At 37.0% G+C, this 72,089-nt stretch overlaps 1 long non-coding RNA gene across 1 annotated transcript; it reads left to right on the plus strand.

Moving 5' to 3' along the window:
* The first annotated feature begins 22,586 nt into the window (after positions 1-22,586).
* LOC101679603 lies at positions 22,587-52,706 on the plus strand. Its single transcript, XR_198562.3, has 3 exons — positions 22,587-23,067; positions 42,100-42,337; positions 51,963-52,706. It is a non-coding gene; the product is annotated as an uncharacterized LOC101679603 (long non-coding RNA).
* Positions 52,707-72,089: the final 19,383 nt, after the last annotated feature.

Raw genomic sequence — 72,089 nt, forward strand, 5'->3', positions numbered from 1 at the left:
TAAGCACTGAGGAATAAATCTGAATAAGGTATGATCCTTGCCTTCATGGTCTAGTTGGAAGTGAAGGTGAAAGAAATATAAATAGATAATTATAATATAAAAATATAAGTTCCTCATTAGATGTATGGCTGAAGAACAAAGCATAGAGAAAGGAACTATGAATTCTGCCTGGGGCAGTGAGGGCAAGTTTCATAGTCATCGCTGCTCTTTCGACCAAAGAAGATTAAAAAATGGCATGGGTATGGGTGTATGTATGTGTATGTGACAAGGCTTCAATGTATACTAATTTGTAAAAATAAAACTGACCACGTATGATCCCATTTCTATAAAATACAATGAGTGCCTCTGACCTCCTAAATCCTTTAGACCTTCCCTTTTCCAGAAGATGTGTTTTTTTTTTTTTTTAAATGGGCTATATACTCTTAGAAGGGATTCATCAAGTGTAATGGAAATATTATGGAAAGGCTATTTAATACGTTCAGAGGAATAATATGTCAGCAACTTCAATTCTGTTTTTGACATGAATTAACCATTTTCTCCCTTGGGGTCTTCTCCGACATAGTTCAGTTCTCTCTGCTCATTTTGGTAAAGGTTTTACACCAGTGGTTATCTGAGACTAGGGCAGATTATCTCTGAGGTAGTTTGTCTCTTCAAAATGTCTAAAGGGAACTCAAAAGTTCAGGAAGCAAGAAGCACATATTCTCATGTGAAAGATGTGAGAAGAAGAACAAACTGGGATGAGCTGATAACTTAAACGTCTCCTTGCTGAGCTGAACAATTAGTGGTTACCCAATGGCTTCTGGACCGGTCTTGAATTGGTTTCCCATCTCAATTTCCCAACATTCTCTGTAACAAAAACTACCAAAGCAGATTTCTTAGCAGTTAACTCTTTCGGGAATCTATATGAAACACCAAAAGATGGGTTCTAAGAAGTGTATCAGGAATCAAATAAAGACATCTAAATCCACAAATATATTTTTATAAGAATTTTAATTTAATACTCATCTTTCAAAACTGCAGGAGGATGTAGTAAGCTAAGAATTGCATCCATCCTGTATGCCACAGGCAAGTTTATTTTTTAAGAGTATAAAAAAAGAAGATACAGATATTCAGAAACAGATGAAAAACAACAACAAAAAAAGCCTAATGACTCAACATTAACTTAACAGTGGGTTGACTTGGTTTTAGTTCCAGGCACGGGCAAAGGTTCAAGTTGGATCTCGTTTTATTCAAACTGGTTTTCCCACCAACTTTAGTTACATCGTGACAGAACTCCCACTACTATGCCTCAAATACCAAACACTTTGCCAATACTTTTATTGGATTAAAGAAAAGAGATCTCAAGTAAACATGTTTTGATACCCCCAAAGAGCATGAATCTCTATTTTGCTAGTGCCCCTTGTTTCTTATTTTTTTTCCTAGATTCTTTCACCACACCTCTTTGCTGCCAGCTATTTTTGTAGAGAAGGAATCTGTAATGGAGAAATGTACTTTTTTCATTGCCCAGTCAACCTCCAGTGAGACCTAAACCTGTTTAGCTGCAAATACAGTATCATTATTTTGCACAAAACTTCACGCCACTGTCATTTAAAGTGGATTGCAGTTCTTGAAATTTGCATAACCCAAGGAATGCCTCAATGTATTTGTCATAAAAAGAAAGAAAAATGGCTTCATCTCATCTAAGAGCCCAAAGATATTTTATAAAGACTACTGGACTGAGCAGGCAGTATTGCTGATATATTAAAGCCATGAACTGCGCTCATCCCCACATTAATGCTATGTATGACATCTCACAAGGTTTAGCAAACTGCATAAAGCAAACTGCATTTGTTCCCATATTCTTAGGCCTATGGGCTCAGTTTCTGATTAGCAAAAGTCCACTTTGGGAGGAAAATGCAAAATGTGCCTATTACCAAAATACTTCAAAAATATTAATTTTTGCCTCAAGAATGCCTCAAAGCCACCTCCATTCCCACCTCTGTCAACTACTTCAGTGCTCAGTGTGAACCATTTCTTTAAAATGGAAGGACTTAGATCCTCTTTTCCATTCCATAACATCAATTGACCTGAACAAATCGTGTTTTTTTCCTCTCTCAAAGGTAGTTTACCTCCCCCAGAATGCCTTCAAACAGTTACTTAAAAGATTTTCATGGTCGGATTGGTCTCAGGCTAGAATAACTTAAGAGTCAATGGTAAAGGGCACAGAAATAAAGAGAACCCTGGGCACCTGGTACACTTGATTGAAAAGGAGTCCTACTTTGGGCCAGAAATTACTGTTTATGCTTGGGATACAATAGGCACTACAGTAAGTTATTAGAAATGTGTCTTATTTAAGACCAAAGACCAGATCATAATCACAAAAACGTGCAGAGATTTTTAAAAAGAACATGGAATACTTTAGATTTTTCTGATGGTTTATCACCAAGTACTCTACTGAATAAAGTGAATCCAGTAAAGAAAACATGAGACATCAGATTCAATCAATGGTTGGTTATAATTATGTTCTGTGTGTGGCCTTGGAAGGCAAAGAGTAAGATTTTGCCAGTAGCATGTCATTTCCTGCCCATTTATGCCCAGAAGCCCAAATGGGTTTGTATGTTGGTGGAAGAATACAAAAGTTTAATCTAATAATAAGCTTTAGTTTAAGAATGGGGACCAATTACATAAAGCAGTTTCCTTCTAAATAAGCATTCTGAAGATAATTACATTACTTAAAAGTGAAGTACTGCAATGTGTTAGTTTCACATTGATGGATTCTGCCCGAAGCTGGAAGGTTGCACAGCGCTCCTTCAGGGCTGTCTATGACCTCTAGCTGGTCAATTTCAGTTCTTAGCTGTATCACAGCCACAATGACACATGGATATTAGTTGTCTCCATATCCAATATATAGGGTTATACCTTTGTTAAATTAAAAAACCAGAAAGATATCATGGAAAGGCTATATGGTGGGTATGGGTAGGAGGCAGAGAGGTGGAAAGTAGGCAGTGTTCCCTAGTAAAGCCAATTTACACCTTAAGTACATAAGAAAACCATCTAAAAAATATTCTGACCATTGCTTTAACTAGTTGATTCAAGAGTTTTTGTCTTTAAGAAATGTGGATGTGCGTACATGACAATCAGAATGACAGAAACATCATTACGTCTACCAATCACATTACCTTACAATATGACCTTTGTTAATCAAATTGTTAAAAGTAGCATTCAGAGAGGTGATTCAGAAATTGTTCTTATCTATCTCATAAAGGCAACTATAACCAAAATGCTACAATGCCAGTGAATCTTCAAGGAAATATTGGAGCCTGTTCTATTGATGTTTTCATTAAGGAAACAAAAGCAGACTATATTGTAGTTGAATAGAAGAAAGGTATTCTAATAGGAATGCCAATGAATATAAAGAAATGACATTTCTAGTAAGAAATTAGAAAAGACATTTTTAATAAGAAATAAAATCAAGGAATACAATAAACAAAGAAGCAGTGTAATTTTTAAATGAGATAAATTCATAAAGTAATACAGAAAGCAATTATTTAAATAATTTAATAAATAAAATCTATTTGAAAGATTTGAAATTAATTTTATCATAGCACATAAGAATGTTGGAAAGGAAGGCACCTGGGTGGCTCAGTGGGTTAAAGCCTCTGCCTTCAGCTCAGGTCATGATCCCAGGGTCCTTGGTTCGAGCCCCAATCAGGCTGTCTGCTCAGCAGGGAGCCTGCTTCCACCTCTCTCTCTCTTTGCCTACCTCTCTGCCTACTTGTGATCTCTGTCTGTCAGATTAATAGATAAGATCTTTTAAAAAAAAAAAAAAAAGGAATGTTGGAAAGGGAAGGAGTAAATATTAGTAGTCACAAAGAATATGTGAAGAGGTTAACATAGGCATATTGCATTTTCTTTCCCAGCATGAAAGAATCAAAATAAATGTAATTATTTACCGACAATACAGAGCTTTGAAATTCAAGTTGGTAACAGATCCAGAGAAATTCTTCTATGTTATCTATATTATGAAAGGTTGAAAACTGAGTTGGTCATTTGAAATGACTTAGATATTTAATGCCAAATATCTAGCACTGAATGGTTACATAGATAAGAACTACAGTTCTGCCATTGCTGTCATAGGAAAGGTGATTCTGAGTCTCCTTCACTTATTAACATGTATATTCAGGTTTTCTTATTTCTAGATAAGTTAATGTAAAAAGAGGATTCTACTTCATATTTTTCACATAGAATTAAAAAAGAACATAGGAGTATGGACGAATAATTAGTTTTATCCTTGCCAGTTATTACCTTTCTTTTCACTCAGCCAAGTAATTTTAAATATATGGAAATTATTCAACTAACATGATCTGAAATAAAAACACCACCACACACATGGCTAGAAACTAAAGGCACAGGTGAAAAATGTATCTGTCATAAAAACATTTCAATAAAATCAAGGGCAAAGGTTAAAATGGCTAAAGGTCAAACTAACCCTCTGGAAACATGGAGACTGCTTAACTGATTTGGGAGACTATAATTGTATTTACTTGTCTTTTGTTGGAACCATTCCAAAAAATTCCAAGCCATTCTAGAAGGGTAAATTTAGCATGGTTAAGGGAAGAAACCTCAGGACTTTTTTTAGGGACCTGCTCAGATATTACTTCCTATTCTCTATAGTGGCCTATTAGAGATATTGAGCCTTCTTTATCCAAAGAGCCGTAGTGATGGTTATTGCTTCTAAGGTACTGATTGTGATCCTAGAAATGTCAGAAAAAATACCCAAAACCTCTCATCTGCCACCAAAACTTCTCTACCTGCTTTCTGGGCACAATATCTTAGCTACTGTACAGTGGGGGTAATCTTTCTAGATGGACTCTTTTTTTTTTTAATTTATTTATTGGGGTACCTGGGTGGCTCAGTCAGTTAGGCATCTGTCTTAAGCTCAGGTCATGATCCCAGAGTCCTGGGATCGAGTCCCACACTGGGCTCCTGGCTCAGTGGAGAGTCTACTTCTCTCTCTGTCTCTGCCCCTCCCCCCTATTTATGCTCTCTCTGTCTCTCTCTCAAATATATAAAATCTTTTATTTAAGATTTTATTTATTTGAGAGAGAAAGAGAATGTGCATGAGTGGGGGAGTGGCAGAGGGAGAGAGAGAATCTCAAGCAGACTCCCTGCTGAGAACAGAGCCCAATATAGGGCCCCATCTCACGACCCCAAGATCACTTGACCTGAGCTGAAATCAAGAGTCAAAGGCATAACTGACTGAACCACTCAGGTGCCCTGAGAGGGACTCTTTAATGCTATATTCCAGAACATGAAGTCAGGAAGTTAAAAGCCAGGTATTTTTGTTCCTTCATGAAATGGAAGGGAACACAAGCTGCGGTTGATAGATTTTCTGATGTTCCCTGTTGATTGTGAGACAGGACCACCAAAAATGAATTGGACATTTTTTCTTTAGCTCTGTGCCTGTGGTGTCCAATATGGTAGGCACTAGATACATGTAGCTATTTAAATCTAAGTTACTTAAACTTGTAAAATTAAAAATTCAGTTCCTCAGTTGTACCAGCCATATTTTAAACATACTCACTAGTCACATATGGTAGTGCCCATCATATTGAATAACAAAGCTATAGAATATTTTTATCTACATAAATGTTCTACTGGACAGTGTTGCTTTACAGTATAAATGATGATTTTTAACATCTTACATCTTACATCTGTATTGAGCAATCTCATCACCATTTGTACTTATAGGCAAAAAAAGTTGTGATTCCAAGAGGTTAAATGACTTGTCAGGGTGACACAGTGAGTGGTGATTTGCAAAAATCTGAGACTCACCTAATTTTAAGCAAGGTCAACTGACGTCTATCAAATGTACTTTCACAGAAACTTCACACTCAAAACAGATGAGTTCCCCAATAATGAAAATTCCCTACTTAAGATTTTTTTTTTTAAGATTTTGTTTATTTGACAGAAAGAAAAAGAGAGAGAGAGACAAGCAGGGAGAGCAGTAGGCAGAGGGAGATGGAGAAGCAGGCTCCCTGCTGAGCAAGGAGTCCAATGCAAGACTCCATCCCAGGACCCTGAGATCATGACTTGAGCCAAAGGCCAGATGCTTAACCAACTAAGTCACCCAGGAACCCCCCACCTGCCTTAAGATTTCTTACACAAGATTGTCAAAGGTGAAGGGAGACTATCATGTGGTTATAGAAATCCATCACTTTTTCCTTTTCCTTGCTTCTAAATTACATTGAACTTTACACCTGTGTCTTATTTCATATTTTGGATCTTTCTGATTCATGGTCACCAATCCCAAATTTTTCACTTTAATTTATCTCATTGAATATTTTACCCTGATGTTCTAGTCACTTCTCTGGATCTAATTCATATGGAAAAACTTTGAGCCACAGATCTAGCAGATTTCTCTCACTCACAGACTCTAAAGGCGGACCATGACTGTGGCTAGGGAAAACAGATGCTAATGTCCAGGAGTACCTGGCTCAGATTCTGATCTTGCAAGTACTATAGGCAATGAGCAAACTGTAAAGTTGTAAACATAGACTATGTGATAGACCACTGCGGGCTCATTTGCAGTTTTGGATTTTTGACGACCAATATGGTCACAAAAATCAACAGTGTTTAAAAAAATGGGCAACAGCAAATAGTATAAATGATTTGAATATATTATCTCTATTTTGCTAACTTCTCCATGGTCACAGTTAACACCTGTATATTTAATAAGGATATTACTCAGCCTAAAAATGTACAATTTTAGATATATTTCCTCAATGACCCAAACTTCTTTATGCTTCCTGATTTTCTATCTGTTTTTATCAATTATTGAGACATTGGTGTCTAAATCTCTGGCTATACCGTAGATTTGTCTATTTCCTTTTATAGTTTTATTGGTTTTGCTTTATGTATTTTGAAGTTCTGTTATTAGTTGCATAAATGTTTGCAACTCAGTTATCAGGTGTGTCCTGATTAATTGAAACCTTGATCATAATAAAATGAATTTAATTATTCCTGGTAATATTGTTTGTTCTCAATATACTTTTTTGGTATTAATATAGTCACTCAAGCTTTTTTTTGGACTAGTTTAGCAGGGCATATCTCTTTCTATCCTTCAAATTTTGACATATTTGTTTCTTTATATTAAACCAATTACTTATAGGTAGCTCGGGTCTTGCTTTTTATCCAGTATGACACTCCCTGACTTCTGGCTGATGTGTTTAGATTGTTTAGACTCAATGCTATTATTGATATAGTAGAATTTAAATATACTATTTTGTTCTTATGTTATTATCTAAACTTTTTGTTATTTCTTGCATATACTTCTCTCCATGTATTTTTTTTTTTTTTATCCAAAGTAACTGCTATTAAAACTCCCCTGGAACATTTGTGTGTGTGTATTTTATTCTGTGCCACATTATTACATGTGTAGATTTGTGTAACCACCACTGCAATGAAGATAAGAGTTTTATCCCAAGGATGCCTCATGCTACTCTCCTATAGCTCCAGCCACCTCTCTAAACTCTGACAAGTATTAATCTCTTCTCCATCTTCATAGTTTTGTCACTTCAAAAAAGTCACCCTACATGAAATAATACAGTATGTAACCTTTTGAGATTGTTGTTTTCACTCAGCATAATTATCTTGAGATTATTTTATTTTATTTTTTTACATATCAGTAGTTCATTCCTTTCAACACTGACTAGGACTTATGGCATATATGTATCACAGTTTGTTTATCTGTTCTCCCATTGAAGGATTATTTGGGTTGTGTCCAGAAGAACAAAATCAACAACAGATTTATCTCTGTTAAAGGTGCTGTGAAGGGAATGAAAAGACAAGCTACAGACTCAGAAAATGTTTGCAAACCACTTATCCAACAAAGGACTTGCATCTAAAATATATAAAGAACTCTCGTAAGCCAACTGTAAGAAACAAACAATTAGAAAATGGGCCAAAGACATGAAGAGACATTTCACTGAAGAAGTATTCATGTGACAAATGAATATATGAAAATATATTCAGTATCACTAGTCATTAGAGAAATACAAATTAAAACCATGGTGAAATATCACTACATGCCTATCCAAATGGCTAAAATTAAAAAATGGCAATAATACTAAATGCTGGTGAGGTTGTGGAGAAACTGGACCACCCATTCATCACTGGTGGGATTTCTAAATGGTACAGCTAGTCTGGAAAATGTTATGCCAGTTATTTACAAAGAAAGACATGTGCTTACCATATGACCTAGTAATAAAAGCTTGGGCTTTTATTCTGGGGAAATAAAATTTTAAGTTCACACAAAAACCTATATGTGAATATTTATAGCTGCTTTATTCATGATAGAGAAAAATAAAAGAATTTTTTAACAGTATAAATTCAAAGGATAAAAAGCACTGGGGGATTTACTGTGAAACTTTAGGGTTACTTAAGGACCTACTCTTTGCTTGCATGGTGCCTTCCAAGGCTCTAGGAGAAACTCTAACAATGTGTTCAAGTGGTCATTTATTTTTGTATGATTTGTAAAGGTAAGTATTTTTTACTGTAATTAGTTAAGATTGATGTGTATTTCTACTCTTTTCCTTTATCACAATGCGTCTTGCATTGAATGGTGGCTATGGTCACTTTTGGGATCTAAGTAAGGAAGTTTATTTGGGTGTACATTGAGTTTTGGTTTAAAAGAATATATTTATGTTGCATGCAATCATTTCTGTGAATAGGTGTGTTATCACAAGCCATCCTAGATTCTAGGAATATTTTTGCTATTCACTTTACCAACACTCTAGACATCACAATGCAAATATTTAAGGTCAGAGATAGTTTTGTAGTATTATTGTTCCTATGATACTAATATATCCAAGTAGTGCCAAAGTAATAATTAAAATATACAAAGCCAGAAACTAATGTCTTAAAAATTGTTCCAAATATCAGATATATAAAATTTGGTGAATAATTTGGTGTCCTTTAGAACATATTTTTTTTCTGTTTGATGAGAATTTTATAAACTGTGATTTATAAGATTTTTTGTGTTTATAGAATATAGAACAATATTGTCATATACCAACTCTATGTGTAAAGTAACATGTTTTGTGTATCTCAGCTCTCAAAGAAAAAGAAAAAAAGTTTAACCATGTTAGAGAAAAGGTCAGAATATTGTTCTATTTTCTCTAAAGAAAGTGTTGTTACAAAATTGTTTCCATGTAAAGAGACAATCAAAGTGTATGTCATCAGAAAAATTATGGGAGAAAAATATTATAGAATTGCATCAAGCTACTAATCAATAAAAATATACTATCTTTTAAAATTTTGTGATATCTATAGTATTTTTAAAAATTTGTCACTTTTAGGTCTTATTTTCTGATTCAAAACAAATATTCACTTTCAAATCAAATTTTGTATTCATAATTTCATCCTCATTTTCTTAAAAAGTATATTCAAAACTATACAAACATTTCTGGTAAAAATTTTTTGTACAAACTTTTTTTGGTACAATTTTATCTATTAGATCTTTCTGAAGAGAAGAGAGGAGAGATGAAGAGGGGAGAAGAGGAGAGAAGAGGTAGAAGAGAAGACAATAGAATCAGGAATGAAAGTTGGAAGCTAGAAAGCAGATGGGTGAGTAAGTAGTTGCTAACTTAGCCAACCAGAAAGTCCCTATGCAAACCATAAAGGTTCCTTAAGCTGAAGCTAAATCCTAAACTGGTGATAGTAGAAGCATAGAAGCATGTAGAACCCCAGAAAGGCTCGGATAACCCAAACACAGAGGAGCATATCAAGCTGAAACCAGGAAGACCAAGTAAAATCTGCTTAAGAACTAAGTGTTCGTAACATTATATAACAATTGAATATTAATTTTATGAGCAATTGTTGCATTCCCTCAATTCATTGAGAGAAAGAGGAAATTATGTATGAGGAGTGAGATAGGGGTGTAAGCAAGTTAAGTTTTCATAATCCATAGTATGCACTTAATGAAGCTATCTAAATTGGGAAAATCAAGAAAGAAAAGCATAAACATGTTATTTAAAAATATGGAGGGAAATATCAAAAAACTTATTGAAAAGGGTTTTGTCTCAGGAACAGAGTAAGAGAGAAAGAGGGAAAGACACAGAGGTAGTATTTTTTTTTTATAAGCCGTGTCCAAACATTTAAAATTTGTGAATGCACTCAGATGGGATCTTACAAAGCCCTTGGTTCTCCAGCTTGCCTTTGTATTTCATTTTTGTGCCTTGGAGTTCTGCCTATAGCAGTACATATAGGTCTGTTTTTTTCTTAAAGACCAGAGAATCATCTATTTTATTGCTATAATGTAGTTTACCTAAGCAAGATTATATTGATGGACACTTAATTTGGAGTCAGATTTTTTAAATTACAAAGCCTTAGGGGCAAATCTCTCATGGCATATTTTTGTTTATATACATATAGGATAAATTCCTAGCAATGTATTTTTTAAAACTATTTCAAAGAGGGTTTTGTTTTATCTTTCTTTTTTACAAAGAAAACCTTTGTTTTACAAAGTAACCTTTTTGACTAGTTTTTTTAAAAAAATGTGGATATAGTACAGAGAGTTTTCATATACTTGTTATTAATATCTTACATTAGTATGGCACATTTTACATTAGTGAACCAATATTGGTACATTTTTATTAACTAAACTGCAAGCTTTATTCAGATTTTTTCAGTTTTTAACTCATTTCCTTTTCCTAGTCTAGGATCCCACCCAGGATACTACAATAAATTTAGTCCTCATGTCTTCTTAGGCTTCTCTTATCTGCAATAGTGTTCCAGACTTTCCTTGTTTTTGGTAACAACTGCAATCTTGAGAAATAGTGGCTAGGTATTTTGTAAAATGGCCCTCAAATGGGATATTTCTCTTGGTTAGGATGTAGTCATGTCTTTTTTGAAGGAAGACCACAAAGGGAAAGTGTCATTTTCACCACCTCATAACCACGGTGCATACAATCAACATGACTTCTCACTGTTGATACTAACCTTGAGGCTCTATTTGTCATATTACTTCATTGTAAATTTATACTTATTTTTCCACCCCTTTTCTACCCTTTTAACATTTCATGCAAGGCAGATCTGCTATCAATGAATCCTCCCAGTTTTTGCTTGTAAAAAATATTTTATTTCTTCTTGACTTTTGAAAGGTAATTTCATTGGATATAGAATTCTAAGCAGGTTTTTTGTTGTTGTCATTGTTCAACATTTTAAATATTTCAGTCTATATTTCAATCTATCTCTTGTAGTTTGTATTGGTTCTGAGGAGAAGTCCACTGTAATACTTCTTGTTCCTCTATAGATAAGGTGATTCTTTTTTTGCTCTGACTTTTCTCAAGAATTTCTCTTTGTTTTTTATTTTTCTGCAGTTTGAATATGATATTCCCAAGTGTGTGGTTTTGGTATATATACTGCTTGGTGTTTTTTGAGCTTCCTAGATCTGTGACTTAGTGCTGATTATTAATTTTGGAAAATTCTTGGCCATTATTACTTCAAATCTTTCTTCTGATCCATTCTTTCTTTCCCTTTTTAGTATTCTAATTACATGTATGTTATACTTTCTGAAATTATCCTACAGTTCTTGGATGTTATGTTTTGTTTTCTTCTTTTGTTTGTTTGATTTTTTTTTTTTTTTTTTTTTTTTGCATTTCAGTTTGGGATATTGTCTTAATGTTAATCTCATTGGTTCTTCTCTCAGACATTTTCAGTCTATTGATAAGTCTCTCAAAGACAATCTTCATTTCTACTACCATGTTTTTTTGTTTTGTTTTATTTTGGGGGGATTTTGTTTTTTAGCACCTAATATTTATTTTTTCTTAGACTTTACAATTCTCCACTTAACTACCCATCTCCTCTTACATATTTTCCCATATTCCTTCAAATATTAATCACAGTTATTTTGAATTCCCTGTCATCTATGTTGCATTCGAGTCTGTTTGCCTTGTCTTTCCAGAATGTGTTTTTCTTACATTTGGCTTGTCCCATAATTTTTTGTTGGAAGTTATACATGTTATATTGGATAATAGGAACTGAGGTAAATGGGCCTCTAGAGTGAGGTTTATGTTAATTTCTGCAGGGGGTTGATCTCTGTTTAATGTTTGAAGTAGCAAGAGGAGCCAGTGGCCTTGAATTCCTTAAGTTTCTTTGCTTTTGACTCCCCTCCTGTGTTTTGTCACCCTTAACTATTCCCCTTGGAGAGAATTTACATCTTTCATCTCTAAGTCTGCAACTCCAAGGAGTATCTCTTTCTCACACTAGACCATACTCAACCTCTGGCAATTTGTCAAAGTTGCCATCCAAGTGTTCCAACTAGTTTGGCTCCATGGGCATCTGCTTCTGGTAAGCAGATCTCAGCTTCTGACTCTCTGGATCCCAGATTTGGGGGTGCCAATTTGTCCTGTGACTTTAATTCTCTGATGAGTCCAAGAAAAGTTATTGATTATCAGTTTATTTGACTTTATGTTGTTGTAAGAATAGGAGTGACCCAGAACTGAAATTGGAAGTGTTGTAGCAGAGGAGATATTTTGATAGATATTGGCAGGTTGCCCTCCAAAAATTTTTGACCAACTCACGTTCCCATCATAATATGTGCAATGATTTCAATATACACTTATTTTTAAATATCTTGACATCCACACTTGCTAATATTTGACCTTGAGACTGAGATAAACTTAAAAGAGAATAGATATTGAAGAAAGTCTTGAAGATAACTTATTTTCAAAATGCATATGCATTTTTGTTATGTATTCACATGTGATTACATTCTATTATAATGGTGGTAGCTGTCTATTTTGATTTCCAAAGGGACTTATTAGCTTGACCTAAAGAAAGAGGAAGTGGGGTTGAGGTAGATTGGGTTCTAATAAGAATTCCTCCAGTTATGTTCATTTTTTTTTAAAGACTTGAGTCTTTAAAGAATGAGTAGATTTTTTTTCTTTTTTCCACATGAATGTTATTTTTCCATAAATGCTTTTTCTGTAACTGAAAAATACACTTCGAGATCCAGTAAATGCTTTTTTAGTCAGCAAATAGTAGAATTTTAGCAAGCCAATGATCTTTCTGTTGGACTTAAATTTTCAAGCATTATTTGATCTCACTGAAAATTTTATCCTGAAAATAATTAATTGTTGGTGTTAAGTAGAATAGATGAAAAGAAAGGTCTGATATATCAGGGCCAAAATGCAGAAAAAGGAAAAAAGAGTCAAAGAATTTTGAATGATCAAGCCATTTTAACTCAAGTTTATTCTACTCTCAAAGTAAAAGAAGTGGAGACTATTTTAAATGGGCTATTTAATTAATTATCGTGAAGAATAACAGTGTCGTTTGTTCATTCACTGATACAAATGTCTACTCATAGTAAATAAATTCTATATTCTAAGGAATGTTAAAATGCTCTCCATTCCTGTAAACAATACGTTATGTAAAGGAAATGAAATATGAAACGAAGCCAAAACTCTTACTGAAGCTTTGTTTTGTTAAGTTCTGTGTTCGTAAGATACTGTCAGCCGTGATGAAATGTAGGACGTTATTAAATGTTATCATTTAACGACATGGAGTATGAAAAAATAAAAGCAAGTCACACTTGATGGTGTGGTTGGGACAAACTGAAGAAGTTATCTTCACATTTATATGACAATATTGCTATAAGCTGTGTTGAAAACTGGCAAATATTCAAGTTTTTAAAAAAATAATTCAGGTTCTACCCCTTCTGACCATAGAAGTATATGTATCTTGCAGGAAATCATCACAAAACAAAAGTTAAAGATTTCATCTGCATCCTGATCTCATTTTTTTAGACACTATATTTTACTAAAAACAGTTTTTGGACCTAAGGAATTGAAGTAAATATGAATTTTTTTAAGAGATTATGCAGCCAATAAAAGTAAATTTAATTACCAAATGAAAACTTACTATATGAACATAAGGTCTTTCACTCCCAAATCCCTCTGCTTCTGTTTTAACAGAGTTGCTGAGTGGGAGAATGTTCTGAAATCGCCCACTTTACAGCTCACTTTCTAAACCAGAAGCCTAGGATTAGAGAGGTTTTATCCGTGTACAGATAAGTAACAGTAGTTAAAATATCTTCTACATTCAGGCATCAGGAATCACCTTTGTTCTCTTGTCTTTCCTTAAGTCAGAAAGAAGTTTCTCAAATATTCTCACGTTACTAAATGTTATACTTAAATATTTGTTTATCCCATTAAAACTGGCACTTAGAATGTATGTGTCTTCTCTTTTTCTTGACTTGAATAGAAAATCATTCCAGAGAAAGCTCTCAATCCTAAAAACAATTTTTTGTATCATGAGAAAAACAATGCTTGGAATAATGGTGCCATTTGCAGGTACAGTCCTACCATGTGAACTCTAACCCTAAGCTTATTAAGAGGCATATTAATGAGAATCTAGTCAATTTCATGATGAGTGGGGGGTTAATATTTAGTTGGTCAATTTATTTACTAAAGATTAACTACTTTCAATAAGTGATATATCAACTCTTTATTTGTGGGCTAATTATTTTTATTGAGAGCAGACTAGGAACAAGAATATGGAATGAGAAGAAACAGGGAAAGAGAAGTGAGAAATAGAGTTGATTTTTTACTGTTGGGAAGATAGGCAATTTATATTGGCAATCCTTTCTCAGATGCAGTAGTGAGGAGGTATTTAAGTAACAACCAACCCATGTAGCAGAAAAGTTCTGCTGCCTTCTCAAGCGTATGTGTAGTAATTACCAACTCTTTCTGGAGACCCATTGCTGTCCCTCTTTTTTCTTGGTCAGTCTGACTGCATTTTAGCTCATCCAAGGATGGGTCATTGTTCAAAACCAGTTGTTTCTTTTGCACTCTTTTTACTGATTTTAGCTTTTTGAGCTCCTATAGTGGTATACTGCAACAGTCTGAATCTAGAGAAGCCTATGCAGTTCAGCAATCTCTGTGTTGAAAATGTATTATTCCTAGCCTGTTTGTTGGTATCAAATATAACATTTTCCTGTGTAATGAAATAGGGTTCAATGTAGAATAATGAGCTCCAAAGTAAGAAAGTATGGGGTTATGTCCCATCTCTACCACTGTATAGGTGAATGCCCTTAGCAAAGTGCATTTATTCTCTGAGTCCATATTTTCTCATTGGCAAGTGAATGTAATAATAGCACTTGCTTCATGGATTTTAAGTTATTATTACATGAGCATCTGCCTGAACAGTGCTTAGCATAGAGCATGGGGTATAACAGACACTCGGTGAATGATACCGTAGAAAAGAGGTTGAATAAATAGCATGGCAAATCTACTCTAACTAGAAGGAAATTGAGTACAGTACTCATGCCTTGTTTAAAGCCATTCCTTGGAAATGTGGTGAAGTATTTAAAATTAGTTGCCATGAATCTTAGAACTCAGGTGTCAAGTGTGTAGCTTTCTGGATTCAAGCCACAAACTGGAGGGCACAGAATAGTGGCAGACTCTGATTCTCATAGCTGATAGAGCCTAACCATAATCCATCAGGCCTAAGGCATCAGATAAACTTGTGGTCTTCTTAACATCAGTCATTATTAATTAATTTAATTATTAAAGCAGGGTATATCTCAGGGCGAATTCCTGCCACTCAAAGACAAGTCTTATGGCTCTTATCAAACAAGGTCCCAAAACAGATGATCTATTTTGTGAAGCTGTTCCTTACAAGCTGACTTAATGAAACAGAAATTTAAGAAACTTCCCTTCTATAATTATTGAGATTTGGCTTTTTAACTATACATTATGACTCAGAAAAAGAAAGAAAGGGGGGAAAAAAAAGTTAAAGAATCAATAACTATTTTCTAGCCAATTACTCCTTGCTAATTTCTAGTGGACTTATGTTTCTATGATAAAGTATGACTTGGAATTTAAAAGATGTGTGCTAAGTAATATAAATATTGCTCTAGTTATTTGATGTAGTCGTGGAGGGTTCAAAGTAGGTTAGTCATTTTTCATTGCAATAGTTCATGCATTTTTTTTTTTTTATTTGCTTATGGCTACTCAACAATGCTCTTTCCCAGTGTTTGACATTTATTCCAGCAGGTCAGCAGATGACATAAAAAGAAATTAAATACTAAGTTGTAAATTGACTCTTTGTTAAGCAGTAGGGTGGAAATTTTGATAGAAAAGCTATCAACTGTATAAACAACTGTTTAAAATAAAGTTTGTGAATGATGTATGGTTTCCAATAATCTATTGTTTCCTTTTTCTCCTGTACCACTGATTATCAAGATTCCAATAACTATAAATAAACTCTCCAGATGCAGAGGCTGAAACTGCCAATCAACATTCTCTGCCGTCTTCTATGAGTTCCTGGATGTGTGCCTTCCTATTTTTTCCTGGTAAGGAAATGTGTTCAGCATGCCTTATGCTGGGTACTTCAATATTAACTCTTTCCTGAGGACTTTCTACTTTAACATCTACAAAGTCATAAATGTAAGCTGACATATACAAAAACGCTATATTGATACTATTGCCAAGAAATTTCTTTAAAGCCAGTCACATTCCAAGGCAGTGTTTCTCAAATTGGTCCCATTGAAATTCAAAGGAAGCAAAAGAAACACTCTTTAAATATCTCTGTAATTCCCTCGGAAAAGCCCTCCAGTGTCCTAGTGTCCTTTTGTTTGTTTAAGTAAGCTCCAAGCTCTGGGCTTGAATTCAAGATCCTGAGATCAAGACCCAAGATGAGATCAAGAGTCAGATGCTTAACTAACTTAACCACCCAAGTGCCCCCAACTGCTGAGTGTCTTTTACCCCACATTGAAGAATCCAAGGGTAACCTTTAACCTCTTCCTTCTTGCACTGTCCTTTCTGTCTTGCTCCCTTGTTGGCCAGGGAGCCCTTTGAGCTTGAACTTCCCTTACCCAAAATGCAAAGTAGACAATGGACTAGCTACATGGATCATCATTACCGGATCTTTAGTGAGTGAGGTTAAAATTCGTAATAGTCATTAGGATGTTAGCTCAAATCATTTCCATTTTCATTTTTAATATAATAAAAAGTCTTTGACTCAGGCAACTAAATGATTTCTGCAGTTGTGGTTCCCTGCCATTGGTTACTCTTACTGCCTTAGTTTCTATGAGGTTGAGTTATAAATTGCACTGTTATTAGTCTTATTGCCTTGTTTCTATGAGGCTGAGTTATAAACTGGAGAAAGCTTTACTAATCCCAGAAGGCTTTCTGAAATAGTTTTGTAGTTAAAATAAGAAATAATTATTGGGAAGACGCATTTGCTTTAGACAATAGTTAGGAATATTAGTCCATTGCTGCGGGGGTGCTGGCTTCATGAGCAGGTAAGTCTATAGGGGCTCACAGGAGTGATGAGGGAGCACGGGGCTGGCTGAAGACAAAGCAAAAGCTGGCGCCTTGCACCCCCCTCTCCAAACCTCCCTTCCCCTCACCTTCCCCCAACCGCAGGGTACATAACCTACCATCCCCCATCCCTCACAACCCGGGGCGGCAGCTCTTCCTGCCCACGGGTCCTGTTCCCGTGCTTTAATAAACCATCATTTTGCACCAAAGATGTCTCAAGAATTCTTTCTTGGTCATCGGCTCTGGACCTCAGCTCACCGAACCTCACCTAGGTTCTAGAACTTCATCAGGAGGACCTCAGGCTTGGTTTAGACACTGCTACTGTTGATGAGGGGGAGCAGAAGGCTAGCTGAAGATAAAGCACAAGCTGACATCCTGCAACCCCTCCACCTCCCAGATGGGACATGTGTGACATTCTTCCTGGAAGCATCCAATGATCTTTATGTTAATGTCTTGCTAGAGGGAAAAACAACCTTAACTTGACAATGGCAAGGGCTTCAATATCCTGGGAGTCCTCTTTAACATATGAAAATCCTTTTAAAACCTCCCTTTTCCTTACCTCCCCAAACTCCTGAGGATATCATCAGTCATTCCTCACAACCCCAGGGTAACCTCTTTCTGTCCAGGGGTCCTGTTCCCATGCTTTAATAAAACCACCATTCTGCACTAAAGACGTCTCAAGAATTCCTTCTTGGTCATCGGCTCTGGATTTCACTTCATCAAACCTCACCTATATTCCAAAACCACATTACTGCCATCTTAAAAGTCTTAATAATTTTATCCTTGAACTCAGACTTTTAAGTGACATTAAATAGGGCAATGAAACATGCGTTTGAAGAGATAAGATACATATCTTATTATGGCTGTGATTCCTTGTTGCCCCATTCTCATATAATGGTCACAGTGGCCCCTGAGCACAGGACTCAGGTGGACCCATGATGCACAGGAGTTCACTGTAAGGTGGGGCAGATCAAAGCAATATATTAGGTTTATGACTGAGTGGGGGAAGGGCAGTCTGACAACCCTGAGAGGTCCCTTTCTCTTTTTGAAAGGGAATTTGCTCCATATGCAGATAGCAGATAAAGGAGTTCTAAGAAACACAAATAACTAAGGAAGTCTAGCCTATCTTTCCTTACTCCTGTTACTTCCCTGTATTAGCCAATCACATATGCTAGAAATCGTGATCCAAAGGAAAGAGAGTGATCATGGTTACCTTTCCTGTTAGTCCTTCTTTACCCATTGAAGGTAGCGTTAGAATGTGCTTGCACTGAAGGTTGAAGTAAAAACAGCTGAGTTAGTATTCTGCAGCATTTTTGCCCTTCTGGGGTAAGAATAAAATACACAGGCAATGTATGAGCTATAAAGTGTAATGTATGAGCTATAAAGTGTAAATTGTGTGATTTTGATGATTCTACATGCAAGTTAAAGGCTTTTATATTTGTATTTAAGACTAGCTTTACAATATAAAAATGAATGGTAAAATTCATGCTAATAATTAAAATTTTTACTTTTTCTTTATTTATAATGATTTAAGTAAAAATTAAAAAGACACCATGAAAAAAAAAAAAAGACACCATGACAAGTCAAGAGAAAAGACTGGAAGAAAGGGATAAGTGTCACATTTTAATACTTCTAGGAGCATGTTATTTTCTGCTTTTTGAAAAAGAGTTCTACATTTTCATTTTCTTCTGGCCCCTGCCAATGATATAGCTGGCCCTCATTGCTCCAAAGTTGTCTGGGTTTTGCCCTATCATTAAGGGATGGAGTTTGGGACAAAGGGAAGGGGAGGTGAGATGCTAAAGGAACAACTCAAACCCCTTCACTCCTGAGGCCGTGAGGACTTTTCTCTTTATTGTTTTAATGGAAGTCTTTCTTGCCTTTTCTGAAATTATCTTGGTAATAGCAGCTTCCAACCAAAGAATGGTCCCAATATTCCTCCTTGTTTCGGATTTTCTAAATACACAGAAGCTTAAGTGCGGTTTGCTATTATTACTTCCTAGAGAGCAAGTTCAAATGCTTGTGTTCGATCACTTACTTTCAAAACATTTCCTTTTCATTCCATTTTTAATCCCATAATTTGAGGTCACTAAAAGCATTTTACACATATCCTGCAGTTTGATTCTCTCCCTTGCCCTTTATTCTTCCGCTTTGACTTCATTTTCATTTATTCTTAGGTACATGGCATGACAAGTCAGGACACAGGCCTTTGTAGATATCCTGCAGGTTGCTGCTAAGAGGAAAAAAAAGAGAGAGAGAGAGAGAGAGAGAGAGAAAGTAGCATTGCTAATGCTCTTTGAAATTCTGCTAGGCAGGGTGCCTAGGTGGCTCAGTCAGTTGACTTGATTTCAGCTCAGGTTGTTGATCTTAGGGTTGTGACATCCAGCCCTGTGTTGGGCTCTGCATTTAGCAGGGAGTCTTTGGGATTCTTTCTCTCTCTAAAATAAAAAGAATGAATGAATGAATGAATGAGCGAATGAATGAATAAATGAATGAATGAATAAATAACTCCGAAAAGGCCAGAACCAACTGACCCAAATGTCAATCATGTTTTATCCCCGCTTTCAACTCTAGTGGCCTTTTCTGACCTTAAAGTAAATCTTTTGATGTCACCATAAGCTCTGTTTTGCCTTTTCAGTTTCTCTGATATCCAACCTCACGATAATTCCTTGAGTCTTAGTATCAGAAAGTGCTAAGGTGTAAATTCTGTTCTGGTTTCTTTCATCTGTGTCCTAACAGAAGGTTTAAAGTTTCTGGACAGATGAACTTCATGCCTGGCCCCCACCAACATGCCCTGCCCTTACCTGCCTTACTCTGAACAGTTCAGAAATAAAAGCTACTTGTAGTTCTTCGAAGGTGCCCTATGTCTCAGGCCCCTTTACTTGCTTCATGTGAATCTTCCTGTCTAGAATCTTCTCCCTTATCTTCTTCACCTAGATAATTACTCTTCAAGCTCTAAGTATCATCTTTGGCACTACCCCATCTAGAAGCCCTTCCTGTTCCTTCACAAGGTGAATTAAGAGGGCACCTGGGTGGCTCAGTGGGTTAAGCCGCTGCCTTCGGCTCAGGTCATGATCTCAGGGTCCTGGGATCGAGTCCCGCATCGAGCACTCTGCTCAGCAGGGAGCCTGATTCCTCCTCTCTCTCTCTCTGCCTGCCTCTATGCCTACTTGTGATCTCTTTCTGTCAAATAAAAAAATAAAATCTTTAAAAAAAAAAAAAGAGCCACAGGGTCTCTTGGCTGTCACTCTACTCCATAAATACTATATGACAGTGAAATCATCTGTTTGTGATAGTCTTCAGACCACATTGCAATATGTTTTTCATTTGCTGCAAGTTCTGTAGTCTTGGGCACACACCAGGTATTTATATATATATAATATATACATATATATATTATATATATAACTGAATTAGATGTATTATAATCTAATATGTGATATCTTTCTTTTCTGGATATTATTTATGTGGCTTTCACCCAGAGATCACCAATATATATATAGAAATTATATGCATCTGTTGGGGTACCTTGGTAGCTCCATCAGTTAAACATCTGACTCTTGATTTTAACTCAGGTCATGATCTCAGGGATTGTGAGATTGAGCCCCAAAACATGTGGCAGTCTCAGTGTGGACTCTGCTTAAGATTCTCTCTCTCCCCCTCCCTTTGCCCCTTCTTCTCTCTCCCTTATCACTGTCTCTCTTTAAAAAAAAAAAAAAAAATTAATCAATCTAAATAAAGAAATAGAACAACTTATATGCATTAGCATTATATTTCTAGAGTTTTTAAAGTCATAGATTCTTAAAATTAGAAGGACCCCCAGAATCTCCTACGGATGCTGGGATCCCATTTACAAAGCCTCGATCCATTTTATTTTATCATTTAATTTAATTTTACTTTTTTAACTGTAGTTGGGGGAAGAGGATGATTGAGGAAGAGAGTTTCATGGATCCTTTCTATCCAAAGCCAATCCCTAATATAAATTCTCTTTTCTAGAAGCCTATCCCAATCATAGATGAGCTACTCGTGTAAGAGGTAGGGGAAAGTCACCAGAAATTTAGGCAAATCCTTTCATAAAAATATCCAACAGAAGACACAACAAAATTTCCAGGTATTTGAGAGTTCTATTATTTGCTCAGCTAAGGAAATCCAATCAGAAAACACTTTTGGATCCTCTTCGTGGGGTTTAGCCAGAATTTTAATTTCTTAGGACTTTTTCAAATCTTTCCTTCCAGAGAAAAGTTAATTGCCTTCAGTTGTCATTTTCGTCCACATCCTGCATCACTTACAAGATTGACGTCTGTTCTTCTCAGACTAGAACAAGTACACTGAATTGATTCCAAGAAACAGCTTCCATGTTTTTCAAGTTCTTCAGTGTCATTATCTCCTTATACATCTGTCATACCTACCTTCACACAAACACACCGACATATATGACTTTAGGCTTCTGGGGATGAGAAAAGCCAGCCTTGCTGCTCAGATTGGAGACTGATCATCAGTCCACGTGTCTAGGGACCCAGCCTAATGAAGAGGGCTTGGGCCAGGAACTTCACAGATCGCTTCTCCTTCATGTCCTGTTGCCAGGTCTTTATGAGGTTCCAGGGTTTCCTACCTTGTAGTGTCTCTCTGCTGACACCCTCCACTGCCGAGATAGACAATGCCTTCCTAACTTTGCCAGCAGCTAATTTTGAGAGTTGAAAGAAAAAAGTATATGCAGAGTCCAAGGTGCCATATGTCTTGAGAGCTCATTCTTTTATATTCCTTTGCATGGAAGGTTAGTCCAGATGGGGTGGAGCAGAGAAGGAAGGGCCATGAGAGATGAAGAAAAGTTAGCCTAACGCTGGTTGACCTGTTTGACCATGTACTGATTTAGACCTCTTAATAATCAGAAGACTCTTGGAGTCAGAATGTTTTTCTCTGAAAAGAAAGTGAATTGCTAAATTATAAAACAATGAGATGGAGAGACTTCTTACCCATAATTTGACTGTGGATTATTTCTTCCTCTCCATGTTTGTCCATTGAGAGTCAGAATTGCTTTGAAATTTAATAGATACAATAGATAACAGAGCCTGGCTTGCTTCTGGGCAGCTCTGGAGGGCCCCTAGCACTCAGAGCCATAGGTAAGTACCACCGTTTAATGGCCTGTAGCATTGTGACCACTGGGATAAGAAAAACAATACTTCCTGCTTCTAAAGACAGCTGCACGTGCAGCAAGGGTCATCTGGGCGCCACTGTGTCCCTCCCCTAATGTAGCTGGTGCTTCATCAGTGAGTCAGGACTGGGGGAGACGCGAATTGTTTTTTATTTTATTTTTAATGTTCCCTCTAGGCCCCAGACTCACTGGAGACATCCTGACACAGAATGCTTTGCCCGGCACAATATGATGCCCTTTACCTAGTAAAAGAGGGAGTCTCATAAAGGTGCTGCCTTCCCCTCAGAACAAACAACGGAAATGCATCAGGAGAGCTCAGCTGCAGACAGAATGCCCATCGTGGAGCGGGAGCCACTCTGGGATTCCTCAGATGAAAGCCGATTTCAATGAACATTGTGCTTCCCAGGCTGCTTCCTCTTGCTCAGTAAGAGCTACAGAAGGAACATCCCACTTGCGTCTGCTGACACAAAAGAATGCTGTGGCTGGGAGATCTTATCAAGCCTTCCTGTGACACAGTAACAGAGCTCCAGTGTGTCTTATAAGAATTGCTCATTGTTTCACAGGACGACTGGCTCCTTGGGGTGGGATCTGATGGCATGTCAGGGAGTGGAGGTAGGTGGTGTGGCGGAGGGGGGGGGGTTGGAGAGGGTGGTCAGCCAGCCACATGACCGAGATTGCTGGCTGTGGGGAAGTCAGCTGGAGGATGGAGCTGCACCCAGGTTGGCTAGGGAGCTAAATCTATAAAGTTAAAATACGCACATGCCATATACTTACTAGTATCTTCCACAGTGTGAACTAGAAGTGATGGTCAGGGTTTCTCTGTTGTTACACATTCTTCCTTCTTTATTCATCGATTCACTTAAGCTGTTTGATTATGGTAAAATAGAAGAGAATAAAGGAGAATTGTTCTGAAAACAGAAATGTATTCACTTAAAATCATCTCTGGACAACTTGGATGTGAAGTAAATGTTTTAGTGTGTATGCTACGAACCTCAGAAATACGTACTTGTTTTATGAGGATGAACCTCAGGTTTAACATCCTCATATTTATATTTAAGAGTACAAGTTAATAAATTGAATGAACTAAGTTTGGCCAATTTGAGATGTTTTCTTTCCTTAGAAAGTTCATGGCTTCCTAGTTTAGGTCTTTTCTTTGTTTCTGTTTTTTAAAGGTTTATTTATTTATTTATTTTACAGAGAAAGAGAGTGGGCAGTGGGCAGAGGGAGGAGAGAGGGAAATCATCTCTAGCAGATTCTCCACCGTATGTGGAGCCCAACAAGGGGCTCAATCCCAGGACCTGAGATCATGACCTGAGTTGAAACCAAGTCTGATGCCCAACTGACTGAGCCACCCAGATGTCCCTGGGTCTTTTCTAATAGAAAAAATGGATGGTTACCTGTCTAGCTATATGGAGAGTAGAATTGGGTTTAGTTCTCTTTCCTCTTTCTCTTTCTAAAGGTTTGTTACAGTAATCAGTACATACAAGATATATATAGCTGGCAGTAAGACATGCCGAGCAAAAAGGGTGACTGTGAGTTTCCCAAAGGGAGAGTGCTTGAGATGAACGTTTATAATTTTTCCTTTTATATCTTCATGGAGTACATTCTGAAATGGCCTTTGCCCTAAATGTCCTCATAATCAATTACTTCAACAAAAAACCCCAACTATTCTCCTCTTATTCTGTGCAAGATCCTGAGGATCAAGGGAAAACCAAAACACCATCTCTGCTCTTAATATATTCATTATTAAAATTACCAAATGTTGTGATTATGTATAGATTTGTTTTCTCTGAGTGAACTGTGAGCATCTTGAAGACAGGAGCTAGGTCATATCCCTCTTCTTGTCTCCTTTGCTAAGCACAATGTCTTAAACATATTAGTGTTCACTAGACACTTGTTGGATAGATAGATGATGGATGGATGTACTGACAGACAATAGGTGGCTGGCTGCTTAGGCTGTGGTGCCTACATTTACAAATGGGGGTTTCATTCAAGTTGTCTACGTGGTTCTTGTCATGACCACACCTGTTAATCCTCTAGGACTTCATTATTCCACTCTGAGATGCATCAAATAAAGAGATTTTTCAAGATCACATAGTCTAGCTCCTTCCATTGACAGCTAAGGAAACAAGACTCCGAGAATCTAATTTATTCACAGTCCCATCCTAATAAGTAAGTGCCAGATCTGGGTTAAAATCCAGATCTCTTGCTTTTCAGTCAAATGCCTGCTACATTATGTTGTTTTCCATGACTCATATTTGGAGACTTTAAGGGACCCTGTGGAGCAATCTTGGCTTATCTGTGAGAAAAAGTGGGGCTAGAGCAAAACTAGGTGAGAGGAGCCTAAGGACTGCTGAATTCATTTGTTGATGGTACTGAAGAAAGGTAAGAACAAGAATGACTCATCTTTATTCAGGGGGATGTCATTCATGTTTTTCTCCAAAGATGCAACACTCAAAACTCAGTGGGCATTCTATTCCCTCCCTAGTCTCCTGGACAACATTTGGAGATGGTGCTGTCCAGCCCTACTCCACTGGCCAAGATTTCTGTTTGATGCAGGGTCCAGCCTTTGAAAGCCCTTTCCAAAGAAGCTCATGCTGTCTACCTAGCAGCAAGGCTGGCATGATGACACTATCTCTCCATCCTCTAGCTACTGGGACAGGCTCCCAGCATATAATCTCTGATTGCCTGGATTTCTGTTTCTCTGAATTATGCCTAGTCACACTGCATCTAAATGCCAGTGATTGACCTGTTCTAACAATCCCTTCATTAAGAATTTAACTTTTTAGATTAAACTATTTTAGAACGAACATAACAACGTAGATGAATCTCGAAATAATTGTGCTGAGTACAATAGGCCAGACAAAAAAGAGCATATACTGTCTGATTCCATTTACATAAAACTCTAGAAAATGAGAACTAATCTTAAGTAAGACAAAGCACATCAGTGGTTAGCTGGGGAGTTGGGAAAGGAGAAGTAGGAAGGGAGAGTTAGAAAGAGAAGTGAATTTTGAAGGTTATGAGTATTTTATTTACTTGAGTGTAGTAATGGTGTCATGGGTATATGTATATATTACCATTTATCAAAATGTACAATTTAAATATGTGCACTTTATTATATGTCAATTACAATCTGAATAAAAAACATCTTTTTTAAAAGAATGTAACCTTTTAAAATTTAACCTAAATATGATATTAATCAGGGTTCAATGACAGAAGCAGAAACACTAGGGTGTGTGTGTGAGTGAGTATCTGTGTGTGTGTTCATCTGTACCTGATGCACCTATCCCAGGTCCAACCAAAAATACATCACTTTTCCTCAGAAGAGGATATAAAGTTCTTTTCTGACTTGAGGTGATGTTTATTTTTAGTGTGATTCTAACAGATTCACATTTTTCCTTTGCTATCCTATAACTTATATACTGAGATAATTAAGTTAACTACTTTTAACACATGTTAGATAGTCAGGGGATGAGAAAAGACAAACATAAAAAATAACTGGTTAAATATATATGCAAAATATGTTTATATATATATACATATATATAGTCATATCATAATGAAGAAAAAACACTCAAAACTTATAATACTTATATCTGCAAATTGTCATGTGGTCATAGATGGTATTTATAACTGCTTCCTTCCAGTACTCATTCCATATTCCCTTTGTCTTTAGCAAAGACCTCAGCTAGTTGTGGATTCTTGCCTGGTGGGGTGAACCAAATCTTTATTCCTGAAGGGTCTGGGTCATTAACTGTCCTTTTTAGCTTAATACAGGATATGGGAGTACGGGGAGATAACCCAGAAGATTTTTAACATCAGAGACACACTCTCCCTTACCTCTGTGCAAGGAAGCCTGAGTGAGTTCAATCACTCCCTTCTTTGTCTGTTGATTCAGTGGCATGTGTCAAAGTGTCCAGGGACATACCAGTTCACTAGAATCATCTTTGGGTCCCCTGGTGGGAATATTCCTCCTTTTGGAACTAAGACTTCTAGACTAGCAGAGTCTAATATCTTAAGGATGGGAAACAAAAATTTAGTGGGTCACTAGTGATAACAGTGAGAGGACCCTTTCCTATAACACCCTTTGGTCCCAGACCCATGAATCTTGGACACAGGAGAAAAAGAAATATATATCAGATGATGATTTAGAGCATACTTTGCATCCTAGACATCCTAGGCCGTTCTGCCAAGCTATCAAGCCAGCATCTTTTGACTGATGGGAGTCCTGGTAAGACCAGTAAACTGCATGAGCCAATTGCTGCATTTCATTTAATATAAAGTAAGTTCCTCAGGCAGATGCACTGTGCACAAGCAAGGCGTAACTGTCCAGAGTAAGAACAAAGCATGTCTGTTCTGTGATGGAAGTGATCTGATCTAATGTTATCAACCTGCCAATAGATGGCTAGCTGATAGCTGGGAATGGTGCCATGTCAGGGGCTCAATATTGATTTCTGCAATTTGCAAATGGAGCACTGCACGGTGGCTGTAGCCAGGTGGACCTTGGTAAGCAGAAAAGTATGTTGCTATGCCCATGTATAACTTCCATCTTTGCCACCATTGTCACTTTATTCATGGACCATTTGGGCAATGACAAGAGTTGCTGGAGAAGGAGGCTGACTGATGTCCAATGAATGGTGCATCCTATCCAAATATTCCTCTGCTGAGTTTAGTCTTTGGTGAACAATCACATAGAACACAAATATTATCACAGGCCATGCCCATTTAGAGAGGTCTGTCAATCTCTCTTTCCTTTAGATCTCTTTGTTACCAATTTTTCAGTGTGTTCCTTCCAAATCTCTGACCTTCTAACTAAGTATTAGCTATGACCCATGAATTAGTGTGACTTGTACTTCTGGAAACATCTCCTTCCCAGCAAAATGGACAATCAGGTGTCAGCTAAAAGTTCCATACACTGAAATACACTAGGAGTTTTGTCCTTCACCGCTGTCCTACAGGGCCATCTCAGAGTGGGGCTGTCATGCTTCACCTGAACATTTTCTTTTCAGCTGTCCACTGTTAAGTGACTTCTGGCCTCTTTTGCTGAATCATGTGCAGACTAGGCCTGAGTTTTTTCTTCCTTCATCACCTGGTCGCAGGAGCTCCCCAAGAGGTCATAAATGCAGGTTAAGAGAGAGAAGACAATCAAGAGTAGGAGTCATGGGTGGTGGGACCACTTACTCATGTAACATGCTTGTGCCTTCAGGTTCGTTCAAGCCTGATTTCGTATTTATCACCCCCCTTTGAGAATGAAGTACTTCTGCACATGCTTAACTTTATGGCTTGGTCAGTCAGAAAATACCTAGTAATAGGCAGCTTAGGTCACACACTTGGTAACTTGGTGAGCCGTCGCTAAGCACTGAATTTCTACTACGGCCCAGTAGAAAAAGAAGAGCTATTTCATAAAAAAAGAATAGTTGTCCACAGAAGATGCAGAGCTTTATTCCAAAATCCTAAGAATCTATATTGTGATCTCCCTATAGGAGTCTGAAAAAGGCTCTAAAATGCATCCCTATCTTGACATTTCAAGTACCATTGAATCTTCTGGATGATATGGTCCAAGTGGCAGAGCTGTTTGTAGAGTGGTCTGGACTTCACATAGAGCTTTCTCTTATTCTGCACCACACTCATGATTAATAGCTTTTGGGTCGCTCAGTAAATGGGTCAGAAAGGGTACCTCAACATAACTGCAATTGGAACCTTAGACCTTTCACTGAGGTTGCAGGTCCCTGGTTTATATGGGATTTATTTCCCTTATCTCAGCCACACTATGTCTTATCATTGTGTCTAGAGCTGTTGCTACTGCCTGCTACCTGAGTGCAGGAATCTGAGAAGCTGATGGAGGATCCAGGGGAAGAAGGCTACTGCCTTACACTTGTGTGGTGAGATAAGCAACAGTGTAGGTGAGCTAAGGCATGGCTGCTGCCCCATTCTGCCCTCCCCATCTTCCATAACAATCCTTCCTACAGTCCACCTTAACCAGAAACATACTGGACCAGGAATTCTGGGAAAGGTAGTTCATCCTAGCCAAGGTGACACACTACAAAACCACCACAAATACAACGTATAGTAGATTGTTATAGTAGATCATTATAGGGTAGAGAATCCAATTAAAAAAAAAAAAAGTTCATGGCATGATCTTCTTTTCTGAAGAATTAATCTAACAAAATAGTTCTTTTCACCTACAAGGCCTTGATTCCATGGAATATCTGTGTGCTCTCTGGTCTTGGGAGATTATCAAAAGACAGCTCTTTTCAGAAACATATATTATTTTTTAATAAATAAATGCTTAACAGTGTGAAAATATATTCACAGTTAGAAGGTATTTTTTTTTTTTTTTTATCAATTGCTTTTCCAGAGAGACTAAAGTTTGTTTTGGTTTGAGGGTTTTGTTTTTTTTTTAATGTTTCAACTTCAAAGAATTAGAATTTGCTTTTAAGTTAAAAAGTGTGCTTCAGGCCAGCGCAGTGTAATATGCTTTCACATTTTAATGAAAAGAAAGTCCCAGAATTTGCTCTCTTGGATGCCTGGAATGCTGGTCAAACTGGTGCTGGTGAATGACCATTGTGGTTCCAGAATGGGCTCTTCCTGGAGAGGAGAGAATTGACCATCTCAATTTGCGCATGTGTTTTGTACAGATAGCTTTCTTCTTCTTTTGTTTTGGAAGTCTATGGACTAAAAGACAGCTGACATCAACTTTTGTCTCTGACCATAGGAATCTATGATTTTCTCTCAGAAAATGGTAAGACAATTGCTCTATGCAAGGAAGGAATGTGTATGTGTGAGTGTGTGTGACATGGCTGGTTTGCAGGGACTTAGAGGACATAATTCATGACAGATGAGAGCTGAAGGAAGAGAAAATACAAATGAGACAAAGGGAAAGGAGGTTTTCAAATTGCCCTTCCTTATCTCAAGCCAATTCATGACTTCTTGATGAGGATATTGTTGGTGTTTTAGAAACACCAACAGCGCTGGTGTTTCTAAAAATTCCCATCACACAATAACTGTCAACACCTGTCTCTGACACAGAAGCCAGGAAAAACCAGAAGTGGGAAAGATATTTAAGTGCACAATGTTACTGTTGTAGTGGCGGTCAAAATTGGTCATCCCAGCTAATTTGCTGAGTTGAAGGATTAAAAAAATAGCTATGTGGTGTCTTTGACATAGTATTGGCTGAAGAATTATTTAACAAATACAGTTGGGTGTTTGATGAAACGGGGAAAGAGTTGCATTTGCTGTTTATATAGACATTTAGCAAATATTTGGTCCTATCCCAAAAGAGTTCTGACTTTTTTCCCCCCCACCATTTTGGTCTTTGAGGCTTTAAAATCTCAAGTAAAGTTGACCCTTACAATGAAAGCATGTTTAGGATCAGAATGGACAGAGACCCCAAACAACTGGACAAAGGAGGGAGGGACAGAGTACAGAATGGAAAGAATTCTGGATATTCTCCACCCATGGACTGGACATATCCGTGCACAAACAAAGCTTTTGGATTAGGGCTGTATTTTAGAAAAATGTGATAAAACTTTTGATAAGCCCTAGGGGGCCCTGAGAGCATAAGCAATAAATTCTTCTTCCTTTTTTAATCCTTCAAAATTCAGTACCACATCCTGAGCAGTTGAAGGGGAAAAACCTTTCGTCAAATCTGTTCCCAAATGTCTCTCTCCCTTCTGGAAGCCCTGAAGTCTGAGCTGCTGTCCAAAAGGAGAGGCTGTGTATCAGCAATTCTGCTTCTGGGTCCATCAGTTCTTGTCCTAACCATGCGAATCCACCATTACTAACTATATGACTCTGAGAGGACTACTTGGCCCGGTGTCACAGGAGGAGCGGTCAGGCACGTTTCTCTCTGGATTGATGCTGTTCTGTTTCTCCAGCTCTGTGGTTTGCTCTGTGTCACTCAGGACAAGGCAGAGAAGACAGATGCAGGTCCCTCTGGAGTTTTGCTCCCTGCAGGCATCTCCCAGTGCTTTGTAATGGGGAGCCAAATATCCGAGGTCCCTTGAAAGTGTTTCCTTCCCCTAACACATCTTTGTTGAACCACTTTGTCAGAAAAAAGTCTGTTGATTTTTAGGGTTTTGAAACTACAATAAAATTGCTTACGCCCTGTTGGTTAATATTAAGCACTCAGATAATCTCAGAGGTGGTTGTAAACATCTGGCTCTAAGCTGCATTTTTCTTAAAAATAGTATGACCCATCTCCTCCATTTCCTTTTGTGTTTGACTTGGGACTGCCAGGCCCAAGAAGGGCAGACAGTTTACTTGTGGTCAAATATTATATGTTACTTTGGTGCTTTACAGCTTTCAAAAAGCTTTTACACAAAAATGATCTCATTGAGTTTTCAGAGAACCCAATGAGGTGGGTAGGGTGGATGGATACTCATCACCATTTCTCAGAGGAGGAAAGAAGAGTAAACGAGTTATGCAACATGGCCAAGGTCACACTGCACTTTAGTGGTGGAAGTAGTTTCCAACAGAGGCATCTATCCTTTTTCTTTTTTTCAGTCTATTTCATCACACTGAGCCACCTCTGAAGGACAGGTCCATGTATCATCCTGATTCAACAGTCAGGTTACATACCTACAAATCTGTAGCCACATTGTGGTATCACAGTAGCTACGCTTAAGAGGTGACAACTGGTTCCATATTTCCATATCCTTTTTCCTCCACAACTATTTTCATTTTCTTCCCTTGCCTGTATCCCCTGTTTCCCATTCACTAAAAGCAAAAACATCCTCTTCTATTTCTTTTGTTCCTTTTCTTTCTCCCTCTTTTTCTCTCTTTTTGTCTTCCTCTCTCCTTTTGCTTTCTCCATTTCATTCTCTTTCTCTCTTCTTTAAGTTTAATTTTGTTTGTTTGCTCATATATTGGGTACTGAAAATAACACATTACTAGTATATGAAAAGTAGGTTTGAGAGTTTCAATTTCATATCACTTTTTAAAAAAAGATTTGTTTACTTATCAGAGAGAGAGAGCACATGGGGGGAGAGGCAGAAGGAGAGAGAGAATCTCAAGCTGACTGCGTCAAGTATGGAGCTCAAGGTGGGACTTGATCTCATGACCCATGAGATCATGACTCAAGCTGAAATCACGAATTGGATACTTTACTGACTGAGCCACCCAGGAGACCCCAATGTCATATAACATTTATTGATCACTGTAGTTTGTTTTATTTATAAAATTGTGTTTCCTAAAATAATGATTTTTCTGCAGCAGTGAAGAACAGAAAAGGGAAAAATGTGATTTTTGTGTTAATCAAAAAAAAAGTATATAGTTAGAAATGTCTTTTTAAAAAACCCAATTTGTAGATTTCCTTATTCTAAGGTTACAGATGAAGTGACCAAACCTGACTCACTGGTCTATAAGTTAAATATTTAATGGTTTTATTCTACAGTTGACTTCCATTAGGCTAATCAATAAACCATTTTTCATAGAAAATACCAGATTATCCAAGATTTAGGCAAGAGAGAAGTCAGAGTTTGAACAAGATGATCCTTGCTTCACCATTATTAATACCTGATACTTTCTCACATTGATGGCATTATTTTAAGCTCAGATCTAATAGTTAACAAAAACGCAGCAACAAGAGAAAGAAGAGCCAAGATGGTCATCCCAGCACTCTATTTTTCTGGTGCTCTTTATCAAGCTCAGCCATAGGAGGAGGTGGGGGTGTTTAAGTACTGACTAGAAATGAGCTGCATTTAGATACTGTCTACAGAGGTTTCTCCTAGGATGAAGCCCTTATTTAGTGTTAAACCATGGTTCTGTAGACTTATATGCTCTGAACACAGCTGCGTAATTAGTAATCATCATTAATCATTTCTACTTCTGTACTTCTATCACCAACAAAATTACAGCAACCTATATTTTTAGTAAACTTTAATTGCAAGTTTAATTTGATACTTATTTATCATTTTAAGGAGCAGTTTTCCGAACTGATTATACAAATCTAAAATGATGTTTCTGAAGATAGAAATAAAGCTTCTTATCAGGAATAAGTACGATTTTCAAAAGAAGAGTATTTTCCTCTAGGCAAGAAAAAAAAAAAGGACTTAAAAAGAGTGGGGGGAAAACCCCTAGAAGATCAGGCTCTCAGGCTTCTTCTACTTTTAATGTGAAAATGAGTGTTCATGTGGGGCTGCTTCAGACTACCTATTGGAAAATACATATCAACTAACAGATGTATAATTTATGGAACTGATCGCTTTAAGCAGAGAAACTTAAAAATGAGTTTTTGCAACTCAGGTGGTTCTCATGAGATACTCACAGATACTAATTATTCAAAATAGTTACTAATTATTCAGAATTGAAACCTGTCCATGAAACATACAACAAAAAGGAAATGAAACTTATAGGAATGTTTGAGAAGTAAGATGTTCCTCCTCTTAGGGGCACCTAGGTGGCTCAGTGGGTTAAGTGTCTGCCTTCAGCTCAGGTCATGATGTCAGGGTCCTGGGATCGAGCCCCGCATTGGGCTTCCTGTTCAGTGGAAAGCCTGTTTCTCCTTCTGCCCCCTCCTTGTTCTTTCTCTCTCTCTCTCAAATAAAGAAATAAAATCTTTAAAAAAAAAGTTCTACCTTTTAAAGAAATATTTTTGTGTCTCTTTTTGTAGGAAAAGATCAGATAGAGGGTTGTTTATACTCTGTTTATTTGTTTTGTTTACACTCTTGAAAACTCATTAGAGAGTGAGACGGAACAGCTAAGTTTCTCTCTCTAAACTGAGTGTAGCTGTTCCTGCCATGCTGTCGTGGGTAGATAGAGGAATGCATGTATCAACTGAAACATAGAAACACTCTCTCAGCGGGACCCAAGACATGAAGGGGACAATGGCTTATTTCATTTATGAAATTGCATCATTATAAACTCAAGAATGAAAGTCCAGTGAAGATGATTAACATAGAATTGTCACGATCGGCTTATATTATGTCCAGAAGAACTGGATTAGAAAACCAAGCTCCATGTGCGAGGAAATTCTCTCAAGAAGGTGTGTGTGAAAAATGTCCCGAAATGTAATCTGACACCTGTTAGTAAAAAAGGGCTGAATGTTCTTCACTGGTAAGAGGGGGGCAAGGGAAAAAGGGCAGTCTTTAAGGTAGCTAGAAACCTTCAGTCACATGCAAAAACTGGTTGTTTGAAAAAAACAAACCACCCAAAAGAGTACAGTTTAAATATCACAGCAAATCAAGTTGAACCTGATAAATCAAATCCCACAGAACAAGGAGTTCCAAGGAGAGATGCACTGAAGTTCCCAAATGTTCTACAAAGAGAAAGGTAGCCTTCACTTCCCTCTTATTTCTTGTTTTTGTTACGTTTTGTTTTGTGTTCATTTTAATGTCTTCCCTGGAAGACACAAAATTTTAAATTTTCTCCCATTTAAAATGGTGCAAAAGTTTAAATTTTCTCCAATTTATAAAGAAAGAGGAGGGCCCTTAAGAATAGAATGGATAACAGAGAGTAGGTAGTTTATAAATAAATTAGCTACTAGCTACAAGTGGCAGTTACTTATAAGAATCTCAAAGAACATAATATTGAGCAAGAACAAGTCATAGGAGAATATGATTCCATATTCAAAAGTAGGTAAAATTAAACAATATAAGAATTCATACATAGGTGGTGAAACTATAAAGAATAGGAAGGAACAACTAACAGAAAATTCAGGATTATTGTTTTTTGGAAGAAAGAACTGAGAGAGAGATATGTGATCAAGGGGGAACCTGTCATCTATAGGGGGAATATGTCATCCACATTGGCCATGTGCTCTTATTACTTATGCTGATGATGGGTGCTTGGGTGTTTTTTATTATTGTTCTTTTAACTGAGTATACATGTTCTCATGTACCCTTGTAAATGGATGATATACAAATTCGAGTTTTTTTTTTTTTTTTCAGAAGAAATGGGTCATTGTTATCATTTCCCTTCACCTCTTGAAATTCTAACATTCCTATCTTCTGAAGATAGCCTTTGCCCAGAGACAACAATGAAAAAAACCTCAAGATCTGGAGGTTCCAGACTCAGACAAGGCAACCATAGAGCACAAAATGAACAAACAACTAAAATAAAAATCAGGAAAAAAAAAATCCATGGTCAAATGATTTCTAAAATTGGCCTCCACGCATTTGGCCTGCCACGGCCTGACCACTCAAGGCCTTTTCCTAGCTGAATCCAGTCTTTCTAAGAATATTCTTCAGAACTTCCCCATGGGCCTCTTTCTGTGTTAAATATCCCAAGCCTATACTTTCCACCCTTGTGCTTTTGGTAATCTCCTTTCAGTTACCTGCATTTTCCACCCACTTGACAATTGACCATCCCAGTTTGACCTCTTCTGGGAAACCACAGTGATAACCTCATAGCCTCAGTCTGAGGCGTTCTGGCCTTTTCCTGAACTCTTAACAATGGGCTATTTAATTTTTCTAGCAATTCACCTTGTGTGTCTTCTGACACCTGTCTTTTCACTAACCAGATTCCTTTTCCTCCTAGGCATGGAGTTAGGCTGCATTTTGACCCTTCCTTGCAGGTGGCTGCAGCCACATGATTGTGTCTGGCCCAAAGGAATGCAGACAGTAGCAGCATCTACCTTGTCTGGCCTGGCTCTAACACGTCCCACAGAATCCTCCATGTCTGGCCCACTTTCTTCTCCCATTGATGGCTGCTTAACGTGGTCCAAGGGAAGCCCTTTAGTGCTCTGAGGAAATGTGGACCCATATCAGAAATCAGCAAGCTTTTTCTGGAAAGGGTGAGATAAATATCTTAGGGCATCTCAGGTACCTAAGGTCTCTGTTGCTGCTGCTGCTGCTTCTGCAACCCTTTAAAAATAAAAAATCTTTCTTAGCTGGATTTGACCTGTGAACTGTAGTTTCCTGATCCTTCCTCAAGGTGGAAAGAGCCTGAATTTTAGAATGTCTATGTAGAGCAGAGTCTTCTCCCCCACTGCCTCCCAGCCCCCAGGCTCCGCAACTGACTCACTCATATTATGGTGGGAATATTTGTTACCAGGCTTAGCTTTCTCTGAACTACAATTATGGGATCTCTCAGGGTCAAATGCCCTGAAGAGATAATATCTGCTTGGTTAATTTGAACCAAGTAGAGTTCCATATTCAAGAAGTTGGGGCCCATTCACTCCAGTAGTCTTCTTCATTACAAATTTGCTTACACTGGAAATACCTTAATTGCTACTCCACTTGGTGTAGTCCTTGCCTAGGAAGCCATCATGACCAAACCAATCTGCCTAGGGCAGAGCAGCCTCCTTTAAAATCACAGCTTTGAAATCAGGCAGAAGAAATTGCCAAGTGGGAGGGAGAATCAAGAGGAGAATCTGAAAGAATAAACAAAGAAAGATGTATGCTTTACCACACATAAATTGAATCTGCAACATGTATGAAAACTTCAGGTGTATGTGACTCATACATAGTATTAATGTTTTCTCCAAGACTTATAACCTTCCTCCTCTTTTTTGTTTTTCTGAAATAACCCACATCTATGAATTTTCTTTCTTTTCTGTACTCTCAGTTCTTATTGATTCATAGAACTCACTAGAATTGACATGCCCAGGCAGCCTTGGGGAGCAAGTCAGAACGGTGTAATGAAAGTTCCAGAAGGAAAACACCTCGCCTCAGCCTGGTTCCCTGAAACATGCTGCCAAGATGGTGTAGTTTTCATGTGAGAAAGCCCTCCTTCACCTGTATCAACATGTTGTTCCCCCTAAAACAGTGGCTTGCCTTTGTTTTGACCCTGAGTAAATAGCTATTTCCTTTTCCTTTGCTGACATTATTTTTTCTTTGTTCCTTGAAGCTACAAATTACCTCAAGGGTAATTTTTTTTTCTACATACACTCAGTCGTCACTTAATTGTTCACGTATAAAACTTGAGTGGCACAAGAGGAAAAACCACCAAGGAAGAGCCAATAGACTCTTGTATCTGTTTCTGTAATGCATTTCTAGAACAAAAGAAACAAGGTGTCTTTTTTGATTGTGATATAAAAAGCAGAAAAGAAAAGTGATAGCTTTCCTACAGTTGTCTTAGTAAAAGAGTCCTCTATGTTTTGGACTCCCATCTTCCTATCTCTGGAAGCATATTCATACCCATATCTTTTCCCTGGAGTAGGCTATAAAATAGACCATAATTCTCAGCAACCACAAACAATGGACTCTGAACAACTTATTTATATGTGAACTTTGACCCTACCAGTCTCCTTTAATTATCTGGTCAGTTAGTAATATTTTATAATATTCATAACTTATTTGTTAACTTTTGTAGAGAAATAACATTTTACTCAGACCTCTGAAAATTATCACTGTGGAACTTCCATAAGCAACAGAAAACCCAACTGAAAACAAACCAACTTCCTTTCTGGAGGTAGATCACACTATATCACACTGTCCTGGTAGTATCACACTTAGTAACTGCAGACTTCATGGTGCCTGGTCTTCTGGCTTGAGTCAGATGCCTCCAGACTGGGGCTGGTGAAGGGTGCGGAGACCTTGAGGACTAGCCTTTGCCATCCCATGAATGAATGAATGCTGGTCCGGTGTGTGTAGGCTAGTCTAGAATGAGCCAAAGGGATAGAGTAGATTTTATTTTCTGTTCAATCTTCTAAGGTCTTTTTTCTAATGCAATTATTTAAAATATAACTCAATGGAAAAGAGTCAGATTGCTCTAAGTTTCTTGAAATGTTTATTTCATAGGAAAGCTTTTCCTTATTTAAATAATTTTGGGGGGATTTGTAGCATGATATTCTCCTTCTCCACCACCCCTCCAAAAAAATTTGAAGAAAAGATGAGCAGTTTAAAATTTTGAGTATCTGAAGAAAGGCCTTGGCCCTTGTGAAATTTTGTTTGGAAATTCAGAGAAAGTCAGGGGAAGCAACCATGTTCTTAGAAAGTGCCTTTTTTGAGACTCAGTTGGGTCAGTTCTGAGGTTATTCTGGGAGCTGGGTGCATTTGTTCTCCCCTTGAATCACAGATTCTGACATGCGATTTTACAAGTTCTTGGCTGTTTCTAAAAATTGACAGGCATACGGAAAAGTTAATAATTCAGCGAGTAAAATATGCTTATGTCTGCAAACAACAAAGATGAAAAAAGATGCCCTACTTTTACTGTGACTCTTCTTAGGAGTATTAAAAATGCAAACCCAAAATTGACATAGAAAAACTGCAAAAAATTTTGGCCCTTAAATCTTCTTGGCAGTTTCTCATTGTCATATAGTGTGTTCATTCTCCTTGAGAGGAAACAACTTGAAGACCAACTTTTGATCACTCTGCCCTATACTACAGAGCCTCTAGAATTTAAAAAGGGGTAGAGGTTTTTTAGAAAAACATGGCTTTTGTTTGTGAAATACAGCCATATTTCACAAAAATGGTGATTTCTACACTACTGTCTAATTTAAAGATAAATTTAAGGGTGATTAAAAAATGATAGCAATGTCTTTTACAAATGCATGGATACAAATCAGATCTTTTAAGAACACACGAATAGGACTTACCTAACCACTAATATTTACCTTCCATTGTAACTCTTCACAATGATATTCCAGTTATATTTGGACAGTAACTGTCAACCTATACAAATAGCGTCATAGCCCACAAAAATTATGCCATCTTCAAATTAAAGATGAACACTATTTTCCAGAGCATGAAAAGTCCCATAGTTAAGGTTGCTATTCTATCTGTCCATAACTGAGTAGAAAACTACCTACCAGAAACCCAAACTTAGGTAGATCATTTTTGAAGGAATACATAAACTCATTGAGAGAAAGAAAACCATTTATGATGACAGATCTTGCTGTGAAGCAGTGGGACAGGAACAGGTTCTTTTCTCCTTGGGAACATGGATTTCCTTTGCCTAGAATCCTTGTTTCTCCATCTTTGTATGGCTGCTTCCTTCCTGTGGGGAGCTCAGGTTAAAGATCGCCCTGGAGTCATCTTTCTTACCAATCAATCTAAGTAGGGGCCCTATTATATAATTATCTACATAGCACTTATCACCAACTGAAATTCTTGGGTTTTGTTTAATGTCAACCTCCTTACATTCAAAGGGCATGAACTTTATTTTATCCATGCAGTAATCCCAGTATTAAAAGTACCTGCTGGGGCGCCTGGGTGGCTCAGTGGGTTAAGCCGCTGCCTTCAGCTCAGGTCATGATCTCAGGGTCCTGGGATCCAGTCCCGCATTGGGCTCTCTGCTCAGCAGGGAGCCTGCTTCCCTCTCTCTCTCTGCCTGCCTCTCCATCTACTTGTGATTTCTCTCTGTCAAATAAATAAATAAAATCTTTAAAAAAAAAAAAAAGTACCTGCTAAAGCAGGTGTTCTAGGTTGAATTGTATTCCTCTTCCAAAGATGGGTTGACATCCAAACCCCAACACCTCAGAGTGACATTATTTGGAATAAAAGTTGTTATAGATGCAATTAGTTAAGATGTGGTCATATGGAGTTGGATGGGCCTTTGATCCCCAAAAACCACTGTCTTACAAGAACAGAGAGACAAAGACACAGAGAACACGATATGAAGAGACAGACACATGGAGAAGAGGGTTGTATAAACTCAGAGGTGGAGATTGGAGTTTTGTTCCTACAAGTCAGCGAATGCCTGGGGATACCAGAAGCTGGGAGAGACAAAGAAAGATCCCCCACTAGAGACTTGGGAAGTAGTATAGCCCTGCCAACACCTCCATTCTCTTTCAAATGTTGGGGGCCAACTTTCCACCCTCTTAACCAGTGGCCAAATATGTCCCTTAAAAAACGAAACTAAAGAAGATGGGATTTTTGCAATTAAAACCATCTGTATAGCAAATGGGCCAAAACATACCATTCTATTGCAGTTTTCTGGTTTGGCTTGAAACAATATTGCTATAATTTCATCAGAAATATTTTGAGAAAAAAAAGAAATATTTTGAAGAAGAGTTTTACCATGAGCAATTCTGTGCTCATATTACTATAAATTTGCAAGTTTCAGCTAACATCTTTTAGTAATATAAAAATGCATTACAGATGTATATATACATACACATATATTTGTTTTTTCCCTTTTTTTGTAGTGACAGGAGCCAGGAGCATATCTTTGGGGTACTAGATGGAATCTGATAGCTAAACTAAAGCCAATTCCAGTTTCTAAGAAGAAATTTTCATGGTACTTCCAGATAAGCAAATTAAAAAACAAGATGAATCAGTGTCAAAATGATGAAGAAAGATTATTAATTTACATTATTATTTGGGTTATAATTTATATTATAATTTGGATTTTTCTTTAAAGATTTTATTTATTTATTTGACAGATAGAGATCACAAGCAGGCAGAGGCAGGCAGAGAGAGTGAGAGGGAAGCAGGCTCCCTGCTGAGCAGAGAGCCTGATGTGGGACTCAATCCCAGGTCCCTGAGATCATGACCTGAGCCGAAGGCAGCGGCTTAACCCACTGAGCCACCCAGGTGCCCCTATAATTTGAATTATTAATTTACAAGCTCTACATGGTCAAAATGAGTAATAACTCAGAAACACAAATTCAAAATTTACTCATTACTACTACTGACTTTTAGTGATTGCTTTTTAAAAAAATCTGTAATCACTTGAAAATCAGTCACACATATGTATATACGTATAGATAAGCGTGTGTGTGTGTGTGTGTGTGTGTGTGTGTGTGTGAAATCATTATTACCATATGGAAACTAAAAAGATTATATTAAGCATTCCTTTGTGAAACTACAATAACCTTACTATTTATACTGACTATCTCCTTATGACCCCATGGTAAGAGTCTTTCTTGATCCCTTGGTGCTGTAAGAGCAATTTCCTTTGGAGGCATATTGTTCTATTGCAGTTTGCTCTCTGTCTCATCTGGACACAATGCATAGACTTATGCACAAAGAAGCATGGGGAGATATTGAAAGCAAAGAGTCGTGTGCAGGGTCTGAGCACGTTTCCTGTCTCACAGGAAGTGTGCACATCATGACTTGTCATCTATACTGTTTAGCTTAGTGTCTCCTCACTTCCTGGAATAAAACCAAACTAAGCAAAACGATAAAAATGACAACTTTTCTGTGTTTGGGAATTCCAAACTCTTATTACTGGAATGCTAAATCTTTCAGCTCTACTGGCCATTGTGCTCCCCAACATTCATAGTGGTTTTTATGGTAAGCTTTTTCAAATGTAGTGCTTCTTGATACACCCCATATTTTACAACTTATTTTAAATGTTATAACAAAACTCTGCTTGTCCCGTGTCAAGGGAAAATACTGACTTATTATTCAAATTACTTCAGTTGCTATTTCTGTAAGTTTCTTGGACAAAATTCATTCTCCTTTAAATATTAATTGAGTTTTAGATGTAGGCAAATGCAGGGAAATAAATGATATGAAAGCAATCCTTAGTTTATCCTGTGAATTTACCATTTCTGCCCCCTACTTGTTGGTTCAATGTTTTCCAAAGCTGATGTGTAAGTTTCAACTTGGCTTCTCTAAGAAACCATCCCATATAGAAATGAGGTTCTATTTCATCAGCACTATCCCTGCCAACTACATGACCATCACTGATTTTCAATTTGTAGGAAATCCAGCATTATCTGCCAAGTTGGGAAGATGTCAAAAGTGCGCTGAATGTTTTAGTGAGAATCACTTGTTCAGTAATAGATGCATTTTAGGGACTCGGATCTGGGAAGAGCTTCTGTGTCAGAAGCTGCCACATTGCATAGGTCAGTAAAATGGTACAGATACTAGAGGCCTGAAAATCAACAAAAACCTCTGCTTTTCAAACCAAGCTAAGGTGCCCCTTCTAGCATGCCCTTGTAGAATATGCAACCATGGGTGAAGTGTGTCCCAAGTAAAGGGACAAACAGGAGCTGGATCATGGGGTGAGGTGACTGTAGGTGTCTGTGTGTGTGATGGAAAGAGGTTTTGCTAGTAAATCATTTAGCAGCTATTTTTAAAATATCCAAACAAATTCAGATTCTGGAAGCAAATGCAAAATTATCATAACATTTAGGATGAAAACATTTTAAAGTCATTTTCTGTTTGGAGCAAACATTCATAGAGTACAAATTTCATTCAGCCTGCAAGAAACATCTCAGGATTACCTAATCCAATGTCTTCATTATACTGGTAAGGAAATAAAAGTGATTTACCAAGCGGCTAGAATCCAGATGTTCTGACTGCTAGGCTTCAGCTCTCATTCATAGCTCTTTGAGGAAAGAGGAAAGTCGGAATTAACACTTATGAAATTGCATCCATGGACCAGATACAGTGATAGCTGCCAGGCATTGTCACTGTGGTTAAAGGTGAGGTTCCCAGTCAGAATTCCTTAGCGGGAAATTTGTTCTGTCTCTTATTACCTGTGTGACTTTGGACAGGTCACTTACGTTCTCTAATTCCTAGTTTTTTCATGTATAAAATAAGATCATAAATGAAGTTTCCTCACCGACAAGGATTAAGTGAGATAATCCTTGCAAAAGTCTTAATAGTGCTTGGCACACAAATGTTGGCTCAATGAATACTGAATTTAAAAAAAAAAGGAAAAAAACCTTTGCCTGTCACAGAGGTGGAGAGAATAATTTGATGCATCTTTTACAAATGAGAAAAATTAGGATCGAGTAAAATTCAGTAATTCTCCACTGAGTTGTAAAACCAGAATGTGAGGTTGTATCTGTTTGAACCCAAACTTCAGGCCGTGTCTGCTCTACAGCGATGCGCTTCGAAGAACCACATGGAGCTGAAAAGAACACAGAGACCATCCACCTTGAAAGCTGGCTGCTGTTCTCATGCTGAGTTCTGAAAACCTTCTGACACTTTCCCAGCAATTCTGCCAATCTGCGAAGCTCTGAAACTGGGTGTTGCCTATTGGCAGAAGCCAATGAGAATATTGAGGTGATCGTGCAAATATCACTCAGCATTGAGTCTGGAAGGTAAGCCTGGCTTCCTTTAGCTAATGACCAGTCCGTTCTCAAGAATAGGGGCTGTGTCTGCTCTTTCTGCAGAAAGGACTCACCCCATACCCAAGACTGTAAGCTCCCTCTGTATCAGCTCTGCCCATAAAGGAACCTTGTCCAGGTCAATTACCTCTTCAAGGCTGGATTAGGACAGATCCTCAGGCCACACCCCCACCCAACTATCCCAGACTCCCTACACTGAGACCTTGAAAGATCCACTTTTATGTAAACTTTTCACTGAATTAAAGGTTATATCAGAAAAAAAGGTACAAATCCTGTAAGCACAAAATTCAATTAATTTTCACAAAGGGAACACAGTCTCAAAGTCAGTAGTAGAGCATTCCAGTCCAGAAGACAATCCATCTAGGTCACCATGCATCCTAGGCACAATCTGGTAAGATAATCACCATATTCTGCCTTCTCCCATCATAGCTTGCTTTTACCTATTTTTGAAATTTATATAAAAAGAATCACAATTGTGTTCTTTTGTATCTGGCTTCTGTTACAATATGTTTGTGAAATTCATCTATGTTATCACATATAGTTTGTTTTCATTGTTATTTGGTGGGGACGGGGTCCAACATCTTGTTTTGTAAATAAAGTTTTATTGAAGCACCGCCAGGCCAATTCATTGCTGTATTGTCTACAGCTGCTTTCACACCATAATGGCGGAGTCTGGTTGCGACAGAGACTGTGTGGTCGTCAAAGCTGAAATATTTGCTATCTAGCAGTTTACAGAAAAGAAAGTTTGCTGATCCCTGCTCTGTTGTATCCCATCACAACATTTCTTTATTCATTCTATGTTTGAGGGATATTTGAATCTTTCTAGTTTTGAGTTACTGTCAACAGCGTCACTATGAACATTCTGTAAGTGTCTTTTGGTGACATTATGTACTTGTTCTACTGAGTATATGGATGGCATCTGTATTTCTTAAAAAGTCTCTGACTTACTCTAATGTACCGACAGTTTGGAAACTGTCTGTTTAAACTTCTTTAGAGAAGTTTAAGGAGTTTAAACCCAAAGTGTTCAAACTGCTTTGCCCTCAAGGTCATGCGGAAAAGAATTGGCAGGACAGAGACTGATAGTCAAAGCCTTGCTTCTTAGAACAGGTCTGGTTTTCCACTATGGGTCCTGTAGTCCTTATCTCCAGAACATTAACTTAAATGCTTCTTGTCTTATCCCAAATCCTTCACAAAGATGACTCTTTTCTACCACATCTCTTGTGCATTTTCAAGAACAGGACACTCACTATCTTTGAGAATCCTAGAGAAGGAAGGAATGATATAAATCACTAATTCAATCCCCTCATCTTATAAATTAGTTAATTGAGGCACAGACATACTGATAATTTGCCCCAAATAATCATTTTCAGTGTTTTTATTATTTACTACAAAATGATTTTGAACTTTGTTTTTTTCTTAGCATTTGATGTTATTTCAGTCAATTCATTACAAAAATAATATTTTTTAATTTTAACTATTTAGACATTACAGAATTATCTACAGTAAAACTAGTATTTTCTCCTTCTCCCTCTAGCTGTATAGTCTCTTGCCCCTAGGTCATCACTCTTGACAGTTTATATTTATCTATATATAAATGTATAATTATGCCTATAAGTGATGTGAGTCCCAACTTTGATAAAGAAGGCATATAACAATTTTCCTTAACTCAAGTTAATTTTTAGTTCGAAGGTCCGTTGTGTCGGTTAGATGGCCACTCAGTCTCAGTTAGTGTGGAATACGCTCTTTTTTCCTGAAGTTATGTCTACATTTCGGGAAGTTTTATGTAGTACCAAAAAAGTGAGTGGGAATTTGAGCATCAGCACCATCTGCTCCTTGGTAACCATAGTGATAGTGAGACATCTTTCACTCTAACTGGGCCTTGGCCACCAGTCCCCACAGGTGTGTTGGCCCCTGTTGTCAGACCGTGTCAGGTGTGGTGGTTCAGTGCCTGAGCCTTGGCAGTTTCCGCCAGGCTGCCTGCAGCCCTACCAGCTCTAGCCATTTCCTCTGTGGACTCTTGCCAGCTTCCTTGGCCTCTACCAGGAAACTGAGGCCCAATTTTCCTCTGGTCTTAGGTCTCACCAGACTCACTGGAATTTTCCATTTGTCCAGGGTCTATCTGTAGCTTCTGGCATCAACCCTGCTCTGCTGGGCTCACCTCCAACACTCATCACTCTCCTTTCAATACAATCTTGTCTCTCTCCAAGCTGGGCACATCTACTCTCCAACCTTCTGTGAGCATCCTTGTACAGGGTTTTATATGCTAGTATTTTTATCTCAAATGTTTTGCAAATTTGACTTTTTGGAAACTGGTTGCAAATTTGACTTTTTGGAAACTGGTTGCTGAGATGATTCTTTTGCTTACCCATACCTCATTGGGTACAACAAGCCCAGAGCAGCCCAAGGGCTTGAATGAGAGAGAGAGTAGAAGGAGGTAAAAAGTGAACTATTAGAAAGAAAAAATTATTGTCAATATCTCAAATTATTATTGTATTACAAAAATAGGCACCTATTTAGGGGAATTATTTAATTTTGCCTTTTTCCCCAAACTGGGGTTATGCAATATATCAAACTATAATTTGCACTTTTTAACTTCCTACTACTTGGACAAATACATGCACACATACACTTATGTTTCATTATTTGTAATGGTTTCATAGTAGCATTTGTTCAGTTATATTCCTTGTTGATGGATGGCCAGGTTTTTTCTGTTATTACAGATAATAATAATCGTTATTTATGGTTTTAAAATGACCAACATTAATTATGGTTTTAAAATGACCAGATAATGTTCTAAACACTATCTCATTTAATGTTAAACAACATCCAGGAGATAGATATTACTGTTGCTTCATTTTTACAGATGATAAAATTGAGACATATAAGGATTACATAATTTACTTAAGGTCACAGCACATTAGGATTTGAATCCAAATGAGTATGCTCTTCCCCACTATGTGGTTCTGCCTTCCCTCCCCTAATTAGCATACTTGTACATGTGTTTATATACTTCATTTTTATTTCTGTCCAGTAACTACCAGAACTGAGAACGTGGGCAAGTTTCCTTGCATTTTATATCTTAAGATAAGTTGGCAGATTACTTTTGGACTAAAGCAATTTACAGAACCACCCCTAGTATTCAGGAGTAATGATTACCCCCAAGCCTTACCAACACTGGACGTCAGGACTTGTCTGAAGTTAAATCATGCTGGCAGGAGCACTGATCCTTCACCCCTAAATGATTACCAGGTGTTTCAATCTTCATTCCCTCATTACTAATGTGAATGTCAAACATCTTAGGCTTATTGGCCCTTTGTGTTTTCTCTGCTGTGAATTGCCTGTTTGCTACTATAATTTTCTAATTAATTTCAAGAGCTCTTTGTGTACTTGGGATATTAAGCCATTGTTTTATATGTGTTGTAAATATTTTCTCTTAGGAGATCATCTGTTCTGTGCTTTCTACTACATGAAAGTTACGCAAATTTATTTAATTGACCCTTCCCATTCTTTCCTTTATAAACAAGCTACAGAACAATCTATAGTATAGTTTTTAAAAACATGTATTTGGTTATTTACCTTCAGTTTCCCATCTTGCCAAAGAAATATTTCCTCATTCCACAGTTTTATACAAATATTTTCCTAATTTTCTCTAATATCTTTATGGTGTTCCTTCTTTTATATTTAGTTTCTTAATATGTCTGGAACTTACTTCTGGATATATTATAAGGCAGGAGTTGACATTATTTTCTTTATGTATAGCTAATTATCCCAACTCCACTTATATTTACTTTGAATTATATATATAATTAATATTATAGGTCCTTCCCCAAAGATACCTCCTCCCAGATATACTTGGCCCCAAACCCTATTCTTTTTCATTGATCTGTCTGTTTTGATTCTGCTTTGATTCTCATCGCTTTATAGTGGGTTTTGATAGCTGTTAAATGAAATACTTCCCTCACTTCTGAAACAGAACTTTGAAGTTCATTAGATATTTCTCTTCTCCAGATATTTAATAATATCACAGGAGGCCATGATGCTACTTCTTATAAAAATTTTTTAAAAAGATTTTATTTATTTATTTGAGAGAGAGTGAAAGAAAGAGAGAAAGAGAGAGCAAGTGAGCATGAGCCAGGGGAGGGGCAGAGAAGCAGACTCCCCTCTGAGCTGGGAGGCTGACCTGGGACTCAATCGCAGGACCCTGGGGTCATGACCTGAGCCTAAAGCAGACACTTAACTGACTTAACCATCCAGGCATCCTAAATTGGTTTTTTCGTGAATGTAGAAATGCAACCTTTTTAGGCAAATGAAGTTCTTCATGTCTGACATCATTCAAATTTCATCAAATAATATTATCAATGTATAGACCTTGAATTTGTATTAAAATTAGCATTTTTTTCCAGCTTTAGATACTGTCCCAACTCCAGACAATAGGAAAATCAGCCAGTTAGGGAAAGAAAGTTAGTAGATTTATGACTGATAAAGATCATTATCTTATTTAAATAGAAACAATTGAGTTTAACAATAATTTAACTGAAAAGTTATATACTTACTATTCTTATAGTGCAACATTTATCATTGGTATCTCTTCCCCCATCACCCTAAACTTTACTAATTTGCATCCAGCTTTAATTCGAAAATGTATAAAGATATAGAAAACATCACATGGTTTTTATTTCAAGCTTCATTAAGGAGAAGGGAAGTTGAAGTTTATTTTTCTTTTTAATGCCAAGATCTTAACTAATTCTATATTGAACTTCATGGGTGAATCAGTACTTATGATTTTTGACAAGGTCATTTTTGTCTGTAAATGCAGCTACATCTGCGTATTTCTCTAGATTATATATATATATATACATATATATATATATATATTCAAGCAATCAAATTAGAACTACTCTGAACATAGCATATTACTAATCTATAATCTGGAATGGGCACAACAGTGATTCATGTGCTGTAATACCCGTTACTGCTTATAACAAGCTTTGAAAAACTTTATTTTGGGAAGAATTCTGTCTCAATATCCCCCACAGTTAGATTTTTGCCCTCATTTCCTTTGTATTTATTCTGGTTGGTGTTTGCAAGACTATGAGGATCTATTTTGGTTGGGGACACTGTTCTCTTCCTAGAGGAGGAAGTGAGAGCGCTGTGCTTTGTCTCCAGCTCCAAAGCTGTTAGACAGATCAGACAGGGAGCTCTGTCAGCCAGGCTCCAGGAAGGGTTCTCTCTTCTGATGGAACAACTAAACAATTGTTACTATTTACAATGGGCCAAATGGAGAAATATTCTTAGAACAATAAGAAAAGGGAAAGTCGGCCACTAGGCAGGAAAGAAGGCTTTCAAGCAACATCAAACTTAAAGAATGTGGATATCTTTTAAATGTAAACAGTTTACCATATCACTTCTCCAAATAACAATACCAAGAGTGCTTGCCATGCGTAGGGCACTTGACGGACACTATTATCTCTAATCCCATATCAACCATACCAGACAAGTATTATCCCAATCTAACACATGAAGAAACCAAGGTCAGAGAGGTTGTAAGTACTTATCCATGGCTGGTAAATGTGGAATTCTAACACAAACGTATACAACTTTTATATTAGAATCTACTTCTTCTTCTTCTTTTTTTTTTTTAAATTAAAAAGTAGATGAGGCCTCCTAGGTGGCTCAGTGGGTTAAGCCTCTGCCTTTGGCTCAGGTCATGATCTCAGGGTCCTGGGATCAAGCCCCGCATCGGCTCTCTGCTCAGCAGGGAGCCTGCTTCCTCCTCTCTCTCGGACTCCCTCTCTGTCTGCTTGTGATCTCTCCCTCTCTGTCAATGATTAAATTTAAAAAAAAATCTTAAAAAAAGTAGTTGAGAAGTTTGTAATTCTTGATAAGAGACTCTATAATGTCCTTACAAAAGCACAAAGTTTTGAGGAGTTCATTAATAGTTTATGTTCTTTTCCTTTTGCATTTCCTATGAAGGTGATGGGAACCTGAGGAAAATTTGGCAAAGCTGTATGTGATGGCAAAACTGCCCTTTCCTTTGTTACACGCATAATTATTCTCCCTTGATCCCTCTCAAATTCTTCAAAAGACACAGAGGATAAGCTCTTATTTGTTTACAGTAACTTCAAATCTTACAGACAAGTATGTAAAGATCTAAATTATTAATAACTATCATACTAATTTTCAACACCACTATTGGGTTACCTACTGTACACATATAATATACGCATCTGAAAGATAATGGTCTGTTGTCAAATAATTGTCAAATAATCTTTTTTCCGTTAGATTTTTAGTATTTCATTGAATGTTTCCTTTAGGTGCCAGATCAATGAAACAATTCTTTACCTTAATTTCATATAATTTATAGTATGTGAGAAGGCAAAATAATGAGTCTAAAAGTGAGGTATGCTTTGGATTGCTTTTGGATATGTAGTAATACACTAGAATAAGTCAATAACTCAATGAATGACATAATGAAGTTATGACATAATGAATGACATAATTAAAGTTACTAGTTGACTGGTTACTCAAGAATAAGAACACAAATGATTTTATAGTTCTTTACTAACTTTTTAGCTTCCACTGTGCCCAACCTGGGCATAATCAACATATAGGTGGAGCAAGGGGCTATTTATATGGTATTATGGTTAACTATATTTCTTGTTGCCCAGTACTACACATGCATTGGAGATTTCCTGGGCTTCAACTCTTGCATTGGCCTGCCCCAGTTTTAGTAGTATCTACCTCATGCTCTCATTAGCTCTAGTTGGTAACATTTTCATAGATCAGTTAGCCATTCATTGATTAGCATCACAGAAAGCCGGATTCTTGGTTAAAAATGAGATGGAAGACAAAAGGTGTGCTGTGAAGTTAGGATGGCAATGGTGTCTGGAACTCTGCTCAGGGCACTGAACATAAGGAGAAGGACAGAGTAGAATGGAGGAGAGAAATAGAGCATGAAAAGAGAAACGTTTCCCCAAAAAGGAGGTAAAAGGCTTCCTTACCCTTTTGCCTAAGGGTCCCTGAAGTTGACTACATCTATTAAAATGCTCAATTTACAAAACACACCAAGACCTTGACATGGCTGCCATGCATGCCCATAGTCTCTTCAGAGGGAAACCACTAAATCCACAGCACCTGTTGAGGAAGTTACTCTAGGAAGTTCCTCAGGCATAAGCAGCCAGGTTTTGCTCCACATCAGCCTGCTCCCCACAGACAATTGGACCAGAGTGGGGTGCCTAGGTGGCTCAGTTAGGTAAGTGCAGGACTCTTGTTTTAGGCTCAGGTCATGATCTCAGTGTTGTGAGATGGAGCCCCACACTAGGCTCCATGCTCAGCACAGAGTCTACTTGAGATTCTCTCTCTCCCTCTTTCTCTGTCCCTCCCCCTGCTCTCTCTAAATAAATAAATAAAATCTTAAAAAAAAAAAAATCAGAACAGGGTATATGCCTAACCCAAAGGCAGTTAATCTAGTCAGACAAACAGCCTCTGCTGTGGTCTGACAGCAAAAACTCTGCCCTCTAGGAATGGCGGTAATTAATTGGACAACCTGTTGCTCTCTCTTGAGATGGTGAGCACAGGTTATTTTGTGAAAATAAGCTAGATGGTAGTAGAATATAGCTACACAGAGAGAATACTTGAGAGAAGGCAAGGAAATAATCAAGTCATTAGAACCACATAGAATCCTGACTCATTTTTCAGAAAATAAACTATGTTCTGGTCTTCATGGGAAACTTCTGTTCTTGTGATTCTTGGTTGTGAGACTTCTTTTGGACGCTGGTTTAGATTCTAAATGCTTGAAGAAGAAGACTGGTCAAGATTCCTGTTTTCCTTTTTTCCATAGGTGTCATTCCACAAAGCATGATATTTCCTCCTTGTCTCTTGAGGTAGAAGCAGTAAGTCTCTTCTTTGTAACCAAAGAGGCCACAAAAACTGTTATCTAAAATAATTCATTGGCATCTTTTTTTTCTACGTAAGATGTCAGATTATATAAAGGTTTAATAAATAGATTTTTTTTTTTATTTGACAGAGAAATCACAAGTAGGCAGAGAGGCAGACAGAGAGAGGGGGAAAGCCGGCTCCTTGCTGAGCAGAGAGCCTGATGTGGGGCTTGATCCCAGGACCCTGAGATCATGGCCGAGCCAAAGGCAGAGGCTTAATCCACTGAGACACCCAGGCACCCCTAACAAAATTGTTTTAGTTCATCTTAAAATCCAGTGATGAGAAAAATAGGGGATAAGTACACTCACATTCTAAGGAGACATGCAGAGTAAACTCATGTTAGAAATACTAAAAGAAAGCTGAATTAATTGAACAGCCACATTTGGACTAAGTTTGCTGGGCTTATAGGAGGTACTGTAGTTTCATCAAGGAAGCTATGCCAAGTACAGGGAACCCCTAAGATAATAGTCATATTAACTTATGTTCTGTAGTGGTGGGCTAGCAAGCTAGAGACTCAGAAAAGCTGATGGTGCACAAGTTTGGAGTTTGGAGGCAATCTTCTGGAGAATTCCCTCTTGCTCAGGGAGATTGGCACTTCTGTTCCATTCAGGCTTTCAGCTGGTTACATGCAGCCTACCCACATTACGAAGAACAATTGGCTTACTCAAAATTCAACAATTTAAATGTTAATCTCATCGAAAACACCGTCCAAATTGACACTTAAAATTTACCACCAGAATACCTGGCAAGGATCAAAGTGGGGAGGGGACCTTCGGTAAGGAAGTACAAGCAACTCCATCACTGGTTGGTCTTTGCTGAGCCCCAGAAGCTCCACCACCATGGTGGAGCAGGGCAGGAGAGTCCTTAGGAGAACCTGAAACGTGTCTCCTGTGTTTGAGGTCATTGCAAGCATGGAGTTTAGTATTGGTTTCTGCCTGAAGAGTTTTGCAGGAAAACCTGCTGAAGGACAGCAGGCTTGGGCCATTCTAGACTTGCATCATGAGAAGGGCAGCAATTGTCTTGCAAGAGACCCTTGTCTTTTTTTCTGGTACATCGTTTGTGTTTCAAGTAATTTTTCCAAACCTCTACTCTTATCTCATTATTCCTCTGTTTGTGGCTCGTGGGTGTTCACAGAATAGGGTGCTAATTCCTGCAAATGGCGCATGAGCTCTCCATGACCTGTAGCTTCTACCACTCCAGCCTCACTGCCTTTTCTTCTCAGCTTCCCCACTCCCCCCACAGCCCGCTGTGCATGTGATGCTTCTCCCTTGCCAGTCAGCTGAATGCCTACACCTAGGAAACTCACACTGCCGCATTTCTACAAAACTTACACTCATCACTCTCAGGTTGAGTTGTCCACTCCCTTTCTGATGTTATATTTTCACTGTAAAACCAATTACACCCTGTAATTTTCTTCTAGTCAGAGAACTCTGCTTTGTCTCTGTGCTCCCAAAACATAGCTCAGTGCCTGAACACAGAAAGCCCTCAATTAATGTCTGTTGCATCAATGAATTAACAAAATATCTGGAAATAAAGAAATTTCAGGTGTTTGAAGAAATATCTGGAAAGAACGGAATTTCAAGTGTTCTCAGTATTTTAATATTTCCTACTTTTTATTTCTTCTTCTTCCTAATTTGTAATTTTTATTTCCCCTTGGTAGAAAGCAGCAGTTCTCCAAGGATGGTCTACAGACGCCTAGAAGTGGCCAAGCTCCTACTAGAAGGTCTATGACATCAAAAGTATTTTCATTCACTAGGATCTGCTTTTCTCACTGTTGGACATTTGCACTGATGCTGGTACAAGGGCAGTGGTGGGTACCTTTGCCCCATGCAGAATGGCGGCAACAAACTATACAAGCAGTCATTGCTGCATCCATACACTGAACTCCTCTCATAATTAAAACAGAAAAAAAAGAAAAGTCTTACTTAAGGAAGTCCTGGGTGATGCAATAAACATTATTCATTTTATTTAATCTCAACCTTTGAGACCATGTTCTGTCTGATACCATAGGAGTATGGGAATGCACTAATGCTGCCCACCTCAGTGCGAGTTGTCTCAAGGAAAGGCACCTGGAAGATGTCTTGCAGGCTGAACTAGCCAGTTTTTAAATGGAACACTATTTGTACTTGAAAGAACAACTGACAGACAAACTGTGGTTCTTCAGACTTCGGCATCTGGCAGACATTTTCTTGAAAATGAACAAAGTATGTCTGTCATTTCAAAAAAAGACTTGGCAGTAATTGTTGTGAATGATAAAATTTGAACTTTCAAGTGAAAATTAGAATTTTGCAAAATTTGTAGCTGCCATTTTGAGCTTGACAGCTTTCCAAAACTCACATATTTTTTATTCTGATGAGATTGGTGATGATGTTAACAGATGTCATTTTCTTGGTACTGAATAAAGACATACATAATCATTTATAAGATCTGTGTATTTCTTGAACCAAATTTTCCAGATGACCAATACTTAATATTACAAAAACCATGTGTAAAATGTTTGTTTAAGGGGCAAGATATATGAATGGATGTTTTTGATGAATGAATTTTAATGTAACTATGCAAATTTCATTAATATAATTTCTGACTTCCTGTTGCAACTAATCTCTAAGAAATTTCTTGTTGAGTTTTGATATAGTATCAAATTACTTCTTGTTGAGTTTTGATATAGTATCATACTCTAGTATGGATACTATAGTATCCATAGTATGGATATAGTAAGAATATGCATAATTATCTGGAAAAGATTTTAAAATAATCTTCCCTTTTCCAAGCATGTCTGTATAAGGTCAGATTTTCTTCATATACTTTAATATAATACATAATGCAATGAATCGAATGCAGAAGCAGGTATGAAAATTCAGCTATTTTCTTTTAAGCCAGACATTAAAAAGATCTACCAAAAAATGTACAATAAAGTTGTGCTTCTCCTTCATTGTTTCCATTTCAGAAAAAATAATTATTTTTCCAGAAATCTATTACCTATGTTAATAGGTAAAAAGTTAGCATTATTTTAAGTGCATTAATTAATATTTTTTAAATTGCTCAGTTTTAATTTCTGAGATGGTAAACAGCAATTGACATAATCTACATAAACAAAACTTCTTTGAGTTCCTCAATAATTTTAAAATATAAAGGCTGTTTGAGATCAAAAAGCATGAATTACTGCCTTTATCTCTGTCTCTTCTTAAAAAAGGTAGGTAATTAAAGAGGGACCATATTTTTGTCCTCAATGCAAAAAAAAGAAAAAAAAACCACCACCACCACCAACAACAACAACAAAAACAGCCAAAAAACCCCCAAACAGATACAAAAAGTTCATAATACCCTAAGGAAATTTCTGTTTTAAAGTTGAAATTAAAGTTGCAGCTTACATGTCTGAAAAGTAAATTAGAGATCCACATATCCAAAAATCTTTCTGGTTTATAGATATTTTAGCTAGAAGTCCTGTATAGCATATGAATGCAGAGTCATCTATTAGGTTGTATTTAAACTAAGACAATCGTTGCATAAATAAGTGCAACCATTAAAAATACAAAATAAGTCATCTAATTTGAATCAGTGAGCGACTTTCATATTTTGAAAATATATGTATTCTTTAATGCTCCCAGATTCAGTTATAAAAGAACTAGGAATTAAACAAACATCTTGTTTGCACGGATATAGTCATATCCCTTATTCCAATAACAAAAACGAAGCCAAATTGTGAAAATTCATGAAACAAGCAAGTGCTCACCGTTTCTTCAGAACATTTGCTAGTATGAGGAAGATTATATTTGGATGAGAGTGGTAGCTTAAGTTTCAACCAAATTCTATTAATTATAGTAAATTTCAACAATGATTGATCTAAATTACTGAGCTTCCAAGATTTTTCCATCAAATATTACCCAAAATAGGCTATTATCTCTGACTTAAAATAACTTCATTTTTAAGATTTCTCTCTCTATATATGATATATGATATATAAGATTTTGTGTATATATACTATTTATAGTATGTATATACACATACACATACTATATTATACATACATATATATACTATTTATGTTGTACAACATAAATATATATGTGTGGGTATATATATATCCCCATACACATTAAAAGAAATATCTGACCTGTAGTTTTGGGTTTTGATGCAATATTAATGAATGCTTTTCACTAAGAAGTAAGTGTCTTCTCACAGACCTGAGGTGCTGACTTGTTTTTATTACTACAGTTATATTTCTTATACAAGGGAAAAACTAAGCTAATTTCACACGATCAGTGACGTAGCTTTGCAGAAGCTAAGCCATTGCCAGCTGCCAGCCAGTAGCTCCCACTACTACAGCAGAGCTCTTTGGCTTGATATGCAGATTGTACTACTATTAAGTTGCCTGATGGCCATTCTCACCTGTGACTTCTTGTTTTAAGCAAACTGCAGCAAAACTGTCCTATATACAGGATGCTATGATATCCCTGTTCTTCACTCACATTCCTATTAGCCAGAACACTTAGATTCAGTGGGTACTGGATTCCTGGGACCATTCTCATTTTGGCAGTGACCGCCCAAATGATCAATTATTTTTATCAGCTTTAGGAATGAAAACACAAAAACTTAAAATATTTTATAAAGGACTTGAGTGACCTCTAAAGTGTGCCCTCAGAGTCCAGTTTAGGAAACCAATGCTTCAGATTAGAAAGCTTTGTTCAAAGTTGCAGGAAGTACCTTGACTGCAAAGGAGGTGCCTAGGGGTGATTTTACTGGAAATACACAAGCTTTTTAAAGCCTTCAGAGCTGGCCCATTGAAAGGTCACAAGATGGAAAGCCACTCCTTGAAAGATCATTTTTTGGGGGGAAAGTGAAATTTTACACATTGATTTCCACTTTCTAAGAAGGAAGTTTATACCTTTCTCTATTAAAAACAGAAAGTCTCCATGTCAAGAATGCTTTTATTTGCCAATTTTCTATGAAATCACTACTTACTATGTTTTATAAAATATTATTGTTTTATTTTTTATATTATTAGATTATTTATTTTATGATTTTTTTAAATTTTACATAAGATTCTGGCCAACATTTGTCCTACTCTGAAATCTGGAGCAGGAGTCAGCAAACTATACCAACTGTGAGTCAAATTTAGCCACTGTCTGTTCTTGTATAAGTATGAGTGAAGAATGTTTTAAACATTTCAAAGGGTTGTTTAAAAAAAGAAAGAGAGAAAGAAAGAAGAAAAGAAAGAGAAAGAAAGACACCCCAATATGAAATAGAGAATGTTAGTAGTAACACAAAATAGTTACTACCTGGCCCTTTACAGAAAAACTTTGCCAACTCTTGTGCAAAGCATTGCTTATTTTTAAAAAAGAAATCATATCTTAAGGAAGCATTGACAACATTCATATTCTGTTCTTCTTCCCCTTCATCCTCTTTTATTTTTTGTTTACCTTTTCCTCACTATCATATTGAAGACTTTTAAGACATTGTTATGGTTTTTAAATGAATTCTGCCCTTCAGTCTTTTATTTTAAAAACAGGTGAGAAGATGGGTTTCCTGGGTGGCTTAGTCGATTAAGTGACCAACTCTTGGTTTCTCAGTTCATGATCTCAGGGTCCTGGGATTAAGCCTTCGTCTGTCTTTTCACTCAGTGAAGAGTCTGCTTCTCTCCCTTTCTCTGCCCCTTCCTCCAGCTCACATTCTCTCTCTCTCTAAAATAAATAAATAAATCTTAAGGGGGAAAAAGAAATTGTATCTTTTGTGAGATACAAAAATCAAAACTGTAGAGGCTCCTGCGTTGTGCAGTTGTTTGAGTCTGACTCTAGGTTTTGGCTCAGGTTGTGATCTCATAGGTTTGTGGGACTGAGTCCTGAGTTGGGCCCTGCACTCAGTGGGGAGTCTGCTTGAGATGCTCTTTGTCTCCCTTCCCCTCTGCCTCTCCTGTTGGTTGTCTCTCTCTCTAAAATACATAAATCTCAAAAAAAAAAAAAATTCAACACTCTATTTCTATAAACTAGCAATAAATTGGAAACTGAAATTTAATAAAACTACCATTTGCAGTTACACTAAAAAAATGAAATATGTAGGTATAAATCTAACAAAATAAATGCAAAGATCTGTACACTGAAAAATACAAAACATTGATGAAAAATATCAAGAAGTTCTAAATAAAGGATTATACTACCCAGCACAGACAAGGATATAGATGAACTGGAACTCTCATACATTGCTGGTGGTAATGTAAAATAGTAAAGCCACTTAAGATAACAGTTTGGCAATTTCTGATACATGTAAGTTTCCATATGACGTAGCAATCGTATTCCTAGGTATTTACTCAATAGAAATGAAAACTTATGTTTATACAAGAACTAATACATGATTGTTTGTAGTGACTTTATTCATAATTGCTCCAAACTGGAAACAACCCAAATATCCTTCAGCTGCTGAATGTATATTTTATTCTAAAACAGATTCAAATGGCTACATAGGGTGAATCGATTCATAAGGCATTCAAGGAAGGGAAAACTACAAGCACAGAAAACTAATGGCTGCCAGGTGGTGGGGAGGAGGACTTGACTACAAAAGGGCACAGGAGAATTTTTTGAGGACATGAAACCAATTTAAATCTGGATTTGGTGGTGTTAGCACATCTTTGTTAAAATTCCTGGAACAAGACACCAAAATGGTGAATTTTATTGTACATGAATTTTACCTTAATTAAAAAAAAATTTCCAGTAAAAAAAGTACAGGATGTTAAAAAAAAAAAGTGAGAAAGTAATTTATTTTAATCCTCCTATTTAAAAATAAAATTCCCCTAAAATGAAATAGTTTGTTTTTTGATCCATTTTCCTATGGGTCAGTAATTCTTGAAAAAAAGAAAACACTACCTATTTGCCTTGAACGCCAACATTCATTCTTTAGTGTCTTCGATTTAAGTTCTCATTCTTTTCTTCAATAATTAAAAAGGGGTCACTAATGCTCACGAAGTTTGGCAATGACTTGAGGAATGTTTAACCTGACCTCCCCGCTTCCCAAATGGAGTAAGTAATTGCTAAACTCAGCCAAAGACGAGCGAGCATTAACCTCATTTTCTGAATCCCTTTTCTCAGGAGTTAAAGCATGAATAACATTTGTGTGGTAAAATCTAAATGGCTTGATAATCTCTAAGCCTACAGAGAAACTCCTTTTCAGAGCTGCAAATGGTTTATAAGGTTCATTAATAGTCCATTTTAAGTATGATTAAGTGCTTAGGATATTGTTAAGTACCCATGAATTACTTGTTGGTTACCTATGACGATCTCCTTCACCTGACTCAGAGAACACATTTAAATAGCCCAAGAAATGTCATAATTGCTCACTAAGGAAATAAAATGTGGTGGCTACGTATCTGGATCCTCCGTCATCTCCAACAGCTTCTGTAGCAAAGAACATCTGAAACTAAGTCCTCGGGAAAATGCCGTTGCTGAGGAAGGCGTGGAGACACAGATTGCTGGTGGCAGGATTTGGTCATGAACATTGCATTTGTAAGACTCATGTGAATTATGTTTTGTTCCCCGAAGGCAGATGGGTCCTTGTTGAGCGCTTCCTCAAGCAAAAAGTTAGGATCCCTGCCACATTCTCCACCCCCTCAGTGTCTCAGTTTCTTCCATTCCAGAGCTCTCAGCAGGAAGCAGGGGAGGGTCACCAGGAGGGGGAGGCTGTGGGACACCCTTGGCGGTCTGAGAACTGGATCTGCGTGCATGTGCGTGCACCCGCTGGCCCGGGGATGAGCCCATTGTCACCAGAGAGGCCTTGCCCCTTAAGGAGTGCCGATCCAGAACTTAGCTCCAGAAGCCCTGGCAGTCATTGGGTCCACACCCCGCACTCCCCTGGCATGTCACGTGCCACCCCTCTTTTGGCACGGTTTCCAGCTAATAGCTCTGTAAAGGACTTTGGGGACAGTTGTGCCCTCCTGGCCTCTGGTAAAATGAGTGAAGCTCTCCGGGGACATAGAGGGTATTGCCGTCCCCAGCACTAGCAGAATCCCGTTGCCTACCTACTAATCCTTCTCTGCAAATTCAAGGCATGATGCCCGTGGTTCCCTGTGCCAGTGCCCAGGCGCCCTCATGGGCGTCAGCGCAAGGCCTGCAGAGGCTGGCTCTGAGCTCCTGTTCTTGCCCTGACTCTTCAGGCCAGCTTGGACCTGAGTTCTGACAGGCCCAGCCCCTCAGATTTTCTTTTTCCAAGTGTGCATGAGTCAGGGCAGCTGAGATCTCTGGGTCTGAAAGCACCCTCTGCTGTGTCACCCCACCCCCACCCCATGACCACACCCCCCCACCTTTGTCCTTGGTGGATCTTGACCTCTGACTTTCTCCAAGCAACCAAGCAACTTGAAGTCTGAACTTTGGCTTGCACCCCAGAATCTTGTCTCCCCGCAGGCTTAATGTTCCTACATGTTTTATAAATTTCCCCTCCTGCTCTGAGCTCTCAATCCGTCCTGGCCTGCCTTACCTTGGCCACCCAGCCAGACTGGCAGAGTCCCCAAAGTCAGCGTCTTCATGTCTCTTCACCAAGTTTGTTCCAGCCATTTGAATGCTCCCACATGAGTAAGGTGAGTAAGCTGAGTAAGACAAGGCTTGGAGATAGAGTGAAGTAGATACTCACTGGAAGTGAGACAGGACTGAAAAAAGATCATCTCTTCTACCTGGCTCCTTTCATAGGTGAGAAAAAGGAGGACCAAAAATAGTAACTGACTTGGCCAGCATCATTCTGGTTAATATAGAGCAAAGTTGCTTCCTTGATGGGCACAGTGTTCTCCATTTTCATTCATTCAAAGAGACTTCATTGAGTGTCTACCTTAGGATATGTTATTATGATTTAAAAATTCTTGGGCATATAATAGCATTAAAAAGATACAAAATAAATATAATAAAGAGATGTTTTAAGGAACATTGTTCTGATAAAGAAAATAATAAGAAAATACATACTAAGCATTTTTAAATAATCCAAGATTATTTAGGTTCATGTGGTAATAAAAGTGGGGAAATTTTTGTGAAATTCAGAAATAAGAACTATCAATTTGGGTTGTGTTCGCAGGGAAGACTTGGGTTGGATGGTGCAGAAATTAACTGGAGGACAAGCTGGTTTTTAGATAGGTTGAGAGTTGTGAGAAGGGTTTTCAAGTAGGAGAAATTGAAGTTTTTTTTGTTGGAGATCTAGAAGAGAAAGTTGTATAGTTTGTGCAGGAACAAATTATAGAAAGCTTTCAGGGTGGGAAACAATTATCAAAAGTGTTCAGCCGGCACTGGGGAGTCACTTAAGTGTTTAGCAGGAGACCATCCATGAGGAAAGAGATTCAAGAAGATGGATCCAGTAACACTACTTTGGGAGGCAATAGAAATGAAGACAGTGAGAGCCCAGAATTGGTAAGGCAAGTTACCAAGCTATCAAAATAACCCTCAGTTATAGAAGAGTCTTAAAGAAAATCAAGTATATCGTTTTCAAGTACTTAGAATAATGTGATCTCATGATTAAAACATAACTGTCTCCTTCCGTCCTGAGAAATCTGCTGAAGCAAAGAATTTAGATTGTGTGTTCCTACCATGAGGCTTTTATAGAAATGGATGAAGGTAATGCTCAAAAATAAATTGTTCTCAGATTAAGCTAACCACCTACTCCCCAAACACAACTTCTTTTTTATCTATCATTTGTGTTAACATTTCTTTCACAGCTGGTACAAAATTAAACAAGACTAGTTTATGCTCCCATCATGAAAAATTCTCCATGAGTATATTCTAGGTTAATAAGCACTTGCTCCTCTATCAGGGGGTTAAAGATACCAAACAACAACAACAACAAAAAACAAAAACCATTAAAAACAACTACAAAAAGTAGCAAAATGAAATTCACTCTCATCCCCATTACTGCAATACCAACAGTTTTTCCTCAGCCATGTTCTTTTCTCCAGGTCTTGTTCATGTGCTGCTTTGTCTCCTTTCATGATGGTGAAACTAAGTTTTCCCGTAACAAGAAATGTAGTAAAACTGACTATCTTTGTCCCTAACTAAGCCATCATTATCTTACTATTATTAAATGTGAAATGCTGATCTTGGTAGATGGCAAGATGAAGTAGATGGACAGTTGATTTCATTGCCTTTGAGTTCTTCAACGTAAAGATCAGGACTGTGGTATTTACTGCAAAAAGCTGGATTCAAGCCAGCAGAATGGTGTGCAGTTAACTGTCTTCTGCTCCAACTAGCTAAGTGACAAAGGGCAGCAGCTGCGCTACTTTCTTTGTGTGTGTGCTTGTGCATCTGCATTTTAATTGCCAAGTTAAACGCTAATCTCTCTAGCAAGTTGAACATGGAGTTGGTTGCTGTGTCTTATGAAAAACATAACCTACATCTCTACATTTGGATTCCAAAGAAGTGAAACCCTGGCTATCTATTTCTAAGATGTTTCTGAGAAGCAGTCATCATTTTTGGAAGAATGTTTTAATATTAACTCCATTAATATTTGAATACGATTATGTTCAGAATCTTGTTATATGGACTGTAATTATTCACTTATCATTGATCAAGTCATTATCCCCAGTGAACCAGATTTGCCTGCCTGGAGGCCATGTTCTAGGATGGACTGCATTTATTCAGGGGTTTTGGGTTTGTTTATTTTAATAGCCCTTATTAGAGCTGAAACTTGAAAGTTGTCCAAATTCACTACCAGAAAGTAGCTAGAGCTCCAATTTGGTGATGAAAGCATAAAGAGGTCTTGATTCCCAATGACCTTTTATATCTTGATTTACATAAATTTGCATATGCATCATGATTTTTGCTTCAGAGTCACAGAAGCTGAAATGAAGTAATATTGTCTTCAGCAATTGAATACACGCTATGAAAACAAATATGAATTCCCCCCAAAAGTTAAAATTTTAAAATGCTTGATGTAATTCCATTACAGTGAAAGTCTACTACCATCATTTCTGCCAAGAATTTCATTCCACTGCCAAAATGACTTTTGTGATATTAAAAAAAAAAAAACAAACTAAGATCTATTTTTATAGTTCCAGCTTTTATTCCATTAACTGACACTCCATGTGATGATTACTTCACAAAAACCAAACCAAAAATTATGTGTGCAGGAAGATTTTGTAGAAATGGTCTCCACCGAGTACAAAATGCTCTCTGTCTTATGTCAGATTTTAGGAGATCAGCATTTTGTACAGAAGAATTTATTTGCCACAAATTAATTTTTCTTGTGCCTTGCTTTTCTAAAATTAAATACTATCTGTCCAAAAATTGTTTGTCAGGAATAATGGTAATAATAAAGTAATTTATGGAATTTTCCACAAGGTAGATCTCAGTATATTCTCATAAAATCTTGTGAGATAGTAAGTATTGTTTTACTTTTTGGTGGGTCAGGACATTGAAGGTCAGGTGAATTAAAAGCTCTTTTTAATTCTTATAACAAGTTGATGGAAAACCCTTAATTTGAGTTCATGGACAGCTTCCCAGTACATTGTTCTTTTCATCAACCTTGTATATCATGTGTTGACTGCAATGGAGCAATGATTGAAAGTCCCCACAAAGGTTACCTTAAAATCATTTTATTGCTTCAGCCAAAGTGTTTTGTCAAAGTTAAATGCAGTGATTTGTGCTCATATGCTGACTATGTTGGTCCACCAGCAGCCTTGTTTGGCACAGTTTTAAAGCTGTGAATTGTAAGTGGAAACATGTACCTTCTCTCATCTCCCATAGTCACTCTCCCCTCGTCCAGTATCCTCCCTCTTACTCAGATCCTGCCATCTCTATTGAGCTTACCATTATTTTTAAACTTCTTTCCATGAGGTGGTATCTGCATACCAGCTGGGGGAGAGAATGTAATCCATCCTACATAAGTTAAACTGGGGTCATGTGAAGAGCAGGAGGTAATAAGAAGGGGATATTTGATGTAACTCCCCATGGAAATGTCAAACTCAGTATCACATGTCTATCTGACTCTAGATTTTAGATTTCATAATGTTTGTACTAAAACTAATCAATGGAAAGAGTTCCAGTTTGGAGAAATTTTTCTCCCAGATTAACAGAGAAAGAGAGGGGGTTAGAAGGAGAAATGGAGGGGTGTAGGAAGGAAAAGGAAGAAAAGAGATGAAGACCAAAAAAGGAAAAGGAAAAGGAGGACACCAGGGTGGGTCAGTCAGTTAAGCATCTGCCTTCGGTTCGGGTCATGACCCCAGGGTCCTGGAATCAAGCCCTACATTGGGCTCCCTGCTCAGTGGGGAGGTGCTTCTCCCTCTGTCTGCCACTCCCCGTATTTGTGCTCTCTGTCTCTGAAAAATAAATAAATTAAATCTTAAAAAAAAAAAAAAAGTAAAGAAAAGAAAAGGATGCCTGGGTGGCTCAGTTGCTTAATCTTCTGTCTTGGCCTCACATCATGATCTCCAATTCCTAGGATGGAGGCCCATGTCTGCTTCTCCCTCTGCCCCTTCCCATTGCTCCAGCTCTCTCTCTCTCTCTCTCCTTCTCACTCAAGTAGATAAATAAAATCTTAAAAAAAAAAAGGAAAGAAGAGAAAGAAAAAAAAAGAAGAAAGGGGCAAAGGTTTTGGTGCATGCATATTTTCTTTCTCTTAAAAATACATGGTTTAATGTGCTATGGTGAGTACTGTGAGGTGTGTAAACCTGGCGATTCACAGACCTGTACTCCTGGCTAATAATACGTTATATGCTTATAAAAAAATTAAAAATTTTTTAAAAAATTACATGGCTGGGTGGCTCAGTTGGTTAAGTGACTGCCTTCAGCTCAGGTCATGATCCCGGAGTACCAGGATCGAGTCCCACATCGGGCTCCCTGTTCAGCAGGGAGTCTGCTTCTCCCTCTAATCCTTTCCCCTCTCATGCTCTCTCTCTCTCTCAAATAAATAAATAAATAAATAAATAAATAAACGCTTTAAAAAAAATACATGGCTTAAATAATTTAATTCATTTGGCCATTGAAGATGATTTTGGCTAGAGAATTGATCAATTTCATCTGGCCACTGACCTTAATTTGCAAATTCATATCAGAGTTATTGCTGGGAGAGTAATGGTTTGTCCAAAGAACTGGACAAGAGGTTAGTACACTCCTGTTGAAGCACAACAAAATTTCATGTGATAAAACAATGTGGATATGAGTATCCACATACTTGTTGCAAGCTGGTGGAGCACACATGCTTTAGGTTCTACCCAAGGGAAGGAAGGAGCATTACATGGCCCTGCTCCTCTGATTCTCTCCTCTCAGGAAGTACCACCAGCCTGGGACCCACTGATGCCCCTCACAACTTCAACTCTAGCAAAGGGAAGTAAGAGACTATTTGGGCGGTGGAAGGGTATGCCAACTCGGTGCTCCTCCTTGTTCTCCTCTTTCTTAACTGCAGCTCTCTTACTTCTGGCTGTCATTCAGTTTTGTTAGTATAATAGCAACAGCAGCTTGCTTCCTCCTTCCTCCCTAATCTTGCTACCTTGATCTTTCCAAAACACAAATATGTTAAGGTCCCTTTGCTTAAGGAGCTTAAAATCCTTGAATGCCCTGCACTTGACTCAGGATAAAATTCAAAGACCTTCACCAAGCTTATAGGACCAAGCATATGGGTCAACCCCCACTGAGCTCCCCAGCCCCACTTTTCATTCCTTTGCACACGACTATTGAACAAAATTACATGCCATTCCAGAAAGGGCCATGCTCTCATCTGGGCATGAGTTTCTCCTTTTGCAGGATGATCTCCCTCACTCTTTCACCTGGCTAGCATGTTTAAAAAAGATTTGCCCATTTTATCTAAAATGGTAGATATATTGACATATAGTTGTTTACAGTATTCTTTTATGATGCTTGTAATGACTGATGGATCTCAGTCCTGTTCCCCTCTTTCATTCAACAGTCTTGGTTAGTTGTATTTTCCTTTATCACTATTGTTTGGACTCGATTAATTTTTAAAAATCTTTTCAAGGAACCAGCTTTGGACTTTTAAAATTTTCTGTATTGTTTTCTATTTAATGTATTTACACTCTAACATTTCTTTTCTTCTTGAGGCTTCATTTGCTCTTTTTCTAGTATTTCAAGACAAAAATTTGGATTATTGACTTAAAATCTTTTTTGCTATGTAAGTCTTTAAAGCTTTACATTTCCCTCTAAGTACTTACTTAGCTTCCACCCACAACTTTTGAGATGATATGTTTTTAATATAATTCAGTTTACGGTTCCCCCACCGCATTCTGGCTTTATTGACATGTGCCCATTTTAATTGCACAGTTTGATAAGTTTTGACAATTCTATATAATCATATAATCATTACCAGAATCAAAATATACACTTAGGTCTATCATGCCTCTTTGAAGTTACTGTCTTCCTTCAATTCCTGGTATCAGAAATCCCTCTTCTTCTTTAGGAAACTAGAATTTTGTCTTTTCTAAAATTTAATATAAAAAGAATTATAGTATATGTAGCTTTTTGGCTTGACTTATTTCCCTTATCATGATATTTTCAGGCTCACTCATGCTATGTATATTAATACTGTGTTTCATGATAATGTTGAGCATTTCTCAGTATGGACTCACCAATTGGAATTCAGTTATTTTCACTTTTATGAATAATACTACTGTAACATTCCCATAAATGTCTTTATGTGGACATATCTTTAATTTATCACTTTAATACCTGGGATTTGGATTGCTGAATCAGATGATAAATATATGTATAAACAAAGGACACTGCCATACTGTCTTCGAAAGATACTGTGATATTTTGCAGGTCGCTTAACTGTATGAGAGTTCCAGTGGTTTCACATTCCTCACCAGCACTTGGTGTTACCAGTCTTTTTAGTTTTAGCTATTCTAAAGGGCATGTAGTAGGATATCATTGTGGTTTTAATTTGCATTCCCTTGATGACTAAAGATGTTGAGTACTTGTCATCTGTATATCTCCTGTATGAAAGATTTGTTCAAATCTTTTGCCAAATTTTTCATTGTGTTTGCTTACTATGGGACCATAAGAATTCTTCATAGATTCTTGACACAAGTCATTTGATAGACGGATGTTTTGCAAATATTTTCTCTAAATCTACAGCTTGCCTTTTCATTTATCTCATTGTGTCTTTCTAAGGGCATTCGGTTTTGATTTTGCCCAAGTCCATTTTATCAGCACTGTCTTTTATAATCAGTACTCTCTGTGACTTATTTAAGAAATTCTTGATTAGCTCAGAGTCACAAATATTTTCTTCTATGGGTTTATCTTTGAGTTTTATTGATTTTATAATAAGGTCTATGATCCACTTTGAGTTCATTTTTGCTTATAATTTGAGGGAAGGGTCAAGGTTAATTTTTAAAAAATCTATAGAGATATACATACAATTGCTTCAGTACATTTTATTTAAGAGACAATCCTTCCCACATTGAATTACGTTGACACCTTTATTGAAAAACAATTGATCTTTTTTTTTTAAAGATTTATTTATTTATTTATTTGATAGAGAGAGAGAGAGATCACAAGTAGGCAGAGAAGCAGGCAGAGAGAGAGAAGGAAGAAGCAGGCTTCCCGCCAAGAGCCCGATGCGGGGCTCGATCCCAGGACCCTGGGACCATGACCTGAGCTGAAGGCAGAGGCTTTAACCCACTGAGCCACCCAGGCACCCCAAAACAATTGATCATTTAAGTGTGGGTCTATTTCTGTTTCATTGATCTAATTGTCTATCTTTATACAATTATCATACTGTCTTGAATACTATAGCTTAATAGTAACGTTTGAAATGAGTAATATAAGTCCTCCAACTTCATTCTTCATTTTCAAAATTATTATTGCTCTTTTATACCTTTGCTTCTCCTTCTAAATTTTAGATGCAGGTTATTAATTTCTTCAAACTAGCCTATTGGGACTTTGATTGGTGTTGCATTGAATGTATAATTAATTTAGGGAGACGTCATCTTAACAATATTGAATTTTATAATCCATGAATATTTATATCTCTCCTTTTATTTAGGTCTGCTTTTATTTCTCTTAGCAAGATTGTGTAGTTTTTAGTGTGGAGATCATACTCATCTTTTAATAAATTTATCCCCAATTATTCTTCTGCAAATTATAAATGAAATATTTTTTTCAAATTCAGTTGCTCATTTTTAGTGTTATACATGAGTAATGAATTGCTGAAGATTACATCAAAAACTAATGATGTACCCATATGTTGACTAAGTGAATTTAAATTAAAAAAAGAAATATAATAGATTCAGTTTATTGAATTTATATCTTGCAATCTTATTAGATTCACTTACTAGTTCTAGTAACTTTTTATAGATTCTTTAGAATTTTCTCTGTATACAATCATTATACATAGAGAAAAAACTGTTTCTTCCCTCCCAATCTATATGCTTTTTATTACTTTTTTTTGCTCACTACCTTGATGAAGACCAGTGAAATGTTGAATAGACACAGTGAAAGTAGTTAGACATCTATGCCTTCTTTTTATCTTAAGAGAAAGAGTTCTGTCTTTTAATAGTGACTATAATATGATCCATAAGCAGTCACAGATGGTCTTAAATCAGATTTAGGAAAACTACTTTTTCATAATAGGTACTGAAATTCTATGAAGTGTTTTCTCTGCATTAATTAAAATAATTAAGTTTTCTTTGTCTTTACTCTGTTAGTGGTGAAATTTATTTATTAATTTTTAAATGTTCAACCCCATTTGGTCATAAAGTATGATCTTTTTTACATATTTCGGGATTTAATTTGGCAAAATTGTGCTAAAGAATTTAGCATTTCTATTCAAATGGCATATCAAGGTGATGTCTTCTCTTGTGATGTCTTTTGTTTTAATATCAGGATAATGCTAACCTTGTTAACTGTTGAATGTGTCCCTCTGTTTTCTAAAATAATTTGTTTAGGATAGTCTTATTTCTTCCTTAAACATTTAATGAGAATCACTGTTAAAGACTTCTGGGTCTAGAATTTTCTTTGTGCAAAGGTTCTTAATTTTGATTTCAGTTTCTGTAACTAATATATAGATATTTAAAATCTCAATTTCTTTTTGGAATCAGGTGTGGTAATTTGTATTTCTCAAGAATTTTTCTTAAGGGGGTGCCTTAAGCTTAAGCTTAAGCTTCTGCCTTTGGCTCAGGTCACGATCTCAAGGTTCTGGAATCACGCCCTGTGTCAGGTTCCCTGCTTAGAGTGGGGAGTCTGCTTCTGGCTCTCCTGCCTCTCCCCCTATTTGTGCTCTCTCCTCAAATAAATAAATAGAACCAGCAGGTGGAGGGGCAGAGGAAGAGGGAGATAATCTCAAGCAGACTCCTTGGTGAGCGTGGAACACAATGCAGAGCTTGATCCCACAACCCTGAGATCATGATGGGAGCTGAGACCAAGAATGGGATGTTTAACCAACTGAGTCACCAAAGGACCCCTCTTAAGAATTTTTTTTTCCATCTGAATTGTCATACTTATTGGCAACATTTGGGCATAAGATTGTCTTATGACCTTTGAAAGTATAACTAATTTTTATTTATTTATTTAAAATGTTTTCCAGGGGTGTCTGGGTGTGGCTCAGTTGGTTAAGCGTCTGCCTTCAGCTCAGGTCATGAATCCAGGATCCTGGGATGGAGCCCTCTGTTGGGTTCCCTGCTCAGTGAGAGCCCTGCTTTTCCCTCTCCTTCCCACTTGTGTTCTTCCCACTTGCTCTCTCCGTTACTATCTTTTTCTCTCGAATAAATAAAATAAAAAACCTTTTAAAAAAATAAAATGTTTCCCAGTTTTATTAAGATATAATTGACATAGAGCATTGTATTAGTTTAAGATGTACAACATAATGATTTGATATAAATATATGTTGCAAAATAATTACCAACAAGTTTAGGAAACATCCACTACCTTACATAGTTGCATAGTTATAATATGTGGTGTGTGTGTGTGTGTGTGTGTGTGTTGAGAACTTTTAAGATCTACACTCTTAACATCTTTCACATATTCAGTACAGCATTGTTAACTATAGTTACCCTGCTGTACATTACATCTCCAGAACTTATTCATCTTTTAATTGTAAATTTGTAACTTTTGATCACCTTCCCACATTACTCCCACTTCATCCCCATCCTCCCACCTCTGGTGACCACAAATTTGTTCTTTGTTTCTATGAATTTGGGTTTTTAAATTCCACATGTAATTGAATTCATCCAGTATTTGTCTTTCTCTGTCTGACTTATTTCACTTAGTATAATACCTTCAAGATCCATCCATCACAAATAGCAGAATTTCCTTCCCTTGGGGCTAAATAATGCTCCATGTGTTTTACATGCTACAATAATACTCCATCATGTATATGTACACATACCATATTTTCTTTGTTCATCCATCCTTCAATGGACACTTAGGTTGTTCCCATGTCTTGGCTATTATAGATAATGCTGCATTGAACATGGGGGTAAGATAGAGTTTTGAGATAGTGTTGTCGTTTCTTTTGTATATATACCCAGCACGGGATTATCAGCTCATATGTCAGTTCTATTTTTAAATTTTAAGGAACTTCCTTACCATTTTCCATAGTAATTAAACTACTTTACTTTCCCACCAAGAGAACGCAAAAATTTTCTTTTCTCCACATCCTCACCAACAATTACCATCTCTTGTCTACCTTGACGGTAGCAGCCATTCTTACAGGTGTGAAGTGATATGTTATTGGAGTTTTGTTTTGCATTTTGATATATTACATTTCCATTATCATTTAGTTCAGATATTTTCTAAGTTCCCTGTAATTGTTTTCTTTAATTAATTAATTATTTATTAAGATATTTAATTTCCAAATATTTGGGTTTTTTTTCTGGGATATCGTATTCCTACTTGTTTCTAACTTAATTCTTTCATTCTTGGTATGATTTCATTAATTTGAAAATGTGATTAGAACTTGTCTGTGGTTAGACACACCTTGGCAAATGTACTATACGATATTACATTTGAAAGGATGGATCTCTTGTATTCTTTCAAATATCAGCTGTAGGAATCTATAAATATCAATTAGGTCAAAGTGGTTAATAGTCTTATAAAAATCTTCTATATGTTTCTGATTTTATTTTGTCTAGCTTTTTCTTTCAATTTTTGATAGAAGAGTATTAAACTATCCAACTATGGGAAATTGAAATTCTTATTTACAGTATTTGGAAATTTTGATATTAGGCACATAAACATTTATTACTCTTACGTGCTTCTGATGAATTGGCTGATTTATCAATATGTAATGTCCCTCTTTGTCTCTGGTGATATTTTTAACTTAAAGTCTTTTTAAAATCTTATTCTAATTCTGAATATGTTCCCTCTATTCCATTATTTGTAAGATTTTGATAAAGATTATCACTAGTTTTTTTTGTTTGTTTGTTAAGTGTTTGGGTAGAATCCACCAATGAAACCTTGTGGTCTGGGGTTTTTCTGTGCTGGGAGATTTTTGATTCCTAATTTGACTTTCACTCTTGCTATTGGTCTGAGAAGATTTCCTATTTCTTGGATTCAAGATTCATGATTCAGTCTTGGTAACTTGCACAGTCTTAAGAATTATAATAAATGAAACAAGATGGGATTGGGAGGGAGACAAACCATAAGTGACTCTTAATCTCACAAAACAAACTGAGGGTTCCTGGGGGGAGGGGGGTTGGGAGAGGGGGGTGGGGTTATGGCCATTGGGGAGGGTATGTGCTATGGTGAGTGCTGTGAAGTGTGTAAACCTGGAGATTCACAGACCTGTACCCCTGGGGATAAAAATATATTATATGTTCATAAAAAATAAAAAATTTTAAAAAAGAATACATACAACTGGATAAGGCCCATATTAACATACCCCAATCCTTTATCTTATAGTTATTACGTATATTACAGCTGGATATGTTACCAACCACAGAAGATAATGATACACTTTATTTTAACAATCACACTGATTATAAAGAAATCAAGATAAAAGAACAAAAATCAAGGTTTTTCCATTTAACCAGAGTGATGCTCTTTTGTGACCATTTCTAATGCTTTTCATTTTTATTTGTGGATCTAAGTTTCCATCTCTTATCATGTTTTTCCTTCAGAACTTCAGCCTCAAGTACCTTTAGGGTTTCTCATAATGAAGATCTGTTTGTACCATAGCCTCTTAATTCCCCTTCACCTGAGAATGTCTTTATTTCTCCTTCATTACTGAAGGATATGGAATTTTGGGTTGACAATTCTCTTTTTTCTTTCAGCACTTTAAAGATGTTGTCTCACTATCTTGAATGGTTGGAATAATTAAGTTCTAATTTCTTAGCAAGAAATGATAATTACATAATGTGATAGAGGTGCTAATTATCACCACAATGGCAATCATGCTGCATTATATAAATGTATCAAGTTAACATATTGTACACCCTAAATTTACACAATGTTATATGTCAAAAATATTTCAAAATAAAAAGATGTTGTTCTCTCTTCTGGCCTCCATGGTTTCTCAAAAATATCAGCTATTATAGAATTATTGTTCTCTCACATTTAAAGTGTTATTTTTCTCTTGCCACTTTTCTCCATTTGCTCTTTATATTTGGCTTTCAACACTTTGACTCTGCTGATAACTGTTTCTGCAAGATTGGCTTTGGCAAGAAACAAAGTTTTATGCTAAATAACAACCAATGTTGATTCCTTTACTGGCTAGAAAATAAAACATATCGGGTGAGGTCAGGTTTCAAAGGAGAATTTTATTAACTTTAAAGAGCAGGTAATTTAAATGTTATTGAGATTGTCCAAAGCGACATTCTTTATATGAAACAAATATAATATTGATACCAATATCTGATTTAAAGTTTACATAAAAAAGAAATCTATAAATCAATATCACATTGGATTGCAACCAGAATCCAACAATATATTAAAAAAAATCATAACCAAGTTGATTTTACTCTATGAATACTCAACATAAGGAAATCAATTAATATAATTTGTCTAATTTAATGAGATTTAAGAAGAAATTTCACAAGTCACTTCTGGAAATATAAAGATATTTGACACCTCTATGTTTGTAACAGTATTATTTACAATAGCCAAGGTTCAGAAGCTGCCCAAGTATACATCAATCGATGAATGTTTAAAGATGGGATTGACTCTGTGTGTGTATGTGTGTGTGTGTGTGTGTGTGTGTGTGTGTGTGATGGAATATTATTCAGCCATAAAGAAGAATGAAATCTTGCCACTTACAACAACATGGATAGAGCTAGAAAGTATTATTTGAAGTGAAATAAGTCAATCAGAGAAAGACAAGCATCATGTGATTTCATTCATATGTGGAATTTAAGAATAAGAACAAAGGAGCAAAGGGAAAAAAAGTGAGTGAGAGAAAGAGAGAGAAACCAAAAAACACATTCATAACTATGGAGAACAAACTGATGGTTACCAGAGAGGAGGTGGGGGGGATAGGTGATGGGGACTAAGGAATATACTGGTCATTAGGAGCACTGGATATATATATATTTTATATAATATAAAAAATATATTTATATATACAAGAATGCCCTCTGTACCACTAATATTTAATATTTCATTGGAAGTATTAACTTATGCTCAAACAAAAGAACTACAGTGGTATAATAATTGAAGTGGTATACAGTGGTATATATAATTGAAAATGAAGAGATAGAACTATAACTAATTGCAAATTATATTGTTGTATGGGATTTTTCTCTCATAAAACATAAGAAAACTAACTGAAAGTAACTAACTGAAAAATGCTATAATTTAAGATAGTATTAGTAAAATAGCAGGATTTAAGTTAATATACAGAAATCAAGGCTTCCCATTTGCAAACAATATCCAGAAAAAATATT

This window comes from Mustela putorius, unplaced genomic scaffold, assembly GCF_011764305.1.
Source record: "Mustela putorius furo isolate JIRA1106 unplaced genomic scaffold, ASM1176430v1.1 tig00003863_pilon_pilon_pilon, whole genome shotgun sequence".
NCBI classification, from domain to species: domain Eukaryota; kingdom Metazoa; phylum Chordata; class Mammalia; order Carnivora; family Mustelidae; genus Mustela; species Mustela putorius.